Here is a 61,061-nt window from a genome sequence, read left to right as displayed (position 1 = left end):
ATATGCATATATTGAATGTGTCCCATATTACTACATTGGACACCCCTCACTCACCCATTACCTGGAGCACACATAAGATGGACACACACACACACACACTCACACATGTATCCATCTATAGCCAATTTGCTGGACCTCCGTTTCTTACTCTTATCAGTCTGAACCTGTTATTCTCCTCAGTTTGCTTTTGTCCCCTTTGTGTTTAGACCTGTATAATTTCATGAGTCCTTTATTTGTTCATGTACTTGTCTGCACTTGTTTTGTACTTGTTTTACTCGACAATTCAAGAAAAAAAAAGTGCTATGGGCTATTCTTATTCCTCCTATTATTCCATGTTTTCATTTAATTTCCTCTTTCCCTCCTTGGCTCTCTCAACTGCGCCAACTGTTCTTTTTCTGTGTGAGCTGACGTCGTGTCTTGCAGTACGCAGCAGCGGCGTGGAGACCCAGCCAAAGCGCATTACAAGCTATTTTACGTCGGAGTGAGGTGGATCCTGACAACGAGCAGTGCATAATCGCTGTCCTGCAGCATTCTGACGTAAATACATAACAAATCAAAAAAGAAACATCACAATCTAAACGTTAGATTATTCAATGTAGTATCGTCTCCCGTTTCGGACGCCCATGGTATTAACGACTTCACAATGATGCAGCGAGCAGTGAGTATGCGCTCCTGAAGACCGCCGTGGGTGAAGAGGAGCTGCATCGAACAGTTTCTCAGCCTCTACAGTAGTAGCACACGCCGCGGATTATGTGTTTTTACTCCCTGTCGTCCTCCATCCTCTCTCGGTTAAAGTCGTCGAAATTGACCGAAAGGACCATGAGAGATTAAAAACATTGATTTCATCCTACAGCAGCACAAAGAGCCAGGAGAATCAAGATGAAATTTCCGATTGAGAATCCAAGGAAACCAGGGAACATGAACCCTCCACCAGGTTAGACTATGAATTAATCATTTCTATTGTTTTCGTAAAGACTGCAGTGAGTCTTTTGGTAAAAGATTGCTATCCAATCTGCATTCCCCCAATATATTGTATATTGAATGTGGTGAAAATGAATCTTAAAATCATCTCATTACTGCGTGTTTTGAAATGAAATGCTGCACTCTGAAACTGTCCCTTCATATAGTCTTTATGGTCTTTAGCTTTCTATCAGGCAGCTCCTGCAGGCTTTCAGAGGAATATGGCAAGACAGAGGCTGATGCTGAAAAGCTTACTACAGCTGCGTCTTTACTGGGGCTCTAAACACGAGGGGGACATGTGTTGATACAGGAGCAACGATTCAGTGGGAGGGAAGGAAAAAAGAGAAAATTTAGTTTATTATGCCCACAACGAGGCTTTGCGGGAAAATCCAAACACGCACTGTCAGTCAACAAAAGCTTCAATGTGATGCAGTAGAGAGATGGTTGAAACATTACCTCATCTTCTGCTGGGTAAACACACAGAGATTCTGCATGTGTGTCACGTTCTCCTACAGCTTCATCATCAGCTCATGTTTCCCCGGCAACAGGTGATTTTAGTGTTCAGAACATGACCTTTGAGAGAGATATGACAGCCTTCTTTCATTTAAAGCTTTGCTCCCACACAATTAGATCAGTGTGGGAGCTGCGTTCACATGCAGCTGCAAAGAAAGCAGTTTTCTATACTCATTGGCTGATTGGTTACATTAATGAATCAAAGCAGTTGATTCTATTGGTTTTCATAAGTGTGCTCAGTGTCAGTGACATGTGGCGATTCGATAAGCCACTGTTGCATAACAGTAAACGGATGATGAAATGTCAAAATCCAATTATTTTGTTTTGGTGGTTGTCAGTCACACCCAGAGCTAATCAACACCACTGGAGTCTAAACACAGTCTACAGTTCCAAGAGACATTCAGCATTATGTTGCCTTTTCTATAGTAACACTGAGCACTTTTAACACAAATGGGTTCATTATAGTATTTAATAACATCAAGGTTCACTTTATAACTTTTTACATATTTTTTCAACCACATCTCACAATCCTCTTCAGCTATTTTCATCACTGCTACTGCAATGCCAGAGTTTTTATTAAAAACTTAAATCTTCAATGCATCAGCAAACTCTGCTGGTGAAGATTGTGAGATGTGAGAAAGCTCTGGAAAAAGCTAGTAAATGGTTGTAAGATATTCTGTTTAGATACTATTTTCAAGGTCAAAAATGAATTGTCTTGGGCTGCAACCTATTATTACAGTATTTTCATTACTGTTCAATCCGCCAGATATCCCCACCATCAATGATTATGTGAAATCTATGAAATTTCCGAAAACCTTAAGATATTCAGTATATTATTCCAACTTCTGTGGGTATGAACATTTTATGATGATTCAGTGGTGGGGTTACTAAACTATAGTATGGCATTCCCATAAAGTTTGGGAACTTCCAAGGGACAACTTTCTGAAAGGATTGTCACAATTGATCAATATCAATATCCTGACTGACGAGTGCAACACAAATCGGCTGCATCGCAGTGCGGATCCTCCTTTGACGCACGTCAATTGATACCTGTAGCATACAATATCCGCCTCATGCAAACAGAATAGTACTCCGGTTGCAGTAGAATAAATATTGTTTCTAGATCATCAAGAAGCGGGCCGTGCATTTTCTACCTGGGCCTTCTGTGCCGTCTTACTACAGTTGAACCACCACAGCTACTGGTTATTGTTTGTTTCATGTAAACACCTCATATTCACATAACACTGCAACATGCAGAGTGCTGATACATGAATACGCGCATGACGGGATGCTTCGTCATTAACGTACAATGCATATAGTCAAAATCAATGTAATTAACACAATGACAAGAACAAACTCACAAGAACCAGTCACATATATTTATATGACAACAAAGCATGACAAATCAATCCAGCAACACTGCGGCGCTAAAACACTTATTCCACCGCACACTGAAGAGCACGAGCCATTCAAATATTATTCACATCAGAGGGAACAATATTAACCATATCATAAAAACAACACCATAGACAAATGAACACAGTAGTAACGCTACTGCAGATGTAAAAACACAAAAGCACTTCACTTACCAAAAGCTTCTCACTATTTACAGACAAAGTCCATCCTCCTGTCTTTGTTTACGAACAGTTCAATGACGCGGTTGTACAGAACATCAGTGCGTTTCAGTTCCAGGAAGAAGTCCTTCTCGATTGCCATGGATGCCAGTGATGACAGCCGAGCCCCCCCAGTTGCGTTTCTGGAATAGGTTTTGATCCGTTTTAGGGCTGAAAATGTCCGCTCGACAGAGGCAGTCGATATCGGGATCGTCACCGCTAAACATGCCAGTGCGTAAAGTTGATGCATGCTCATCACCAGATCTTTCTGCTGAAGGAAAGCCAGTAGATCAGCAGGGCTTTTTCCTTCAAAGCCAGCCATGGCATACATTACAGTCAGTTCTGTTTTAAGCCGTGCCAGATCATCAAACAGAGATCCGTAACTCTGCGTTAGGTTGGAGAAGGCCGAATCTAGGAATTTCTTCCGATATGCCTGAAACTGCTGGGGGTCGAGAAACATTCATTTCTCGTGGTTTTTGGACCAATTTCGTACCTGGGCAAGAATGTTGTCCAAGATATCCATGTGGAGTTTCTGGTACCGTGCACGAATGTTTCCCTCCGCTTGGCCTCTCCGTGCGCTTGGGGCACCTGTTTCACGCACAGTGGACTTAAAAATGTCAGCAAACCGTCCCTTTTCTCTTTCTATAGTGTCACAAAACTCATCCACTCTTTTCAGACAGAACTGTACGTCCAGTTTTCTGTTCTGTAGTACTCCAAACAGCACATCCGAATACTCAAAAATCCCATGGAAAGTAGACAGCAAAAAACAAAACTCAAAGTTCTCCAGATGGACTTTGTAGCAGTCAGCACAGCGCACAGATTCCTCGTCGTACTCGTCATGGTGCTCCAAAATGTGCTCAAAAAGCTCCTGCAGGGCAGCTCTCATTTCAAACACCGTGTTGACCAGTCTGGAGTTATATTGCCACCGTGTTGGTGCCACACGAGGAAGACACCGCTGGCAGATGTCGTTGAACAGCTGGGGACCTGGATAATACGCAGTGAGGCCGTTGAGATGTGGAAAAAGATTTTACATTCTCTCAGCTTTGAGACCCCTTGAGTCAGCACTAAATTCAGCCGATGGGCATAGCATTCTATAAATAAAGCCAGAGGAGCCTTCTTTTTAACTTTAGCCTGCACTCCATTAAGTCCAGATGCCATGACCGCTGCGCCATCAAAACACTGAGCCACGACTTTGTCCAGACAATCGTGGTCCTCCAGAAATCGGATGAGAAGAGCAGCAACGTCATCGGCTCTCTTGTTGCCGGAAACGTTGTCAAATCTGACAAACCTTTCCTTGACTGTCTTCTGACCTCCTGTCCTCTGACCTCCAGGACCCTGTTTCAGAAAGCAGGTTTACTCTGAGACTAACCCTGAACTCTGTGTTGACTAACCCTGAGATTAGTTAGGCTTGTGCATGATGAATGAAAAAATCAATGGAGCGCCGATTCCACGATTCACCACGGCAACAGGTATTCACCAGTGGACATAGAGATATTAATGCATGTAAACCATGTATGGACTGTGCACATTTATCAGAGCAAGGAGCAGTGTCAGTAAGTTACAACAATTATGATTCATTAAGTATTGTCCATTAATTCATTATTTACCAGACTATGATAAAGTGGTGGAATCTGACTGTGCATAGCCTTAATTTTTAATAGATTTTTCTGATGGGTAAAAAGCACATGGGCCAAAAGTGAAAAATATAGTTGAAGATTTAAAAATATAGATATCAATAGACATAAGCTCACAATCGGATTCAGCAATAATGTGTTTGGTGATCTAAACGTTAAAATACGGTGGATTTTACATGTTAGACAATTGGAACATTCAGTTTATTTCAGCTACCTCAACAAATGTAGTAAAGTTCAACCCAGTCTGAAATGCTGTTAAACACGTTCACGTCATGCTTTCAAAGTACATTCTACAGCTGCACCACAATCCTCCTCACTCAGAAATATTAACATATAATCTCAAATATTATTGAATTGTTCTCCATCAGTGACAGGTGACATCAGCCGTGTGCAGAGTCACAGCGTTATATTTTCATATAAAAATTTCCACTCGCAAAAAGAAGGACACGCAGAGGTTTTATTCTGAGCTACAAGCCTGACTTGACTGTGTAATATTTGAACATGAGGGCAAAAAAAAAAACGCTGTTCAAAGAAATGACTGTCATGACATAAAATAAGTAACTCTAGATTTCCCTGAGGAACAAACTCATATCCTACCAGTATTTATATTCTAACAGATGGTCAACCTCCGCTACTGTAGCGCTGCTATAGGCATTTTGATACAAACAGAATGAATGAGGAAATGAAACCGCGTGTCTGCTCTGAAAGAGACAGAGATCATCTCAAGGTTCAGTAAAACACTGAACCTGCTTTCTGAAACAGGACCCTGGCTGCTTTGTCTCAGCCAGCAGAGACGTTTACAAGAACAGACTAAGATAAACAGCTTTTGTTTAAGCTTGTTTGTAAAAAACAAAACACTTTTGACCGACCTTTTGTGTTGTGCTTGAACATAGTTGCAGTGGATGAGAGACTGTGGACAGAGCAGACTGAATTAGGTTTCACTTTCGTTTACATGTCCATGCTTGTTGAAAAGATTAATTGATCATCAAGTATTGGCTTTTTACTCGCAAACAGTAAGGAGCGCAGTATCCATCAACTTCAGTAATCTTCACTCCACCTGGTTCACTTCAGTGTGTGTGCTTGGGTCTATGTGCGTGTGGAGTTGGAGGAGCTCATCCCGACAGAGAGAGGAGATGTTTGCTGCTGCGTGATAATAAATGACACAGACACATTATATGGTACTAACGAAAAACACCAGTAACTTCGTTACTTCTGATCTTTAATAATTATCCATTGGGGCCCGTTTAATACTGCGTTTCAGTAGCCATCCCTACCTTCAGATAACGTAAAAACATAGAGCCAGCGTTCAGTTTGTCTGTTCTTGGCTGCTGTAGAATTATGGTGGTGCAGGATGGCGGACTCCGTGGAAGAGGACCTGCTCCCTATGTAGATATAAATGGCTTTTTCTAAGCTAACAAAAATACAACAATTCTTAGTTTCAGGTGATTGTACACTGATTAAAACATGGTAAAACCAGAGCTTTAACACTACATGTCATTCACACATTCACACACTGATGACAGGAGCTAACATGCAAGGTGCCACTATCCATCAGGACTAACTAAGCATTCACAACAATTTGAGGTTAAGTGTCTTGCCCAAGGACACATCGAAATGGACTAGCGGTGCTGGGGATTAAACCGCTGATCTTCTGATTGAAGAACAACCCACTCTACTGAGCCACAGTCGATATAATATTCAACACATAGATATGAATATTATATTCCATTTCTGCCAATTAATCGGCCACTTTTCATTAATAAACTTCTTGTTCTGAGAATGGTTGGCATTCTTTGGGTGTTTCAGCGCAGGGATTTTGACACAGACAGAGCATTCCCTGGTGGGGGTAGGCTTAATCAGCATTGTGGGAACTTATAATGTAACGTAATAGTTCATTAATATGTAAAAGTCCCATACTCTGGCTTTTAAAAGGCCGGCCATATTATCTGCCTCAGGAATTTACCAATGTTTTTGTTGCTTCTCTTCACATTCCTCCTGATACAAATTCATAAAATGCACTACAGGAATTGTGTAGCATAAAGGGCCTGCAACCCTGTGTTGTACAATGACAATAAATGAACCTTGAGATGCTGCAGCACTCATCACACAATTCATTTGTCCTTTGTTTCAGTGAAAGTCCAGACAAACCGGGTCCCCCCTAAGAAGGTGCAGCCAGGCATGCTTCAGTCCAGCCTGGTGCACGCCAGCGTGGCGACCATGCAGAACCCAATGGGCTGCTCTCTGCCGCGGCTCTCTGTCTCCTCCCGCCCCCCCAGCATGGTGGTCAGCATGGAGGCGCTGGCTGACGGCACAGCTCCCTTCACCATGATGAAGCTGAAGACGGTGCTAGCAGTGTTTGTGGTGGTGGTAGCCTACCTGGTGGCAGGGGGCTTGGTGTTCCAGGCGCTGGAGCAGCCCTTTGAAAACAACCAGAAGATCACCATCACAGCAGAGAAGGCTGCCTTCCTGCAGAGACACCCATGTGTGTCCCCAGATGAGCTGGAGGCTCTCATCAAGGTAAGAACAGCCATTGGTCGATACTGCAGCGTTCCTCAGCCCTGGATATGGTCCCCAGTGGAGACTCGGGTCTAATGAAACCTGAGCTTCATATCGATCTGACTCCATTCAAGCTCCACACATACTCCACACTCCAGACACACTGGAATTGGATACAAACCACACTGAGCTGTACATACTATGCTCCCTTACATCCCTGAAACTCCTTGAAGTTTTGTGAATCTAAAAATAATATTCCCCCGAGATGTTTTTGGATGATTAGTCCACTAATCTTGACCTTTTTTCGACCGGCGCCCCATAGCCATCATCCGGGTCCCTTACCGCCTGTCTTCCCTGAACATTAATACCAACTACAATATTCCTAAAGAAATTTTGACAGTGTGGCTTCTACTGCCCGAAGAAATCGCAATATATACACACGCCAATGTTACCGGTAGTGTCATTCAGGTTCAATTGAGATAGCGCTACTCTCTTTTCTGCATTTTAGATTCATACTCTTGGATTTCAACTTGTATTTGTGGGGCTTTTATTTTGAAAGGGTGGGACTGGGTGGGTGAGAGAGGGGGAGAGGAGACAGAATCATAATGTTTGACACTAAAATGAGAGGCTTCATCACAAGCATTCCAGTTAGAATTCATTCTGTGGGGCTTTTAATTTGAAATGGGGGGAGGGGGTGAGAGGGGAAAAGTCCTCTAAAAATATCTAAGACCTGAATGACTGTATGATAGAGAGAGACACAGAGAGGGAGAGAGAGAGACAGACGGAAAGATAGACAGAGAGGAGAGAGAGACAGAGTGAGTGAGTGAGACAGGCAGACAGACAGTTAGATGGACTGAGTGAGTGAGTGAGACAGGCAGACAGGAGGTCTAACAATGCCTTTGACTGAATATCTCCATGTCATATGTGTGAGAGAGAGAGAGAGAGAGAGAGAGAGAGAGAGAGAGAGAGAGAGACCAAAGCTGATTATTCAGTGTGGCTTTGTGGCACAAGGCAGTAAAACTGCCTGTGCCAAAGCACACTGTATATTATCCATCGGGCTTAATCATACTACTACGAATAATAATAATAATCAGGTTTATCCAAAGGTTTGGCGCGCTTCTCCTCACACAGCGTTGCCAACAGCGGCGTAAAAAATACATCAAAACGTGCGGCCTGATCGGGAATAGTGTGCTATCTATTTTCTGGAGAGATTCGCCTAGCGGTTTTACCGAAAATTCCCGAAAATCCCCAAAAGCTGAGCAAAATTTCTCCATTCACTTGAATGGGGTTCCGGCGTGAAGAGAGCTAAAAAAACACTTAACTTTGGGCCCATATTGACTAGCCGTACATTAACGTAGAAACATGATTCAAAGTTTAAAACGTAGACAAAACGCTGCACTTTATTGAGCCAAATGGACATTTTGATAGCTAGCACAGTTTTCATGAAGTCACAGATTAAGTTTCAGGAAAATTTTGGGTCTGTTTCAGATTTTATAATGGGTGTGTATTGCACGGCTCGTTAAGAGCTAGAGTGAAAGCATAACCGTCAGAGTGGAGCGGAGCAGGAAAATATTCTGTGATTTTTCCAAACAAATTGCTCTAGCTCCCACAATGTTTACTCTTTATACACCATTTTTGGCCAAAAAGCTTGGAAATGTTGTGCTGTCGCACACAGATGTCTGTGGAATCCAACGGACTTACACATTTGGCTCAAAGAGCCACAGAGCGACATGAACTCCAACCAACTGCTCCATTAGACTCCATGTTAAATCTGACCACTCATTTCTCAAAGAAAGTAGACGGTACCAGTTTTGCATATTGCGCTTGAGCTCACATTTTTAAGACCACAAACATAAAAAACACATCTCCGCGTTTGCCAGAGTCTTATCTCTCTGACGGTATCCATGTTTTATTGATTAGTCTCATGGTTTTGGTATAGAGGGCATATGTTTGACAGGTAGTTTTGTTGGAAATCACTGGTTACTCTCTCTCTTAATTAGCCTCTGACACACAGGTGCTCCAATCACCAACATGCACCCAAGCACACAGGTGTTTATATGAGCTCATTAGTGATGTTGATAAACACACAGAGGCACTGAGACACACACGCACATACACTCCTCTCCCTCTATCTGTGTCTCTCTCTCTCTCTGTGTGTGTGTGTGTGTGTCCCTCATACAGTCATTCAGGTCTTGGAGACTTTTAGAGGACTCCCCTCCCCCCCATTTTAAAATAAAAGCCACACACACATGATTTAGAGATATACGTGATGCAGCTCAGCCAATCAAGTATGGGTATTCTGATAAGTTTCCTGATTCGCCGCACCGCGACACAAGAGGGAGAGACGAGGAAAGACATGGCAGAGCAGGACAATAGTTATGTAAGCTGTAAAAGATAAAACATAGGACAATCTCCAAATGAGAAAGATTGCCAGAGAGATCAGTCTCTCTCTCCCTCTTTGTGTGTCTCTCTCTATCATACAGTCATTCAGGTCTTAGATATTTTTAGAGGACTTTTCCCCTCCCCCCCATTTCAAATTAAAAGCCCCACAGAATGAATTCTAACTGGAATGCTTGTGATGACGCCTCTCATTTTAGTGTCAAACATTATGATTCTGTCTCCTCTCCCCCTCTCTCACCCACCCTTTCAAAATAAAAGCCCCACAAATACAAGATTCAATCCAAGAGTATGAATCTAAAATGCAGAAAAGAGTAGCGCTATCTCAATTGAACCTGAATGACACTACCGGTAACATTGGCGTGTGTATATATTGCGATTTCTTTGGGCAGTAGAAGCCACACTGTCAAAATTTCTTTAGGAATTTTCTAGTTATTATTATTATGAAGCCCGATGGATAATATACAGTGTGCTTTGGCACAGGCAGTTTTACTGCCTTGTGCCACAAAGCCACACTGAATTATTGTTCAACATGTAACTAAATGCCAAATTCAGATTTGATTAAACAGTTGGAATATATTCATCATTAGTTTCCCAGGCAGCAAAATAGCCATGTGAATATAAATGTCTGTTAAACAAATGCAACGGTTAGAAATTTGACAATAAAACTTTAGTTCAGTGTGGCTTTGTGGCACAAGGCAGTAAAACTGCCTGTGCCAAAGCACACTGTATATTATCCATTGGGCTTACTACTACTACTACTACTACTACTACTACTACTACTAATCAGGTTTATTCAAAAGTTTGGCGCGCTTCTCCTCACACAGCGTTGCCAACAGCGGCGTGAAAAATATATCAAAACGTGCGGCCTGATCAGGAATCGTGTGCAATCAATTTTTCGGAGAGATTCGCCAAGCGGTTTTCCCGAAAATCCCGGAAAACCCCGAAAAATGGAGCAAAATTAAGTTTGGTGCGCTTCTCCTCACACAGCGTTGCCAAAAACTGAGCAAAATGTCCCCATTCACTTGAATGGGGTTCCGGCGTGAAGAGAGCAAAAAAAAAACACTTAACTTTGGGCCCATATTGACTAGCCATACTTTAACATAGAAACATGATTCAAAGTTTAAAACGTAGACAAAACGCTGCACTTTATTGAGCCAAAGGGACATTTTGATAGCTAGCACAGTTTTCATGAAGTCACAGATTAAGTTTCAGGAAAATATTGGGTCAGTTTCAGATTTTATAATGGGTATGTATTGCGCAGCTCGTTAAGAGCTAGAGTGAGAGCATAACTGTCAGAGTGGAGCAGAGCAGGGAAATCTTCTGTGATTTTTCCAAACAAATTGCTCCAGCTCCCACAATTTTTACTCTTTATACACCATTTTGGCCAAAAAGCTTGGAAATGTTGTGCTGGTCGCAGTAAAGTATCTATGGAAGCCAACACACTTACACATTTGGCTCAAAGAGCCGCAGAGCGACATGAACTCCAACCAACTGCTCCATTAGACTCCATGTTAAATCTCACCACTAATTTCTCAAAGAAAGTAGACGGTACCAGTTTTGTCTATTGCTCTGGAGCTCACATTTTCAACACCACAAACATAAAACATTACCGCGTTTGGCAGTCTTATCTTTCTCACGGTATCCATATTTTGGCAGTCAGACTCCTGCTAATTTGTTAAAAAGAGGCAGGGGTTTTGTTCAAAATCACTGATTACTGCAACGTTTCTTAATCAGTCTGCCTCTAACAACAGGTGCGTGGCTCACCATGGCAACCAGTTACACACGCAGGCTCTCGCGCTATATATAGATATCTATCTATCTAGAGATAGAGATAGAGATAGATAGAGTCACGACCCGGCTCAAAAGGCCGCAACATGAGGGAGACAAGACGAGTTAAAAGTAATAAATAGACATTTATATAAGGAACCAACTAACAGACCTAAACTAAACAAACAGGTCCTCCAAACAAGAGGCAGAGAGGATATGCGCCGTGAGGGACTGCGCAGAGAGGCCCAGCCACAGAAGAGGGGCAGCCTTTATAGCTGGGACCAACCCAACTCAGGTGTCGCCCATCAGTGGCCAATTAACATCCTGGAAGACAACCTGAGAGGAAACAGACAGACCCCTGGTGGAAGGGAGCGGTCATCACACCCCCCTCCATAAAAACAGTGTTCCCACCAGGAACACCAACAAACTGCATACACATTTCAAATTCCACATTCCAGATAAAGAGTGCATCCCCCCCAGCCAATCTCCACTCTTTAACCCAGCAACTCCAACATGTGGAGAAGCATCTAAGAGTGAGAGTGGATAAGGAAGGAAGGCCAGAGAGATTACACAGTGATATGGTGAAGCACATGATGGGAAGCAGGGTTTGCTGCGAGGGCCAGTTCATGCAATGAGCTGCATGAACGAGTGGTGAACAACCAGAACTGGAATTATCATAATTGCCAGCTAACAGAAAGCACCAAACTGAACTATCATAAGCGCTAAGCTGTAGGAGCCTAAAGGTTCCTCTGACAGACGCGCAAAGAGGCAACCCAACTACAACTCAGCTCACCCAATCAAGGCATGAGCTGTAGCGCTTATGCTCCTGAAGGCAACAGGCCAAGTTACCAACTTGCCTGTCACCGCACAAACACAAAAACCTGTTCACCACATCCCTCCTATTACCCAATTGCTTACCCTATGAACCATGAATACCTACTGCACACTGTGCAGCAGCAGTCTTCAGGCTCCACCTGGAAGGCAACTGGGTCCAATACCCAGACACCCAACAGGCTGTGCAATGCTCTTGTTACAGAGTCCAGAACATGACCATGATCACCAGAATACAAAACCAGAATAAAAAAAACCAGAATACAAAACATGCAGTTAGCAGGAAACACCAGAAACTAGTTTCCCTCAATAAAACCAGGAACAGAATTTAACACCACAGCAAGAACAGCCCATACACAGCTAACATCACTGCCACCCTGTCCCTCTGACTATCCAGAGACTAAGTAAGCTCCCCCCTAGTCTTCAGGTGCTACTTGTGGTGGGTACTTATGCACTTAAACCCGCAGGCTCGGTAAAGCAACCAGGAACTGGCCACCCACCTGCAGCCTCGGACGTGCCCCCTGCTCTAACCACTTTCACACCACACTATAGAAACCCCCCCCAACGACCTCCAAAGTGAGTCCGCTCTTCAGCCTAACAAGGACAGAACAGCAGCAACTTACTCACCGTGTATACAGGACCACCTAAACTCTGTTCCACAACAACCACCAGCATATCACATGCTCAGTGACACAAACACTCCTCAGGAAACACTGTTCACTACAGCTGCTACAATAACCAAATACAGGAAAACAGCCTACTCACTAAACTCGTCCATGTCTCCCAAACAACCAGATTGCACATCTCACTCACTTAAACGAGGTGCACCTGCCTACCAGGTTACAGCTGCTACTGATTTGAAGTGAATGCAGACACCGGGTCAACCAGAAATGGACGAGCCCCCATATGTCACGACCCGGCTCAAAAGGCCGCAACATGAGGGAGACAAGACGAGTTAAAAGTAATAAATAGACATTTATTTAAGGAACCAACAAACAAACAAACAAACAAACAAACAAACAAACAAACAAACAAACAAACAAACAAACAAACAGCCAGGTCCTCCAAACAAGAGGCAGAGAGGATATGCGCCGTGAGGGACTGCGCAGAGAGGCCCAGCCACAGAAGAGGGGCAGCCTTTATAGCTGGGACCAACCCAACTCAGGTGTCGCCCATCAGTGGCCGATTAACATCCTGGAAGACAACCTGAGAGGAAACAGACAGACCCCTGGTGGAAGGGAGGGGTCGTCACTATATATATATATATATATATATATATATATATATATATATATATAATTTGGGTCGTGGGTCGCGGCTTGTCATTAAGGGATGATGGTGGGTCCCGCAGCCAGACCAGTTGAGAACCACTGGTTTAGAGTAGCCTCTCAGAACACGCGCACCGTATGTTTTGGTTCCGGGGTGGGCGTGTCAGACAGCATGTTGCCAGTTTGAGCAAAGTCCACCTAAAACATTATATATCTCACAATTTAAGCTTCTACATTTTCCAAATGCACTAGTATTATCCAAACGTATTGTTCGGTTCGTAAGCCTCGTACCGAACGGTTTAATACGAATACGTGAATTGTTACACCCCTAGAAACAAATAACCGTAGCTGTGGTGTCATAATGAGGTTATTAGGAGATGGTTCAACTGTAGAAGGACAGCACAGAAGGCCCAGGTATAAAATGCACGGCCCGCCACTGTGACAATCATAATTGTCACTACCATACCAACAGTAATAAAAGGCCATATAGATGATCAAAATAGCGATGTGCGAAAGAATAAGATGGAATGGCTGGAACAAAATTATACTGTTTATATATACACTGCCATTCAAAAGTTTGGGGTCACTTAGAAATTCCCGTGTTTTTGAAAGAAAAGGAACATGTTTTGTCCATTAAAATAACATCAAATTGATCAGAAATATTGTGTAGACATTGTTAATGTTGTAAATGACTACTGTAGCTGTAAACAGCTGATTTTTAATGACATATTTACATAGGCGTACAGAGGCCCATTCTCAGGAACCATTAGCCCTGTCTTCCAATGGCAAGTTGTGTTTGCTAATGCATTTTGATCATTTCAACAGGCTAACCGATCATCAGAAAACTGCTGAAAACTGTTATGCAGATTAAGTATTAGCAGGAGGCTCACCAGACTCTCAAAAAGGAGATCAGAGAGCATCCTGGCTGCTCTCAGACAAACGTGGCAGGATGTCAACATTATCCTGATTTTAGGAAAATATTCAAAACTAAATGTACCTAACCTACGTATGTCAAGCAACAACATGTTGCAATTTCCCTTAAATCCTGGCACAGCCTTCCTCATCAGAGATGTAACACAATAGTATTGAATACTCTCAGATAAACAGAGAGCAAGACACTATGTAATGTATTATCTGAGATTCTCTTATGTCCCGCTGTCTCTACTTCTCTTTACAGCACTCTGTGGAGGCTGCGAATGCTGGAGTGAATCCCATCGGTGACACGTCCTATAATTCCAGCCACTGGGATCTGGGCAGTGCCTTCTTCTTTGCTGGGACTGTTATCACAACAATAGGTACTGTGATTATGGCATGACTCAATGGTTCACACTTAACAGGTCAATGGAGTTCAATATAGGGTATTTGCTGGCTCTATCCTCAGCTGTTGATCTCAAGAATTATTTTTTTTCAAAACAATTGCATTTGTCAGTTGAATGGATTGTAAGCATCCGCAATCTCCAAAATTTAACCAAACAAAGCAGCCCATTTCTATTGTCAAAGTGAAGTAAAGCCCACATTTTCATTGTCATTACATTAGTTGGAAAAAAGTGATAATTCAGCTCCTCACGCTCCTGTCATTAAGCTGTTTATTACATGTTAATGGTAAATGGACTGTACTTATACAGCACTTTTCTAGTTTTCTGACCACTCAAAGTGCTTTCACACTACATGTCGTCATTTACCCATTCACACCCATTCATACACTGATGATAGGGACTACCATGCAAGGTTCCACCTGCCCATCAGGACTAACTAACATTCACACACCGTAGACACAGTTACGGGAGCAATTTGGGGTTAAGTGTCTTGACCAAGGACACATCGACATGGACTAGCGGAGCCGGGGTACATGTACATAATATATTTTAAATATCTCCAATGCCTCACAATGGAGTGACTAGTAATAAGTGCATCAGTAGGATTAGCTTCAAGTACTTCATCAGTGGAAGCAGTAGTATATGTAGCTTTTTGTGTACAGTTTGATGAATGGCACATGTATTAAAATATTCATTCATCATTGACGATAGCATTGATGATCATTGATGATACTCTTTAACCTTGTTATCTGCTTTTATTTATAGTGCTCACCTGGACTTAAAAATCAGAGCCCATGGTAACATCTCAAGAACACTCAAAGCAAGGCAGCTGATGAGATCTGATTGGACAATAGACATTTTATTCATTGTCATTGTTAGCATTAATGAACTAAAAACAATGTCTGAAATGTCTGTTCCATTAGAATGTATAAATCAGCCCATTGCTTTTGTTTGCTTAACGTAGTCCTATAGAACACTTTCGTGTCTTCGTTTTCTTCTCCAGGATATGGTAACATTGCCCCGAGCACCGAGGGAGGGAAAATATTCTGCATTCTTTATGCAATATTTGGAATCCCACTGTTTGGATTCCTCCTGGCAGGGGTTGGAGACCAGCTTGGTACCATATTTGTCAAAAGTATCGCCAAGGTGGAGAAGATGTTCCGGGTGAGTCAAAACGTAAATCTCCTATAGTCTATGATTCAGCTTTGTGTAAATGATTTGGTTATACAATTTCATTTTTAATGTTGTCTGCTGGTTTTAAATAAGGACAGTAATTGACAAGAGGACCAGACACCCAGTAATAAAGTGAGACACATTAAGCATGATTTGTTCATATGTCCTTGACAGACACTGCCGTACAAAAGTTTAGAATCCCGTTATATTGATGTATTTCGTCTTTCCTTCAATAATGGCGACATTACCTACACTGTACCTGGCTTTGCACAAAGGTGAGGTCCTTTTGGTATGACTTTTGTAATACAATAACTAAGATCACAGGGGTTACCTTTCCATTAGATCCTGAGCTATGTTTACTGGGAAACTTGACAACTCTCAACAGGTCTTTAACGAAGCTCCAAATTAAACTTGCAGAAATTGCTTTATGTGTGGCCAGGAAATGTATCGCAATGACGTGGAAGTCTGATTCCCCCACTCTCATCGCCAAATGGTCTGTGGAAATGAACAGTTGTATTCCTCTTGAAAAGATTACATATAGTCTCAGAAAGAGATATCATTTATTTTATGAAAAGCCTTATTTGGAGTACATGGGTACAACACTAACAGTACCATAGGACTGTAACTATTTAGAGCTCTGATTTACAATATACACTGTGTCATTGCAGTCTCTTTGTGCTGTGTCACTTTATGCACCAACATTTTTTTTTTTAGTTTTTTGTGGGTGGGTGGAATTATTTATTTACTTTATTTATTTACTTAATTTTATTTCATCTATTTGTGTTTTTTTGTTTTTTTTCTTAACTTTTTTTTTTTGTAATGTTTAATGTACTGTGTTCTGTATGCTCTCTTGCATTGTTAAAATACTTGGATAAATAAAATATTCCAAAAAAAATAATGGCGAGCTTAACGTAGATAAACAGTATAATTGTAAAATTTACGTTAGAAAAAGTGTTGGCGCCAAAAGGAGAATAATGACATGATTATCTTGCATTTAGTCAATGTTTTAGTGTTGCATGACATCAAAAAATTATTCCCTCTGCAGTCTAGTCAGTGGATGGATTACAAAGTATATAGTAAATATAGTATGTTCAGTTGATATTCCGTGAACCAATTCCAGTACAAGTTGCAAGGTTTTCATTTGTCATTATGTCGTCACATGAATGACAAGGTTGCAAAATGAAACTTAGATTGTAGTCCCAATTTGTGAAATAAGAAAGAAAAACAAACAACAACAAAAACGATATTATATACTGAAGGTGGAGGATGAATTTAGGAGTCTTAGCCAGAGGAAAGAAGCTGTTTTGAAGTCTGGTGGTTCGGCAGCTCATACTTCTGTAGTGCAATAGTGCTAACCTATTTCTATTTTTACATTTCATAAGAACTTTGATCAAGCAACACGCCCATTAATTCAAGCTTGTTATAAGCTGCATTATTATGCGCTTGACTCTGAAACAATAATAATAATAATAATGCATTTTATTTGCAACGCACTTTTCATTCGGAAAATCTCAGAGTGCCACAGAGCCAGTACATAGTAAAAACATAGTTAAAACAAACTATAATAAAAATAACTAGTAAACATAAGCATAAAAAAAACAAAACTGACTGAACAGAAACACAAAAGAAATAACTGACAGTGATTTAGCACAAGGTCAGAAACACCTTCCTGAATAAAAAGGTTTTTAGGCCAGTCTTAAAAGAGACCAGTGTCTGTGTTGCCCTTAGGTGGTCAGGGAGACTGTTCCATAGGCGCGGTGCTGCCGAGCCAAAGGCCCGGTCGCCCATGGTGTGGAGCTTGGTGTGGGGGACCCGGAGGAGCAAGCAATATCCGGATCCTATTCAAATTTGCACACATTTTGGTGCTGAGCTTTCAATGTATTTTACCAATGACTGGAGATATCTCATATTTCTATGTAACTGCTGCTCAGAGGGATCTTTGTCCCTTTCAGTTGCTATTCTGGTTGAACCATTGAACAGCATTTTGTTCTCCATCTACAAAAAAATTACTTTTCATGCAAACCCACATATTAAATAACATCTATTTGTAAAGAGGACTTTGTACAACCTAAAAGACTATTCAAAAAATATGAAGCATTCCAACAGCCATCGATTGTAGAGAATTAAGCTTTTGTGGCTGGTGATTTCAAACGTTTGAAATGTAATGCACCGCATGACTACGCAAAACATTGCAGCTCTTTGTATTCAATTATAAGTTTACCTTTTCTAGTTAGGTTGTTTTCATTTTAAGGCAAATGGGAAACCAAGAGAGGATCCTTGCTTCTATGATTACTTCAGACTGTAATATATCAGTACATGTACCCTGGAGCAATTACTGATTTAATTATTAAGAAAGATGTTATATTTTCCTCATTCTAATTTTAAACTTTTAATGTGAATATTCAGGTGTGCTTCCGGTTTCGCCCTGGTATGGAGCAGATGCAGGCTCTGAGAACTCCCTTATCTTTTCACACTTCAACAAACTCATCATTCATCCCTGTACCAAACATTAGCAGTCAGGGTACTGTTGGCTAGCACGTGGTGGTTTGTGCGACCATCCAAGGATATGCCTCCCCAGACCATCACTGACCCACCACCAAACTGGTCATGCTGGATGATGTTGCAGGCAGCACAGCATTCGCCACGGCGTCTCCAGACTCTTTCACGTCTGCCACGTGCTAATTCTGAACCTACTCTCATCTGTGAGGAGAGCGGGGTGCCATTGGTGAACCTACCAAGTCTAATGTTCTCTGGCAAATGCCTGTCAAGCTGCACGGTGCTGGGTTGTCAGCACAGGTCGCACAAGAGGACATCGAGCCCTCATGCCTCATCTGTTTCTCCTTCTTTTGGGCATGTATCTCTACTCCAGCTTTGCAAACTATTGGCTAGTTGGTTTGTCTCACAGAGCTGTACGCACAGAGCTGGTCGTACACAGGAAAAGAGGCCGTGTAAAGTCCCGTAAAAACCCCTATTGGAGATGCATATTCTGAATGTGCTGTATACATGTCCAAAGAATGCTCCTAAAATCTGAATAATATTGGCATATTCCACATGTTTTAATCTGAAAATTCTCCATTCGGAATAAGGCCTAATTCAGAATCACAAAACTAAATATGATGTTTACCGGAGCCATATAACATTCAGAATATTGTCATATTTGGAATGACAGTGGAACATGTACATGTAAACATAGTCATTGAGACGTAGCTCATCATTTAAATCTTTGGGAGACAAGGTCTGTAGAGTGAAGTTCCAAAAAGCTTTACGTTGCCTTACCAGCAAGTCAAGCTCACCACCTCGAGGTGGAAGACTGACTTCATCAATGCCACAAAACTTTACGGTTGTAAATTAAAAATGACATTTTGTTCATCATTAAAATGTACAGCTACAGGATAATCTCGGTCCTTCCTACGTATAGAGCGTTTGTGTTCACTTATACAGCGTATAGAGCTTGAGCTCTCTGGTAGTTTTACCTACATACAAAAATCCACATGGATAACGTAGCATGTACACAACATGTACACAACATGTTTGAAGTGATTTTCCACTCTTTATGGAAACTACTTTGTTGGTGTGAGGATGATCACTCTCCATGGATACAGTCTCTCTAGTTTAACTTTCAGGTCTTCAGTACAAATACTGAAGCTGAGGAAATACAAATGTGATATTTAAGATTATCAAAAGAATAAGGTAAAAAACTGGGAAACAAAGGGAAACGCCATCCTCCCGGCCTGCCTGGGCACAATTATGCAATTTAATTTAGACTAAAGTCAAAGTTCAGTTATCTTCTCTTTTTTCTCAGCTACGTACAGCAATCAACCCTCGGGCCTGAGCATAAAGCGCAACGATATCAGCTGAGGGTCATTCAATTCATTGACAAAATCACAACTTGCTTAAACAGATACTTTGTTGCAAAATAACCACCTATTATAGCTTATTAGAGAATAGCGCTCTCGTTTAATGCGATTTCTGTCTCTGAACATCACTGCAGATCTTCTCCATCAGGGCTGTCAGCTGTAACTATGATCTTCACACAGGACTGCAGGCATTCGTCTGTGAGGCGAGAGCAATATTTGGATTTCATGTAGTTCATGCTTGAGAAAAACCTGCTCGCACAATTAAGTTGATCCAAAGAAGGGACAGGAGTCCAAATGCATACTTCTTCATGTTCATATTATTGTTGGGAATAGCTTTCCATGTTTCAAATGCCAGTGTGTTGGGTTCTGAGACTTTTATTCAGCCTGTTTAGCCAACTTGTCATGTCCACCATGAAGTGCAAATTTTTAAGTCAGAATCAGCTTTACTGGCCATATACATACAAGGAATTTGACTCCGGTTTTTCGTTGCTCTCTATGTACATACACAAAATTTACAATAAACAGGAAAGATGTAAGCATAAACAATTTAATGACTAGGTACAATATAAATATAAATATATATTCAAAAAGTGTATATATATACTGTATATATGAACATAACCCTATACAACAACGGTGTCAATGTTGTTGTGGGCGACTGCGGCTAAGTGGATAGCAGGGCCGTCCTTCAATCAGAGGATCCTGAGCTGGCGCAGGAAGTACAACCTCTGCTGGGCCTTTTTCCTGATGGTGTCAATGTTGGAGGCCCACTTCAGGTCCTGGGAGATTGTGGATCCCAGAAACCTGAAGGTCTCCACAGCAGACACCGTGCTGTTGAGTATGGTGAGGGGGGCTCCTCCTGAAGTCCACTGTCATCTCCACATTATGCTTGTGAACCATAATGTGTGTTATATGTACATACTATTCACTTATTGTCACGGGGTGTGGTGGAGGACTCAAATGCAGACATAACCAGATGCAGTGTGAAACAGGTTTTAATGAGTCAAGAACACGACAGGAATCTTACAGGAACACAGCAGGGAATCCAAGGAGGCGAGAGACGAGGGGGGGGATCCGGCAGGACGAGGCAGGGCAGGCAGACTGGAAAACCGTAAGCAGGATCACAACAGGAATCTTACAGGGAGTGAACAGGTGAGGGGAGTTGTGCTGGTGAGGAGGGAGTGCTTGATTAGTGATCAGAGGCAGATGAAGGGAGTTAGGCTCATGATGAGGGGGGCTAACAGGTGCACTGAATGAGCTGATTAGGTGAGTGAGAGATAGAGTGACAGGAGAGAAGGGGCAGAGCTGTGACACTTATCAATCATATTGCCTTTAACTGTTATGGTTGTCATTATTAGGGGCCGAGCACCGACGTAGTCGGAGCGGAGGACCTATTGTTATTCTAATGTTTATTAGGGCCCGAGCACCGACATTTATTACTTTGTTAGTTTCATCGCAAAAAGGAGGTGCTTGGGATACTGTGAATTTTTGGAAATTTGGCACGCAAGCCAGTTTTTGTGAAAATTGCAGTCTGATTGGGGTGTCCAGTATGAAATATTGGCTCGATAGCAACAACATTGAAGTTTATTGACATGATGTTTGAGGCCTTGCAGAGCTTAAATACTTCAAAGTGGACTAAAGACAGAAGAGGAAGTCCACAGTGTGTGAGACCTTCTGTAGTGAATGAGACACTTCAGCAGGAACATCAGGAGGATCATCAGGATATCATTGAGTAGCCCCAACATTGGGTTTCACCTAGCTGTATGAAATTTGGTATGTATGTGTATTGAGATGGGACCTACAAAAACTCCTCTTGGAGTTTTTCATTAAACAAAATAGGAAATCGGCCATTTCGAATTTTATGACATTTGTGGACCATTTCAAGGCGTCATACTTTAACAAACTCCTAGAGAATAAACCCAATTGCATTCAGATTTGGTCAGTATGCTCTGAGACCTTGGCAGTGAAAAGTTACTCAAAGATCAAAAAGTTATTGAAGTTTGTATTCGTGGCGTGGCGGCAAACAAACCCCATTCGCCATGAAACAGTAAGTTGTTGTAACTCAGCCGTACATTGTCTAATCTGCGCCAAATTTCTCATATGTCATAACATCCTGACCCTGAAGACATCTATATGTTAATTTAGAATCATGGTAACAGCGCCACCTAGTGGCAACAGGAAGTTATAGGTTGTGTACTTTGACATCCTGCTCCTCAAAAATTGTTCAGATCCCTCTCAAATTTTGTCAGAAAAGCCTTAAGACCTGCACATGTGTGTCTGGTTCCAGCCTGTCCGGGATTACTTTCTCCCAAAAAGCCATGGCATTTTCACCATAACAGCCTTTGGGAAGACCCTGAATTGGTTGTTTCCTCTTCCTTTGGCCTCCAAGTCCTCGAGAAAGAAGAGGTGGCTTTCTGCATTGTGTAAGTGAGCTGAAATACCAGGACGTTTCTCTTCAATAGCTGAAGATAACTATTTGATTGACTATCAATTAAAGCAGTTTTCTGATCAGCCTCCATCTACTTCAGCAGCTGGTAAAGACTTACCACTTCCGCGGCCACAACCATCAGCACCATTGATACTTTTGCCGGCATGTTCCAGTGTTTATTAAATATTCCAGTTAACTGCATGTGAATTTCCTAAAAAATCACTTTATTTCGTTTTATTCGTTATATTTTATTGATTCATATTAAAGCATATTTTTTGTACCAGACAGATGTGAGACAAATCAACTGAAAAAATGTGGCTTAAAAGGCATTACAAAACAAAATGATTTAATGAATTACATGTGATTGCATGTGTCTTAGGTTTAAAAACCTTGGTTCCCTGATAATTGGATGGCACAAATGTTAAGAAACCAAAAATAGTCAACTTCCACCAAGGTACAAATGAAAGGAAACAAACTGCAGGGGTGACTGCCTCTTGTTGAACAAATGAAATTCCAGGTCAACTTCATCTTCCATAATCTTCTCATTGTTGGTATCTGGCAGGAGCGGGTTTGGTTATTAGCAAGTATAGAAAAATAATTATTGATATTAATTAATACAATCATTAATATCAATAGGAACGGGGCACCACCCTGGGATCAGGGACCAATAACCGAATTGTGGAGTAAGTCTCAAATTTAGTGTTGATAGTTACTAGTCCACATTCAGAGTTAACAGTGAAGGTTTGAATCACAGCACTAAGTATAACCAGCTATTACCACAACACATATGCACAAAATAATCACAGAAACTGCTCTTTAAAACAGACTTTATTCGCCTTAACAATACTGATCAAAAATCAATAATATTATAAATAAACAAACATCTATTATACAACTACTACTAAACATCGAACCGCCGATCCTCTGATTGAAGGATGACCCTGCTCTAGCACTGAGCCGCAGTTGCTCTAAACCAGGGGTCACCAACCTTTTTTAAACTGAGAGCTACTTCAAGGGTACCGAGTAGTACGAAGGGCTACTTATTTGATACAAACTTCCTGAATAACAAAGTTGCACAGATCACCTTAATAATAATAATATATGTGAAGAGACTGTTTGATCACATGTCAGTTAATTATTCCTCACAATAATTATTAATAATGATTTCCACAATGATGGTATAGCTACACATACATATTTAAACATGCAACTTTTATTTCTGTTAATCTGTTTCAACATTTGAAAGTCAGAGGTATCACATCGCTGATATTTTTGTATCGTCACACGATTAAAGCCGGTTACTTTTGCACATAGCGCCTGCTGGTGAATGATCCAGTGGTAATGTAGACATTTTGCAAAGTCTGGGTCACCTTTGCATTGCGCAATGAAGCCTGCATGCCGGCCCGTCATCGCGGGAGCCCCGTCTGTTGTCACCGACACCAGCTTTTCCAATGGTACCTTTTTCTCCACGAAGAAACTAGTAAAAAGTCTCGTCTATAGCCGAGCGGGGGATCCAAACCTCCGAGACGCGCGAGCGTCTTTGGGCGCCTGCGTTCAAACCTCTAGTCTGGGCCTTTTCGGTCGGATTGCGTTGCCTCGCCTCTACCCTCGTTGTTGCCCCGCGGCCTGTTCCGAGGATTTACGGACCTGACGACGGGGTGCGCTCGCGGCGCGCGTCTGGCGCCAACGGGAAGCGCCTGCCATTCGGAACCTGAAAACCTAGTGCGGTGCGGCGGCCTCGACCTGGTTGTCCACCGTGCGCCTCCGGGTACCCAACTCTCTTATGACAAGAAATATTGTCATTTTAAAATCTACACTAATGCAAGCGTTTTTGATTAAAAAAGAACAGCAACTACAATTTTAGACGGAGCTCCATGGTGACTCGTGCTATTTTTAGAACATGCCTTGCTGGCGACTCACATGGTCCCTGCAGACGACAGGGTGCCCACCGGCACCATGTTGGCTACCTCTGCTCTAAACACAACAAAGCCCAGCAGTGTGGGGCAACACTATTATATACTGCACCAACAATTATGTTCATAGCACTGAACAGGACTTGGAGGTCCGTAAGACACACAATACACAGTAACAGTAAAGTTAAACTGAAAACAAACAAACAAGGATACAATAACACACTATGACCTATCTCTGCCCAGACAATAGCCTTGAGATCGCTTCACGTAGCGATCGGCGTGTGTTCATCTGTCTGTTGATTGGCGGAGTTTATCCGGCGGCCATATAACGTGCTGGCGGGTTACGCGGCCAGCTGGTCCACGTGTGGCAGCCAATGTTGACTTGAAGAATCCGGGAATTCCATCCGCAGGTGGAGTTAAGAGAGCTTGGGACACAGAGGTTATCCGTCTCTCTTTCAGGATCCAAGTGTCTGAACACATTATATTACATTACAGTCATTTAGCAGACGCTTTTATCCAAAGCGACTTACAATTCAGATTCTATCACATTTCTACACCGTAGGCACAGCTACGGGAGCAAAAACAGTCTGTAGGTTGGGACTGTCACCTAGGTTGTTTCGGGTACCAAAATTGTTACCTCCTGCAACAATGTGAATTGCAATGGAAAGGCACAGTGTGAAGGTTTGGGCCAATGTTTATAGCCTTGATGATGTCATGACAGTGTCAGAGGGACTCCTCCTTGGTTTAAACCAAATCTCACACTAAGGTGAGATTTTTAACGCCTGATGGGGGGGTAGGTGTGGTTTCACAATCTAGGCTTTTCTTTTTACATGTCATGCTGATGAGATAATACACTGTGCCTGATAAATCAAAATCGTTTCTCAGACTCAGGACTCAGGAGTCCAAACCCCAAATCAGAACTTGCTGAAAACGAGATAGGTATTATGGTTTACACTTTTCTTATACTTTGTGTGTGTGTGTGTGTGTGTAACTTTCTCTCACAGAATAAACACAACCAGATCAGTCAGACTAAAATCCGTGTGGCCTCCACCCTTCTCTTCATCCTGGCTGGCTGCATCTTGTTCGTCACCATCCCAGCTGTGATCTTCCAACACATTGAGGGCTGGACGGCTCTGGAGTCAACATATTTTGTTGTCATCACACTGACAACAGTTGGAATAGGTGACTATGTCGCAGGTGAGAGCTTGTCATTCAGTTAAAATATTCATGAATGGAAATGTCCGAATAACCTAATTAGTTTCTTACATATTAGTAATCAAAAGTAAATCAGAACACGTCAAAAGTTGTATGTGTGTGTCTGTATATATATATATATATATATATATATATTAGTGCTGCGCAACGATTACAATTTTGAATCGCGATTAATCACATGATTGTTTTGCGATTAATCGCATTGTTATGCGCAAAATTCAATAATTAATTCAAAAGTAGGGTATTGCGCACTTTTATTTTAAAAGTACTGCTATATGAACAAAAGTGCAATAATATTTGGTTCTTTTTAACAGCAGTTATTCCCTTTACACAGTAGCAGTTAAAATACAGTTATAATGATTCTGATAATAGATATTCAGCCAGTGTTCACAACTTTATCTTCATGTGTGTAAGAGATGCAATTTGAAATATACACCTTGAAAACTGCAAACCTATCTACGTCATGTTTTTTTCTTTTTTTTATGTTTGTTAAATTCTCAGTAGCAATAACTAAATGATATGCTTATTATACATATCCCAAACAAAAACACTTAAAAACTCTAAAAAAAGAATTTAACTGAATCATTTATTTTTAGCTTTTTTGGTATTTTGGTCAGACACATTCCCATAATATGTGTGGTATTTGTTATAAATGTACATTGGTACATAGAGGGTGATAAGAAGCTGTACATGGAGGGACTTAGGACCCAGGGGAATGTAGGTGAAGGAAACAGGAAGAGAAGGAAGTGATGCCACACAAACAGCTGTTCACCGCTTGCTGTCGGCAGGCTGGTTCTTGTGTTAAAAATGTCCGCTTAATAATACATTTTAAAAACTGCGCGATAAAATAATTGTCGGCATTAATTAATGAATGCGTTAACGTGATAATAACGCGTTAACTTGGGCCACTTCAATGTCTATCTCGACAGTAGGAAAACTGACACTGACATCCAACGTGATACATCACATCATCATATTACATTACATTACGTTACAGTCATTTAGCACAGTGGTCCCCAACCACCGGGCCGCGGACTGGTACCGGGCCGTGGATCATTTGGTACCGGGCCGCACAGAAAGAATAAATATTATAATATTTCCGTTTTATTGATTATCAGAGTCTGAAAGAAGTTTTATTTTGAAAAATGACCGGATTCTCTCGCAATTTCATCCGCCTGTTCCTCTTGACACATGTCAAGACGCTTGTCTCGGTCACGTTATACGTTACCTCAAAAATGAAACCCGCAAACTAGCGAAAATGAGTAAATAACATTTGGAGAGCGTCTTTGCAAAGGGAGAAAGGCCACTAAAGAGACAGGAGAAGAGCCTACAACTTCCAAGAAAAAGAAAGCTTCATTTAACAGACAATATCAGGAGTCTAATTAAATATCAGGAGTAATTCTGACGCGCCAAGCCCACTCTGCATAATATGTGGCGACAGAGGATCAGCTGCTGGAGGTTGTAAATGACGGTGGCCTTAAAAGTATGTTTGAGACAACAACTCTGCTGGTGTTTAGGTTGTGTTTAGGATTAAAATCAAGGCTGAATATCCTGAGATCGCCACTAAAGCACTGAAAGCCCTGCTTCCATTTCACACATCCTCTTTGTGAAGCGGGATGTTCTGCAGTGACAGCAGTCAAAACAAAATTTCGAAGTAGACTGGACATCAGGAACAGACTTCGGGTGTCATTGTCTCCCATTACCCCCAGATGGGACGTCGTTGCAGAGAAACAAGCTGAGGGCTCCCACTGATTCAGCGTTATTGTGAGTTGTATTTATTTATGGATTTTATATTTGTTTTCATGCCGATCGTATCATTTTATTTCATCGTGTTTTTCCGCCACACCTTGAAGGCCGGTCCGTGAAAATATTGTCTTACATGAAACCGGTCCGTGATGTAAAAAAGGTTGGGGACCTCTGATTTAGCAGACGCTTTTATCCAAAGCGACTTACAATTCAGATTCTATCACATTTCTACACCGTATGCACAGGGAGCAATTTTGGGGTTAAGTGTTGCTCAAGGACACATCGACATGTGACTAGCAGAGCCGGAGATCGAACCGCCAATCCTCTGATTGAAGGATGGCCCTGCTCTCCACTTTGCCACAGTTGCCCCGTACAGTTGCCCTCATATCACACCAACAATTGTAATCATTATTAAAATTACAAGCAAGGTGCACCATGTTATGTCGTTCCCTATTCCAAGGACAAAATATATCTTCCCAAAAAGAGATTTCATTTTACATTTTTAGATGGTTATAAATAAATAATAAACCTCATCTCAAAATGTTTTCTAAGAAAAGGAATATGAAAAATATTAAGTGCTAAAACTTAATAATGAGCAAATAAATGGTCAGTGCCCAAATATATGTCCATAATCAATCTGTATCTGTCAATTGAGTGGGACAAGAGCGGAAGAGATCCCATACCGTCCCGATCCAATCCAATCCAAGGCTCCGTATATGTGCCCCCTGTTATCTGATGAGACAACTTTGTAAAGATTGTGTCAAGCTGTTTCACCAGTTCTGTACCATACTTTTTGTGCAGTTTGTGTTTACACTGGTGTACAGTGATTCACACTAGCCAGAACACAAGGCTCTCTACCCAAGCAAGAAAATGTAGTTAAAAGAGACTACCCCTGCTGGCAAATAGTGAAAATAATATTTATGTAGCACCCCAACACTCTATAGAGAGTAGACCTACACTGGAATGATGGGGCGTTTGGGTTCTGAACTCCTAAGGTAGTTACCACGAAGGTTTACCTGATTATTGTGAATGTATATTACCCTCCGAATAACAAAGAAACTGTCAAACTTAATAACAAACTTAGCAGTAATTAAATAACTGACCACAGACAACTGATTGGGATGAAAAAATAAATACAAGTTTACTGACAGCTTTTGAAAATGTTCAAATAATAATTACCCTTTCGGGGGACAAGAAAACAAAACAACAATAACACCTTACAGTATGACAGAATACTCAAATTGACTTTAAAACACTCATGGGCCCACACACATTCACTCATATTACAATAAGAACACGTTGCAGGCCTGTGTAGCTCGGGTGCGGTGCTGCCTCCCGAATCCTCGTCCTCAGCAGAGACAGTTACACAGCAAATCCAAAATCACAATTCAATGTCAGTCCTTGAGAAAAAACAGTATGTCGTCCAAAAGACCACACCGACAGCGGAGGTGACGGCCATGGCGGTGAAATCCTCACCAGGAACACACCAACAGTCTGTCTTGGTCCGCAATCGGGTCCTCCGGTCCAGTGACTCAGCAACTTGTACTTTACACAGAAAAACTTTTACAAACTCTTCGGGTCGGCGTAAAGGACAAAGGAATCTGTAAAGACAATATATATGCAAAATAGTTAAAAATGTATGACCAAAATTGCAGATGTGCACTTAATTTGTTTAATGAAGTTTTAAATCATATGAGAAAGTCCTGCGATCATTCTTGTAGCCTGCCTGCTGAGTTCATTGACTAGACACTTTTACACATTTAACTATACATGTACAGCTTTCAATAAAATATTCTGACTATCTGGAAAATTATCATATAACATTAATAGTTAAACTACCTGCATTTTATTTTCTGTAACTGATCGGTGTTAAAAATATCCCTAATCCTATTCCTAACCATAACAAACAATCACTGGAAGAACGTCTTTCCCTCTCACGCCAACTTTCTACAACAGGCCCACATTGTGTTACTTACTACTGGGCCGTTGTCGGTACATCGTATGTGGCCCGCACCCTTACGGCAGGATGATATTTGATTTAAGTACATTTGCCGCCAAATTTGTCAACGTCCTCAACCAAGAAAATAAAGTAATTATCATGTAAAAGTTAGCGTTTTATAATATGTCATGCTAAATTCAACTAGCCCTCTGCTTACTTAATGCCTTAACCTTCATTTCTGATTCACAAGTATTGAATTTTAACGATGGCAAACTAAATAAACGTGAGCTAAACGGTGTCTCAAACGACAGACTCTCACATTTTGGCAGGACACCGGCAGGTTTAATGAGGTAGTGTACGTAGCTAAGTACTGAGCTAGCAAGAGTAGCTGCCGCTATTTCAGCTAGCTAGCTAGCAATTTCACAATTTCAGCTGAGAAAGAATAGGGATCGAAACTGCAGTTTAGACACACATACTACTAACAGACAACCTTTGATTGTGGGAAATAAAATATATATTTTTAACAAATGTGTTTGTACTCACCGATAGTGGACTGACAACTGATGAAATCCGCTGTGCACTGAAGGCAAACTCTCGTTTCCCAATCACGGCGATGTTTTGAGGAGCGCTTGGTATAATCACAAGGGTCTCCCGCACGGGCGGTGGCGTTTGCTGGTGTCCTCCGAAGGATTTCACACGATAATCTTTACTTTCTTTTACGACTGTGATTGACTAAATACAAACTAATGGAATAAAACCTAGGTAGATGTGCTATTTTATGATGTGTATTTAACTGGCAGTTGGTTGGACAAGACAATTGCATTTTGTGAAATGTAGACATGAGTGCGTCAATTCGGGACAGGCTGTAGTTAAAAACAATGTCATCTTCCCTGTTGCACCTTGCATAAAAAAATGCCGGGTGATGTTGATGTAATCGGTTCTGGCCCAGCAACGACATGTATACTTCACAGCAAGTTGCATTCAGTCAGTGTTGTGGGCCAAAAACTAACAACATAGTATTGGGCCATGACCTATGTAACAACCTTTGGCCCAGTAATAGCTTTACTACCAAAATATTGTAATGCTACGTCCACCTCTGGGCCAATTCTGGCATATACACAGATAATCTGTCCGTCAGTCAGCCGACACTGGCGGAGGACAGCCAGAGTCAGCCCAGAACTGAATGCTATCTGGGAACTTATCATCATAATTCTCCGAAAAGCAATATGACACTATGAAGGAGTTATAGGCTAACAGTGCGTTTATAAGTATGCTCATTCCGACTAGAGGATGTAGAGGGCAAATGCATAATATTGTGTTCAGCAAAAAATATCCACTTGATGCATCAGGTCAGTGTTTTGAGAAAGGACACCTGCCTTGTAAACTCCTATGTCAACTGTCAACACTTCCTCAGCTCACTAACTCGCTAGCGATCCACGGGTGTTGGTCTTCGTCACCACCGTCGTTTGTTTCGGGAGTAGCAGGTGCTTCCATTTCTGCTTCCGTCATGAAATCAGTCATCGTAGAGTGGAATTCTACTCATGTAGGATCGCTAGCTAGCATCCTGGGCATCACTGGGAATCAAAACACCGCGGCTTTGAGAGCACTTGTTTGCAATTGCGCATTAACGTGATTAACCAATGATTTAACTTGCAAGCTAGGACCACTGATTCGCCAAACCTGCTTGCTTGCAGTCTCTGTTCCACCACAGTCCCCGACGTTGGTCTCATGATTCATTTTTTTTCTAAAGATATATTTGATTTTGTAGCAAGTAACGAAGGTTTCAGGGGAAATGTATCGGAGTAAAAGTATCAGTTTCCTTTGCAAAATGTAGTGAAGTAAAAGTAAAAGTCAACAGAAATATAAATAGTAAAGTACAGATATCAAAAAAAACGACTTAAGTACAGTAACGAAGTATTTCTACTTCGTTACTATACACCACTGTATATCAGCAAATGTGTTGATGATGTGGTGATGACTAACACAACAAAATCATTCCCCAACCAGAAATTCTGGATGAATGGAGAGGTGATGGCACTATCCAAAGCTAAAAAAGCTGGTATCAAGGAGGCAAAGGGGAGGCGTCAAGAGAAACTAATGAGAGACCTCAACACCAACAACACTAAAGATATGTGGCAGGAGATCCAAAATGTCGAAGGCTAAAAAAGCAGGAGCGCAACCATCATGTGTGAGGCCACGTTGCCAGATGAGCTGAACACCTTTTATGCTCACTTTCATCTCCTCAACAAATAGTCAGCTGTCAAGTATGCCACTGCCACTGGCGGAGAGTGATGCCAAGCTCTTTCTAAAGGTGCTGGGCTAGTTGAGCGCCAGCTGAAGCACCACACAGCTGCAAACATGGCCTCTTAGGGGCCACTCTCGATCTGGCCATAACAAAGTTAGTATGGCATTCTTCATTGTACTCAATGTGCAGATCAGCTCCATGAACTCGCTCAAAAGTATTGCAGAAGACATGCAGATCTAGAGGGATGACCTTGGGTTGAAGTATAACATCAGGGGATAAAAATGGACTGAAGACTGGGTAATTCCTTTTCTTCCTATCTTTAGGGTAAGTCTGGGTATCCCAATCTCCTTTTTTTAGGTTGTTAGACAAAGATTTTGGTTAGGGTAATATAGGGTATAAGGAACACAAGGGGTTCATACTGTTGCACAAGCACTTGATAGATCCTTCCCAAGGGATCTTCCCATGGTCACTTGTGAAGGATGGGCTTATACTGAGACTCAAGGCATCAGGGGAGCAGTTCAACTTTAGCTAGAATTAGGCAGATTCTACCGGTTCCACAACATTCAGTGAGAGCCATAGTTCCAGGTTCTGTGACAGCACATTTGAGGGTAAGTGAGCTATCACGGACTGATGTTTACTAGCCCACTGACTCACTTCTTCTCCACATCCTTGAGGAGCCTGAGTTCCGTACTCCTTAGGTTGGGCATGGTAGCATTCATTGCAGACGTCAGTTTAGGAGCATCATGAATGTGTAGAACGGGAGTAACATAGCTCTCAATTCCATCAATATTTCCGTTAACATATTAATTGACTGCTTGTCTTGTTGGGACCAAGTGTCTTGTTTCTCACTGCTGACGGGTAGTCTCCAGAGTAGTTTCCATTGCTTTTTAACATGACTAAAGGACTAAAGGAGTGAATACACGAATGAGGCGATTTTCGCGTATTCACCTCATTTGTCACGCATGTCTATTTGCTTCTAGCATTGACATGTAATCGTGTCGCGTGAAAAATTTGCTTTGCGTTTGCGAACACAGCATTGGACCTTTTGAATGCGGTAACAGAAGGATTTGTTCTCTGAGGGGACTGGTGGAACTGGATAAGGGGAACATCTGGATAAGAGCCATGATAAACAACTGCCTGACTCTTATTCTTGGTGGTTTTGTGTGAGCTGTTGCTGGGCTGCTCCTGCTGATGTCATTAAACAAGTCAGTTTGAAAAGCTTCCCATCCAGCCAACTCCCTTATATTGTTTGGGTTCAATGTAGCTACAGTGAGTTTGCTTTGTAGGTGTAAGAACTCAATGAAACTCAATGAAACAAGTATTGAGGCAGCTTGCTCAGTAAGCCGTTAACATGAGAACAGTTCAGCTCATAACCAGTTTGTATACCAACAATACCAGCATATTCAGCAGGGGGTGAATCTGCAGGGAAAAGCTCTGAAACCCTTGCGAATCCCCAATTTTGATGTCAGGTGCTGCAAGTATTGCCGCTATCTCAATCTGAGCCAACTGGTCAGGCTGATGGTACTGCTATTGGAGGACCTGCACTGCTGCAGTATGAGGCTCAGGTTAATGACGGCAAAACTAAGCGATCATCTGAGCTTTAGGCAATTTGTGATGCCATCCATCCATCCATCCATTTTCCACCGCTTATCCGGGGTCGGGTCGCGGTGGCAGCAGGTCAAGCAGGCCGACCCAGACCTCCCTCTCACCGGCAACATGTTCCAGCTCATTCTGGGGGATCCCGAGGCGTTCCCAGGCCAGCTGGGAGATGTAATCTCTCCAGCGTGTTCTGGGTCTTCCCCGGGGTCTCTTCCAGGAGGCATCCTAATTAGATGCCCGAACCACCTCAGCTGACTCCTTTCGACGCGAAGGAGTATCGGCTCTACTCCAAGCTCCCTCCTGATGACCGAGCTCCTTACCCTATCTCTAAGGCTGAGCCCGGCCACCCTATGGAGGAAACTCATTTCGGCCGCTTGTAGCCGCGACCTTGTCCTTTCGGTCACGACCCAGAGTTCGTGACCATAGGTGAGGGTAGGAATGTAGACCGAGTGGTAAATTGAGAGCTTTGCCTTCCGGCTCAGCTCCCTCTTCACCAAGACGGTCCGGTGCAGCGCCTGCTTTACTGCTGCAGCTGCACCAGCCGTCTGTCGATCTCCCGCTCCATCTTACCCTCACTCGTGAACAAGACCCCGAGATACTTGAACTCCTTCGCTTGAGGTAGGCACTCTGTCCCCACCTGGAGGGAGCAATCCACCGGTTTCCGGCAGAGAACCATGGCCTCAGATTTGGAGGTGCTAACTCTCATCCCCGCCGCTTCACACTCGGCTGCAAACCGCCCCAGTGAATGCTGGAGGTCACGATCCGAGGAGGCTAACAGGACCACATCATCTGCAAATAGCAGGGAGGCGATCCCGAGACCCCCGAAACTGACGTTCTCCGCCCCCAGGCTGCGCCTAGATATCCTGTCCGTGAAAATCACGAACAGGACCGGTGACAAAGGGCAGCCCTGGCGGAGGCCAACACCCACCGGGAACGTCTCTGACTTATTGCCGAGAATGTGGACACAGCTCCTACTGCAGTCGTACAGAGACCGGATCGCCCGTTGTAACGGGTCCGGCACCCCGTACTCCCGCAGCACCCCCACAATACCCCCCGAGGGACCCGGTCGAAAGCCTTCTCCAAGTCCACAAAGCACATGTAGACTGGTTGGGCAAACTCCCAGAACCCCTCCAGTAGTCTTGCGAGGGTAAAGAGCTGGTCCACTGTTCCACGGCCAGGACGGAATCCGCACTGCTCCTCTTGAATCTGAGGTTCGACAAGCGGTCGGAGCCTCCTTTCCAGCACCCTGGCATAAGCCTTCCCCGGGAGGCTGAGTAGTGTGATACCCCGGTAATTCGAGCACACTCTCCGGTCCCCCTTTTTGAAGATGGGAACCACCACCCCGGTCTGCCATTCCATGGGCACTGATACCGACCCCCATGCGACATTGAAGAGGCGTGTCAGCCAGGACAGCCCAACTATGTCCAGCGCTTTCAGCATCTCAGGGCGGATCTCATCCACCCCCGGCGCCTTGCCACCAAGGAGCTTTTTAACTACCTCAGCGACATCTGCCAGGGATATGGGTGAGCCTCCCCCTAGGTCCTCAGGCGCTGCCTCCTCTGCGGAGGACATGTTGGTCGGGTTTAGGAGTTCCTCAAAGTGCTCTTTCCACCGCCCGACGATGTCCTCCGTCCTGGTTAGCAGTTCCCCCCCCTGCTGAGAACAGCCTTGCTTTCCCTTCCTGAGCTGTCGGATGGTTTGCCAGAACCTCCTTGAGGCCAACCGAAAGTCCTTCTCCATGGCCTCCCCAAACTCCTCCCATGCCCGAGTTTTAGCATTCGCGACCACCGCAGCTGCAGCCCTTCTGGCCTGCCGGTACCTGTCAGCTGCTTCAGGAGACCCCTGGGCCATCCAGGCCTTGAAGGTCTCCTTATTCAGCTTGACGGCTTCCCTCACCTCTGGTGTCCACCACCGGGTTCTCGGGTTGCCGCCACGACAGGCACCGATGACCTTCCGGCCACAGCTCCTAGCGGCCGCGTCCACAATAGAGGCTTTGAACATGGTCCACTCGGATTCCGTGTCCCCAACCTCCCTCGGGATGTGTGAGAAGTTCTTCCAGAGGTGGGAGTTAAAGACCTCCCGGACAGGGTCCTCCGCCAGACGTTCCCAGTTCACCCTCACTACACGTTTGGGTTTGCCGGGTCTTTCCAACCGGTTCCCCTGCCATCTGATCCAACTCACCACCAGGTGATGATCAGTTGACAGCTCTGCTCCTCTCTTCACCCGAGTGTCCAAGACATACGGCCGCAGATCAAATGATACGATTACAAAGTCGATCATTGATCTCCGGCCTAAGGTGTTCTGGTACCAGGTACACTTATGAGCCACCTTATGTTCGAACATAGTGTTCGTTATGGCCAAACCGTGGCAAGCACAGAAGTCCAATAACGAAACACCATTCGGGTTCAGATCGGGCAAGCCGTTCCTCCCAATCACCCCCCGCCAGGTTTCTCCATCATCGCCCACGTGAGCGTTGAAGTCCCCCAGGAGAACTATGGAGTCGGTAGGCGGCGCCCTTTCCAGGACCCCTCCCACCAACTCCAAGAAGGCCGGATACTCCGAACTGCTGTTTGGTGCATAAGCACAAACCACAGTCAGAGCCTTGCTCCCCGCAACCCATAGGTGCATGGAGGCGACCCTCTCGCTCTCCGGGGAGAACTCCAACACAGCGGCGCTCAGCTGGGGGCTCGTGAGTATCCCCACTCCCGCCCGGTGCCTCTCACCCTGGGCAACTCCGGAAAAGGACAAAGTCCAACCCCTCTCCAGGAGCTTGGTTCCAGAGCCAACGCTGTGTGTGGAGGTGAGTCCAACTATTTCTAGCTGGTATCGCTCCACCTCCTGCACCAGCTCCGGCTCTTTCCCCGCTAGCGAGGTAACGTTCCACGTCCCTAGAGCTAGTCTATGCCGCCTGCGATCGGCATGCCCGGGCCTCCCGCCCGACCCACCGCCCGGTCTGCATAGCACCCGACCCCGATGCTTGTCCCTGCGGGTGGTGGGTCCACAGGGTGGCTGCTCCATCGTGTTTATTCGGGCTGAGCCCGACCGGGCCCCATGGGCAAAGGCCCGGCCACCAGACGCTCGCCTACGAGCTCCCCTCCTGGGTCTGGCTCCGGGAGGGTTCCCCGGTTTCCCTGGTCCGGGCGAGGTGACTGTAGTCCGTGGACTAACTATCATAGGGGTTGTTTTGAACTGCTCTTAGTCTGGGCTCTCCCCTGAAACCTGTTTGCCTTGGGAGACCCTACCAGGGGCTAATGCCCCGGACAACATAGCTCCCAGGATCACTGAGCCACACAAACTCCTCCACCACGATAAGGTGGCGATTCGCGGAGGAGAATTTGTGATGCTCAAGGAGAAAATTATATTTATATGTCTCGCTCAGCTGAACACAAGGGTTCAAAAGATTGTCCAGTAACAGCTACAGGTTGGCAAAGTCTCTCTCACTATCCTGAGTGAAATCCGGTATGGTAGGCCAAGGAACTCTATACAGTGAAGTAGGGCTGCACAATTAATCGAATTTTAATCGCGATCACGATTTTGGCTGCCACGATTAAATGAGCATGATCGTCAGCGATATTGACGTTTAAAATGCGTGCTCTGCTACATATCAAATCAAGCTCTTCCTCAACTAACAGTCAGCCGACCACCAGGGGGCGAACGAGTTGGGAGGTGTCATGCGTGCACCCTGCAGCGGCAGCCTCAAAGAAAGTTCTGTCTGCAGTCGAGTAGAAGAGTAGAGAGACAGACAACAGAGCAGACAGTCACGGGTGTCGTGTGAAAGCTAAATCAAATGTCAGGAGCAGAAGGCGAGGAGCTAGCCCCCTCGAAAAGGATCATCATCCGTTGTCTGGAAGTTTTTTGGATTTAGGCCAAGTGATGTTAACCAAGAACAAATCATATAACAGAGTGCGTTAGAGTTGTGTCTGCGCCACATAGCAATACAACTAACTTGTTCAACCACCTGAAAAATCACCACAAACCACAGTACGACGAATGCATTAAGGCCAAAACTAACGTTACCTCACTGAATCTCCGTCCATGTCCAACGTCAACCCAGAAAACCATAACAGCGACCCTGCATAGTGCGACAGTGTATCCATCCATCTCCCAAAGACACGCTGAAATAACAGATGCAATCGCATTTCATTTGGCCAAAGACATGTGTCCAATAAATACTGTGAGCAACACGCATATTTATTGTTAGTTATTTTGGGTAAACATTTTATTTATATTTTGCTTCAGGTGATCAGTACCATATACATTTTATTTTGATGCAGAGGCGTGTACATTAGCTGGAATGTAGCACAACAATGGAAGTGGAAGCAGTGTTCTTGTTCATTTAAACGTGAAAGTGCAATAAAAAGATGTTGTCCCTAAAATGAATGAATAATCGTGATAAATAATCGTGATCTCAATATTGATCAAAATAATCGCGATTATGATTTTGGCCATAATCGTGCAGCCCTACAGTGAAGGCTCATGTGGAAGCGGGCTAGATGAAGCGGTGGCAGTACAATAAACCATTTTGAAGGTTGGGGTATTGGTATCTGAGCTACCTGTTGTGAAAGTGGCTGTGGTTGAGCACAAGCACCTTTACGGTACTAAGAAGGTTATAGAGCCTGTAAGTAGTGAAGTTCTCCTTTGCTGAAGTGATATGCTCATTCAGTGTTGCTGAATATCTCTCCGTCTGATTTTAGGCCTGACCACAGGCCCTGATGTGTAATCAGGTTTCAGGTGAGGTGTGGATGTGTGGAGGTTGATTCATGCCTTCCTCAAATTAGTCCAATGGAGCATCCCCTGGTGGTTGTGTTATGGCCATAACTTCTGGACACAGGGAAAAATCGCCCCCCCCCTTGCAGCCATGCTGTCTCAATCGCCTCCAAAACACAACAGCAGGTTAAAGTAAAAATCAAATGGATTTATTATCCAAGAAGCATAAAAACAGATACAGACAGTTACAAACCGAATCACACAATTATTAACAAAACAAACCTATATATAAAATCAAATGTGAGATCCAATCCGAGCCACCCAGAAGGCTGGTCTGCCTCCTCGATGGCCAGCAGAAGATCTAAAAACCCCCAGATTTTCAAACCCTTTGTCCCCTCAAAGTTGCATTCCTCAGCTCATCGATCAGCTCATTGATTGGCTGAAGTCCAACAAGCCCCACCTGGGCCTATGCCCCATTGTCCTAAACTTCACACCTCTCCCGGCCACTTTCACACAACCTCCTCTCCAGCACATTCCTCAAACCCCCTCTCACAGACACTTAATGCATGAAATGACCAGACTCCTACAAGTAAATATACTGTATCACATTATATCCATAATTAGGAGTGCTTTAAAACTTAAATTCCTCACAGTTGCAAACCACCCTCAGCCCCTTTCAGTTTATTATTCAGCTTTAATGGTTCATGGCCCAGTGTTCTTTGAATTAAGGCAGAAGACTGAATAACAGAAAAAGCTTTGTGTGCATCTATTGGAGGATGACGTTTAGGCACTGCAGGATAATTGGCAGTGGTGAGCCGTCAGGGCCAGCTAAGCCTTTTCTGCTGGCCTAAACAGAATCACAAAGTTTTCCCATTAGCTTATTTTCTCATTGCACAGCTGTCTGGCTGACAGCGTCACATATTTTATGGGTGGGAATGTGTTTCATTTTACTTGAGCATCTTGGTGTTTGGAGCTATGCTACGCTAACCCGAGGACGCCATAGCACGGCACTACGGTGCTTTTGAAAACTGTTGGAGAAACCCGAGTGGATCTACAGATCAACGAACATGTTCGCAGGGAAACGGAGCTCCACAACCGCAGACCGGCCACACGGTCGGGGCCGGCGGAGGTGGATTCCCGGCCGGCGGTCGGGGCCGGTGCGACCGAACGCGGGCCGGTGCGACTGAATCAACTGGATGCAGCTTACCGGTGCGACTGAACGCCGGCGGAGGTGGGCTCCCGGCCGGCGGAGGTGGGCTCCCGGCGCCACTGCGAACCGGCTGCCGCAGACCGGCGAAATACGACTGGGGAGGCTCGACTGTCACTGGCATCCATGAATCGAGAAGGACTTCTTACTGGAACTGAAACGATGTACTGGGATTACACTCTTTGTCGACAAGGAATTCAGTAAGTGACGAACTGCGTTTGTTTCTTTACATCTGCAGTAACGTTTTAATGAATAATATTTCAATGGCTCGTGCTCTTGTGTGGTGGAATGCGTGGATCCGCTGCAGGTCTGTTGGATTGATGTGTCATGCTTTGTTGTCATATGAATATATGTGACTGGTTCTTATGACTTGTGTGGTTGTCATTGTGTTAATTACGTTGATTTGACAGACTATGCATTGTCCGTTAATGACGCAGCGTCCCATCATGCACGGAAGTATCTGCACCACAGCACAGAAGGCCCAGGCATAAAATGCACAGCCCGCCACTGACTGTTCATCTTGACTTTGGGGTTGATCTGTACTCTAGCAATGGTCTATTATGTTCCAACAGTTCTTGCCTCGTCTTTCCATGCTACTTTTCTCAAACTCCTCCATTCTGCTTGCATTTCAGTTTCAGTGATTCAAAAAAACTTTTATCCATGTGAAGTCTAGAGATCTAGAGATGAAGTCTAGAGATTTTTCCTGACTCATTATCATTCCCATATGCCTTTCTCTCCTAAAATAGGTTTTGTAATGTGTAGATTAAATTGCATTGTTCTCATATGTTAATTTTGATTATTTTCATTTGGCGAGTCAGTGCTCTGGCTCGAAGGACTGTATTAAAGCTGTTCTTTGGTTCTGGAAACTTAGCTGACTGCCTGAGGTTCTCAAATTAAATTGACATTGACAATGATTGCAGTTTGGTTGTTTTATTATCCATCCAAACCATGGTTTCTGCAGCGTAAACAATGCCCAATCCCAAATTGAGCAACAGCAGTGTATTTTTCTGAATAGTAAACGTGAGCTGTTGTGCTGGTGATAGTAGAAGGCTGCAGTGGCAGATTGTGCTATATATATATATATATATATATATATATATATATATATTAGTGCTGGGCAACGTTTAAAATATTTTATCGCGATTAATCGCATGGACTTTTTGCGATTAATCGCATTGTTGTGGCAAAGTTCAATAATGAATTCAAAAGTAGTGTATTGCGCACTTTTATTTTAAAAGTACTGCTATATGAACAAAAGTGCAATAACATTTGGTTCACAAGATGCAGGTAGCATGTTTTCTACTTAATGTGATTATAATTCATACTTTGTTGGCATCTTATTCTGAAAACCGGATGTTCGTCTGAAGAAACCGGATGTTGTCTCACGTTAATCTTTCCGCTAACTTTCAAAGTCCTTCGCTCACTCCTGATCTGTGCCGTTTAAATGCGTTTACCGTGAATTTCAGCATATAGGTGCACTAAAATGTAAGTAACAACTGACTATAGGATGTTTGCTGGTTTTTATCCCACTGTTCTTGTCATCCCCTTGTTGTTATGTCTATGTATTGTCTCTTGTCATAAAAAAAAATGCGTTAACGCGTGATAAAATAATTGTCGGCGATAATTAATTAATGCGTTAACGCGATAATAACGCGTTAACTTGCCCAGCACTAATATATATATAAGATTTGACAGGAGGGGTTTTCCTGGCAGGGAGGCACTGTTTCCTCCGGGAAACAGTTGGTCCCGTTGTGAGAGAGGATTCCATGACTTAGCATCATTGTGTTTCTTTTCATCCTACTGTCTATTGATACAAATCCAAAGCCCAACAACCTTGTTGCCCTGTGGGGTCATGTGTGACATCTAATTTCTGTAGACTGAGGAGTGGACGGTGATCACTGATGGTTGCAAACAATTACAGCTGAATAGTGTCTGAAGTGTCTTAAAGACCAGACAAAGGCCAAGAGCTAGTAGTTAGATACATCTATACTGAAAATGATTGGCTGATGAAAGTTGGGAAATACCATTATTCTAGGGGAGGTGGGTGCATCTGTTAATGTCTGAAATGCAGTTGAACAATTTTCAGTTCATTGAAATGGGACATTTTTTGTGTTTAATATCTGTAATAAGAGCACCATCGCCGTACCTCAGTGGGTAATCTTGGGACAGGCAACTCACCTACTGTATATTGCTGGTCCATCACGTAAAACAATGTGCCCCATTAAACTGCAGATTAACAAAACAAATATCAGGTTTTGAATACACATTCTGTCCCATACAAATTATGTCAACGAGAAGGAAAAAAAGATGCATGTTTATCAGTGGAGTCCTCTCAAAACAAGCACCATTGCTTTCGGAAAAGTTGGTTGTGAGTTTTGGCCCATTTAAATATATACACCACTTGAGTTGATATGGAATTATAATGGTTGTTATTGAATTTTTTGCCCAATGTTGCCAAAAGTATATTGCCTGACCTAGCTTAAATCACATTACAGACAATGTGAACAATGGAAAAATGTATTTACCCGTTGTTGAGTCTTTTTAAGCTGAAATCAAGAATATTGTCAAACAGAACTTTTCTTTTAAAAGTATTTATTCTCTGGCCAGAGAAGATGCACAGTTACACAGAATCACTCAGAGTCTGCAGAAGTGTGCACTACAGATCAAAATTCACACAGAGTTATAAAGGGAGATATCAAGGGTGGGGCCTGCGTACTGGACATCCTGTTTCAGGTCGTGCAGTTAAGGAAGTATAAGAAGTGCTTTATCTGTGTAACAACAGACACACAGATGCATACATTTTATCCTTAAGGCACAGAACAATAGGTACTTGTTATCCAACACACAGAAGAAGAGGATATGTGTGCAGGCAGTCAGCTGCATGGATCACAAGTTACATGATGCAAGCTTATGATAGTCTGTTACACAAGTTATAAAACAGTTGTATTTTATAAGAATATAAAATACACATAAGAATATCAAGTTTCTATGACACAAACAGTAAGATACATTTGAGCATGTATGTTAACACAAAGGATGAAGATCTACTGAGTTCAGAGCAAAAGTACAAGTGCTTAGGCCTTTACACAATATACTAAGAAATGTTCCATTACAATCTAGATTAAAGAACAGAATACAATATTCATATAATGTAACAGTTTAATACATGATCAATTCTCTCAATGAAGAGAGGGGGTATGAGTATTGCTTTATTAAAGCAGAATGAATGAATGGATTAATAGCTAGTTGGTTGACTGTGTATTCCCCTTTAAAGATGATCGCTGACTGTGACTACAGAAGTCAGCTTCATTCATTGTTCAGGAGGGTATGCATGCTGGCAGCAAAAAAGTCATGTACATTACTTCAGTCATTCATGTGTTGTTTTCTATTTAGGGGGAGACAGAAGGATCCAGTACCGGAAGTGGTACAGACCACTGGTGTGGTTCTGGATCCTGGGTGGTCTGGCCTACTTTGCTGCAGTACTGAACATGATTGGTGACTGGCTGAGGGTGCTGTCCAAAAAGACAAAAGAAGAGGTATGCTCTCATTAGGAATGGTCAAAGCTCATATGATGTAGGTCATACTCGTGTTGAATTGTTGACCAAGGTTAAAAGAGCTTTGTAATTTTTTGATTTATCCCTTTCTTAATACGGTTACAAACAATAATCATCTTTACTATACATAATGTTTTCATCTTTTTGTTTATAAATTGATTGAACTTTTAGCCTTATGTCAGACTGTGACATTCTATCCTGTCCTAATCCTATCACAGTTCTGATCAAATGTTGGTTGATGGAATATTCTGGGAATACTTTTTGAGATTAAAGGAATACTTCACCCACAAATTTGAATATCAATTACCTACCAGTGTTACCTTGAATTTGTGCAGATCATGCATACCTCCACGGTGAGCAAAGAATAAAAAAACAGGGACAATTATTAATGAATTGATTAAATGGGGGCTGTGTTTAACACCAGCAAAACGATATAGAAACATCTGTTTAGAAATGCCAACACAACTCGTGCAGTACAATACAAATCTCATCAATGCTCAGTACTTCCCAAACACATGCCCGGACTTGCACAGATGAGTAGCACTCCTGCTCAAATTTATGGAAGTCTTTTAAATAGCAAGGGTTTCCTCCATTTATTTGTTTTGCTTAGTTTATTGATAAATAGGTAGTTGGCCATGCAACAGGTCAAACTGAATGTGCATTTTAAGAATGTCCTTTACTGGACTACAAAGCAAACTTATTCTAACGCTCTGTTGCGCTTACAGACTGTACATTTGAATTCTAACACATCATTACCGTTTCAATATTGCATTTTTATTTACATTACCTTGTTTGATCTAAAGCTTGAATTTAAAATAAAAAGCGACAGCCTAAATGACTGTATATGCTAATGTTTGATGTGCTGCACTTTACCATTCAGGCAGCCACCACAACGTATTAGTTGTGTAATATAGTTGTATTAGTTTATGCTTTTAAAGGGGAGTTAATTAGCTTTGCATTGTTGTATAATGCAGTGGATCACAACTTTTTCATCTTTTGACCACTTAAAACAAAGCGATGTGTATACTGCCCCGTGTTGCATACAGTAGGAGCTATAAACAGTCTCAGATTGATTCATTAGAATTATTTATAGAGGCCTGAGAAGGTCAAATTATTAACTAATCAGCAAGATAAAAAAAAGACAAGATGCACCTTAAAACATATATAATCGTGTTGCAGAAATATGGTTGTCACTATTGATCAAATTTAAATGTGTTTTTGACTTGTTTCGAAAGTCATGGATTCTAATGTCTATTTATCTTGAAAAGGACAATTTCACTATGCTTTTCAACAAAGTCTAAATACACAGATAAGTGATGTATTGGTTTGTACTGTCTGACTTTGGTCAAGGTTGGTGAGATCAAGGCTCATGCAGCAGAATGGAAAGCAAACGTGCGAGCAGAGTTCCGGGAGACGCGTCGACGTATGAGTGTCGAGGTCCACGACAAACTGCAGCGAGCCGCCACCATCCGGAGCATGGAAAGACGGCAGCTGGGCTTGGACCAGCGTGCTGTGTCCCTGGATATGCTTTCACCAGAGCGCCGCGCCATCTTCAACAGCCTGGACACCAACAGCTACAAGACTTCGTCCCAGGAGAGCATCGACTCCAAGCTGAACAACCTTCGGTTGCGAGGGGCTGAGCAGGGCGACCAGAGCTCAAACCACCAGACCACGTCTGAGGACAACATTTTCAACCGCCTGGGCTCCGTCACCAAGCTGGCCAAGCGCAACCGGAATCGGGACCTGAAGAAGAACATCCCAGATGAGGCTCGCCGGCCTCACAGCGAGGCCTACGGCTGCAGTATGCCTACCTTTGACTGCAGCACACCAACTACAGATGAAGGGAAAAGGAAGGATGAAGTAGAGGATGAAAATGAAGACAAGGAGTGCAACACTAGCTTGTCTTATTTTCCACTGTTTGTTGATGCTTGTAAGCCACATAATGGTTTTATTCTGGAGCAGACCAAGGAGAATGAGAGTGAGAAAACACTTGAAACAGAGCTGCATATTCAAAAGGACCCATAGACAGTGTGTACTCCTACAAAAGTTTGTTTTAAATACCACAATTAGTGCCTTAGGTCTCTCTTATTCCTGTTTGTGCTCAAGCAGGAACAACATGTGTCCCTTCGTGCTTTATACTGTAATGTCTACATATTAACAGTGCCCTGTGGATGTGATGGACACACTTTGTGTTGTATGAATGCAAGACCTAGTAGAGTTTCGATTGAGCTATGCTGTAATGATGGTCACATTTTAAAAATAGTTGTCAGCTAATAGGTGTTTAAAGCATAACCACATGTGTCTTAGTATCGCAAATGTGGCCATTATTTCTCTCAGTTATGATAACATTGTACTCAACTAACGTACTTGTTGAGAGCCGGAGGCCTAATCTCCATGAGTGACGGGGAACGCAATTTATTTTCCTCACTATTTATTTGCTCAATATACAATGTTCCCGACTCTAAAACTTATTGGAGGAGTTGCGCTCACTGAATTCCTTCTCCCTCATGTTTGAGTGTACATGTAAACCAGCAACAATTAATACAACTACACGTTGCTCACAAGCGCTGGTCAAAGTGTTGGGTCCCTTCTGCATCATGTGCACATTGCATGCAGATAACACACAAGGAAGACACCGTCTGTGTTAAAGTACAAAATGTACTTTTTGTACTCGCATAGCCATAAAGGGTCACGTGTGACTGTACATGCTGTCTGAACACATCCATCTATGCAGACAAACAATGTGGTATCAAAAGAACTGCATGCTTGTCCATTGTCTGTGTTCACATCCAATTTGCAGTATATCCCATAACGCACATAATAATGTATTAGGCTGGTGGATGATCTGGTTTTCTCACACTCAGTTACTAAGATTTCCAAACAGATTGCTGATTTGTCACGAGACCCTGTCAGTGTTAACCAACTAGGTAATCAAAGTGTTGGTAGAAACGCAGACCTACTGGTGGATAGCACTTTTGAAAACTTGTGTGTGCACTGTCCTTGTCCTTGTGTGTGCACTGTCCTTGTCCTTGTGTGTGCACTGTCCTACTCACTGTTTTTGGTGCTCATACCTTATTGCTTTGCGTCCGGAGTGTATTTTGTGTTTTACTGCACATCCAACATGGAGCCACTGGTTATCCTCTCTGTACAAGCAGACCACTTGTTAATGAGGTAGTACTGACAATACAGAGAGAGAAATACTGTTGAATAGCTTTTTGGAAATTTCAGCTAGTAAGGACATTGGAAGCAAATAAGAGCCTAAGTTAATGCAGAGGTTGTCCCTTCCAAATGGTGACAGGCTATTTATATAAGTAACAAAGCTCACCTGCTGAAGACTTCGCCCTTGTTGTGATCTAGGATAAGTTTTGTGTCTTACTTAGTTGTAGGGATGTTGTCGTTGTTTCAGCAATTAAGTGAGTGAGTGAATTATCATCACTGATAAAAATGATGGCCAAAACTGTTAGCTGTGGCTGTTAGTCACATCCAAGATGTGTTCACCGTACAAGCTGTCAGCCAGGAAAGATTCTCACTGGTGTGAGATTTGGGCCTAGATAGAAGCAGACAATGCAAAATTCTGAAATTAGAAATGCACACCATTCTCAAAATGTAATCTTCATGTTTAAGCATAAAGACGTGGAATGCAATGTAGAAATAACAAAGTTGGATGTGACAAAAATTCATGATTGGAAGTATTTTAACCACAGAAATAAAATAGGAGTAGAATGGACATTCCCATTCAAATCAACGTAGCAGGATGGCCAGAGTGGTCGCCATGTGTACCGTTGCAAGTCACAGACTCGCTGACGTGAGGTTTTGCCGAAACGACTAAAATGAGCAGTGCAGTAGTAATATTACTTGAAGCACAGAGAACCAGAGGATATCATTCAAATTCAACAACTTAATACTTCATCCACAAACTCTTGTCAAAGCTAGGAAAGCACATTGCTGTCGCCAGATGAGATGACAACTTTGTTCGGCTTAATTTCTGTAACCGGTGTAGCATTTTAGTATGTAATGAGATAGTTGGTTAACTAGCGGACAGCTTAGTTAGTTAACTTGCTAATTCTGCTATGTTACTGGTTACAGAAAATAAGGACAGGACAAGCTACCTAGCTGACTAGCCAGCCATCTGTCTCCCCAGGGCTGCGTACGCTCTCTTTCAGGTGAGCTGCGACAACATTACAGCCCAACTCATACAGTATGTTGTCACCATACCAACTAACAACAATTAACATTGACATTGACAGTGTCTTGCTCGAGAATCAAACTGCCGATTTTCTGATTGAAGGACGACCCTGCTCTCCACTTAGCCACAGTCGCCCCCCTAGTCAAATGACCACGGAAAACTGATCAATATCCATTCTACTTCAATTCTATTTCTATCATTTAAACTGATGTCTGACCTCCAAGTCGGTGCTATGACTCCATATATAGCTGAAATCAGAACATAAGTAAGACACAAAAATAAATCACCCTACAGTCAAAGAGTAGAACAGGAACAACAAAAGCTTGACTTAAATGTAACATCCACTGTGCGTTTGTTGTCATGCTATTTTTCATGTTTCCTATTTAAATGTGAATGAAAACTATTCAAAACATGACAGATGTTGTGCATGGTCCATAAACTAAGTTGTTGTCTTAGTACAATGTCCATGAATGCTACCTATATCATGACCTCTTTGAACACTATCTCAGGGCTTGTCCTAATATTTGTTGTTGATATCGTCTAACAAGTGCTGCATTCACACTTTGAGAGGGACAATTACTGCACCTGCTGGAAGACAAGCCATAGCACTGTCCATACTGTACATGGAACACCAATGAAGTGATGAAATGAGTTAAGATTATAGACTGCACTGTTGTTACTGAGAGAGAGGATTGTGTACTTTAGGGCGTACATGACGCATTTGTATCCACAGACTGTAATAAAACAAGTATGGATCACCGGTAAATTCCTGAAGGGATATTTTGAAGCTCAAATTTGGATTAACCACTCATCTTCAACCTGCATAATACAAATTTGAATCAAACAAAACTCCAGTAGCCTGGATGGAGCTGAGTTAGGGCAAGCAAGCGACAACCACCACAGATGATGTGCTTGATAAGCTGAGAGACATCCAAATGCTGAAAAACATACTTCTCTAGCTCTAACACCTCTTTGAGGCAAAGACAACCTGTTCTCACTCTCAACTCAAAAATACAGATGCTTGGTGAGTGGCCCTCAAAGTCTGTTACCAATGCAACACCAGGCATTCAACTAACTTCAATGTAAGCCCATAATTAGACACTCAAGAGCAACTGTATTATACAGAGCAACAAAGTCTGTGTAGGGAGGAGGCTGACTTTCACCCAGCTGAGCTGCTGCTCATGTCCTGTGTGAAATTTTAGAGTCAATGTTGACTGATGGAGTACTTAAATTACATAGCAACAAGCATGACTACGCTACGCTATCAGTCATGTAGTGTGAAAACGACAAAGCGTTCAAGATTACAAGACAGCAAATTGTGTAGTAGAACCGCACAGCGATCTGACTAATTTAAAGTCGTGACGTGTGAACTTGGCTTAACAAGAAGAAAATGTATGTTTCCTCTGAACACGAGTTTATTTTGAAAACACACTATGCATTTAACGACAAGCAACTTACACACCCTCCATGACACGTCCGACACTAATGCTAGAGGGATACCTAGTGTCATAGTTTGAAGCGTCTGTATTGACAAGTTGGAAAAGAGAATGTGTTCGTAAAAAATAAGAAAAATGTTTATGTGAATGTCAGAAAAATTCACTCGCGACTGGTGTAAAAATCATTAATCATTGGACATTTATTCTTTGCAAAGAAGGAGACAGGGTTGATTCACATACAGAATGTACATCAAGACCACTCGAAGATCTGTCTCCGAGTCTCTGGTATTTATACTAAGTAAACAACATGCAGTGGGCTGGCACAGGGTAACACACACACATTTTGCGATTCACACAGGCGTCTACGTATCTCGACACTTTAACAATTCGTTCTAGTACAAAGGTCACTTTCTTGTAAATCATGGTCGCAAATCAGCCCTGCGTAAGTATTGACGCTTTCTACAAGTTTATTATTATTCTTATTCAGGACAAACAGCTGAAGTGTTCTTTCTGCAATCAACTGCTTCCTAATAGACTAAACATCTGCTGAAGATGCCTGGTGTCCCAGATAGTTCACACAAGGACACAGGCCTTAAACACTACAGAGGACATGAGCCTCTGTTAAATGTATAACATTCACTAATTATTAAACGCATACTAATTAGTAATTTAGATTTTTCCCAACATTCCCACCTGTTTATACTATCAGTATAAATTCTAATAAAAGTCAATGAATAAATCAATAAGTCAATAAATGAAGAAATTAATAAATGTCCAATCAAACTACTTAATAAGCGAAAGCATAAAAACAAAAAGAAACATCAAAATCAATAAGAATTGAATATAATCAAGAACACACGTATTTTAATGTTATATGGATTATACTTAAGAGTAACATATTGAATAAAAGAATGTTTTAACAAACATTCTGTGTACTGTCTTTATTAGCTACAGGTAATACTGCAATCATCATTTCTCAATTTTCTACATACGAATCATTATTACTTTACAGTTCAGTGTAATTGTCACTCCCCAGCTCCTCACCATCCTGCTGGGAAATCTGTCAGTACACTGGAGTCTGTTGAGTCATGTCAACATCAATTCATAACTGCAGTAATCTCCTCAAACATGGTATGAAAGTACAATCAAGATGAACCAAACATCCTGTAGACCCCTCCTCTCTCCGCCAGCAGCATGTCTTGACCCCTCTACCATATTGTTGCCCACCAAAATAGTACTGTTTCAAACCCCGCAGCAATTTGATTTCCCCTCGGGACCCCAATGTCATCTATGTACACAGACTGACTGAAACTGCCAGATGGGCTGACCTTTATGGTCGTGGTCTGTCTCTAGGAGGTTACGCAGGGAGGCGCCATTCATAGTCAATGCATAGAATGACTTCACCAACTGTGTCAAGGCACGAGTTCCGCTCCACTGCTTAGCTTACCTCCACAGAACCACCAGGTGCCAGCCCTGGGCATCGTTCATATCCATCAGCTGTCTGTGTGATGTTCTACATAGTTTGCTGCATCGGGTGAGAAACAGGGTGGTATTTTGTTAACAGGTGGCAACAGATAGTGTAGAGTGATACATCTGCCGCTACTAGACAGTTTGAGGAGGAGAAAACAATTTGTAAGGCACATTTGAAACCTGTTTGGTCATTTTCTGGTGTCATGCGGAACAGAATTGTTCCTAGCGTGTAATGTTCGTGTGGTTGTATTTTGTATTTATTAATTGTCAATTTTATCTTCCTAACTTCCCACCATAATATTGGACTACCGGTAATTATTATTAAAGCCGCTAAAGCAAAGCAAAACATAGTTCCCCTTATCCCACATAGCCCTGGCTGTCTAAATTTATCAATTTCCGCGATGTTAGTTCTACCACTGAGCCCTTTTTTTTCTTACAGACACCACTAACCCCTCTGAGTGTGTTAGTATCTTCACTGGTCAGACAAATGGCCCCAGAGGCTTTCAAATCCCTGTCCTTCCAGACTCACCCAGAGGAAACAGGTGCCCTAAGATTAAGAGTTATCAATGCCACTATTTTGTTGTGGACAATTGGTTCACCTTTTAACAATGATCTAGGATGCTCTCTCTGCTATGCGGACAATTGTTGGTGTGCTTAGCGGTCCCTCCCACCTCAGTGCATTCCAAGTTTTCATAACCTTGTGCGTGGACTATTATGATCCTCCCGAGTGGGAGAGACAACAATTTCTTTTCTTTTTAACATTTTTCTGTATTTTCTCCCATATGTTCATCTTGTCTAACAAATGGTTTAGGCTCGGCAAGATCTGTTCTTAATTTTAATTTAATTGTACCATTTGTTCTTTCAATCAACCCTGCTGACTGTGGGTGATAAGAGCAATGATATTTCATGTTTATTCCAAATACCTCAGCCAAATGTTTTATCACCTTGTTTACAAAATGTGTACCGTTATCACAATAAATTCTTTCGTAACATATCCCAAAACGTTAAACACACGTATTATGTCTTTAGTCAAAGCTTTTGCTTCCGTAATAGCATCTGGTGTTTTGGTTGGGAATACCTCTATACCTCGATCCATTTAGAGTTCTGTCAATTATTGTCAAACAATATTTCTTCCCTTCATATTAGTTTAGTTCAATGTAATCCATGCAAATATGTTGAAATTGATTATATTTCGCACATACAGTGCATGTTAGACCCAAAAAAATAGTTTTTAGTAGTTTTTGAAACCATATGTGTCAGGATCCCTGTCAGACCAGACACCTCCCATGGCCACACAGCTGCAGCCACTCCAGCCGATTACCTCCTGCAGGCTGACACACCAGACTCAGGTCCCACTAACGCTTCCCCTGGCACTATATAAACTCTGGTCCTGCAGTCTGGGGTTGTCAGGTCGTACCGTCTTTCACCCGCTTCAACCCCGTTGCATCTTCGGCCTCGAGCGCCTGCCTCCGGTGTCCGTCGGTCCGGGAATCCCCCGTGCCCTCCTTTGTGTTTACGGACAACTCACTGACGCTCTGCCCTCCGTTGTGTTAATGGACTACACACCGCCGCTCTGCCCTCTGTTGTGTTAACGGACTACTCACGCCGTCAAGCTGCCAGCTCTCCGGTGTCGAGCCACGGGACTCACACCGTCGATCTGCCTACTCTCTGGTGTTGGACCACGGGCTCCACACCTTCCTGTCATCTGTACTCTGGCTAAATAAAGTCTGTTTCACCGTACTCTGTCTCCTGTGGTCTTGCGTTTTGGGTCCTACCCGTGAGCTCCTGTGACAGAACGACCTCACCATAATGGACCCAGCAACCACAGGAGCAGCTACGCCATACAGGCCTAACAGTCTGCTGGAGGAGATGAGAAGTTTCGCTGCTTAAGTTTCTCGGATTAGCTGTTTTGTGCAGGAACTAGCCCGGACAGTCAAGTCTCCACCAGTTCCAGCACCCGCACTATTCCCTCCTGTCCTCGCTCCGCCGGTCTGGGAATCCCCCGTGCCGGCTCCGGATCCCTATGACGGAACACTGGGGAAGTGCCAGGGCTTCCTGTTGCGACGCCAACAGGTATTTGACCGTCAGCCTCAGACTTTTGACTCTGACGGGTCCAAGGTCTCCTACGTGGTTGGATTACTGCGGGGAAGGGCTTTGGACTGGGCCGCGAGAACATTAAGTTTTGATCGGCCAAATGCTGTGCTTTTGTGGACTTTGTGGAGGATCTGAGGAGGGTTTTTGACCCTCCGGTAGACTCAGATTATATGGCTAAGCACCTTCTCAGCCGGAGACGGGGCCAAGCAAGTGTAGGGGAACACTCGGTGGTCTGGCCAACTCCGGCTCCCCGTATTCGGACGGCATTGCGGCCGACACCGTATCTAGCTGCTGCCTCGGAGCCGCAGCGAACTCTAGTTCCTGTTCCTGCCGCAACCAGCTCCTGCCGCCTCTGCGCCGCAGCGACCTCCAGTCCCGGCCGCCTTGGAGCCGCAGCGACCTCCAGTGCCTGCCGCCGCTGGACCAGCATCCTATTCCCGGGAGCCCCGACTCAGAGAGTCTGAGTCCAGCCCGCCGGAGCACCCGTGTCCGGAGCTCTTCTGCCCGCTCCGGCCGTCCGCCGGAGCACCCGTGTCCGAAGCAAGTCCGGCCGTCCGCCGGAGCACCCGTGTCCGAAGCAAGTCCGGCCGTCCGCCAGAGCACCTGTGGCCGAAGCTCTTCTGCGGCCCCGTGGCTGGTCAGATCCAGTCACCCATCCTCCGGACCCCCTCCGTCCCCCCTGGTTGGCTTTGTATCTGCTGGGACGTCCCTCCTCCGGACCCCCTCCGCCCACCCTTGTTTGTTGTTCTGGACGGTGTAGCTACGTCTGGAATCTGTTCCTTGAGGGGGGGGTACTGTCAGGATCCCTGTCAGACCAGACACCTCCCATGGCCACACAGCTGCAGCCACTCCAGCTGATTACCTCCTGCAGGCTGACACACCAGACTCAGGTCCCACTAACGCTTCCCCTGGCACTATATAAACTCTGGTCCTGCAGTCTGGGGTTGTCAGGTCGTACCGTCTTTCACCCGCTTCAACCCCTTCAACCCCGTTGCATCTTCGGCCTCGAGCGCCTGCCTCCGGTGCCCGTCGGCCTGGGAATCCCCCGTGCCCTCCGTTGTGTTAACGGACTACACACCGCCGCTCTGCCCTCCGTTGTGTTAACGGACTACTCACGCCGTCAAGCTGCCAGCTCTCCGGTGTTGAGCCACGGGACTCACACCGTTGATCTGCCTACTCTCTGGTGTCGAGCCACGGGACATCACGCCGTCAAGCTGCCAGCCCTCCGGTGTCGAGCCACGGGACTCACAACCAAAACAATTACCCTGTTCCTTGATAAAGTTTATTTTATCACGATGTCCTTTCACTTTAAACTGTGAGCATTTATCCAATGAGTGACAACTTTGTGTACAAAACAGACAGTTGTTAATAGAGGAAGACTTGGTTTTGTTTCCTGTGTACTGAGTGATGACTCCTTTTACTGCAGTAACGTTGGTGGCAAAGCTGCTTCCTTTTTTCCTTTGCTTCAAGTGACTAACGTTGGGGACCTTCAAGTTGGTAGGTTGTGAGTCCTGAATGTTGCCAAAAAGTGGATCTGAGGCAATTCTGACTTGTTTTTCAGTGAAAGCAACAAGATCCTTAAACAGTGCTCTCCGGCCACTTCGCTCTTGCAGATCACAAGCAACATTTCTCCACCGTTCCCTTAATTTATAAGGAAGTTTCAAGATGATGCTCCTCATATTAGATGGTAGGTCCAGTTCCTTCATATGCATCATTTGCTCTGTTAGATTTGAGCATCCTCGAAGAAACAGGGAAAATGATTGCAATGCTTTAATATCTTCAGTTTTAACAGGCGTCCAGCTGAGAATCTTTTCCATATACGCAGATGCAATTTTGTATTCGTTTCCAAAGTGCTCTGCCAGAAGACTTTTGGCTCAGCGGTATCCCTGATCTGAAGGTAGATGTTGACAACTGCACACCAAGTCTCTTGGCTGCCCCCTGGTGTATTGTTTGAGAAAGTGTAAACAGTCACTCCAATTAGTTGTCTTCTCCTCCACTCCATTTTCAAAAGCTCTGATGAAAGACCTGTACTGAAGAGGGTCTCCATCAAACACAGGAATATATATATGAGAGGATGTATGGTGGAAATACATTAGTTATTTTAGCAGATGCTTTTTTATATCTTTAAATAGTTCCCTTTTGCCCAAAAATGGCTCTCTCTGGCTCTGCACAAGGTTTTCAATTAGTATTAAAAGAAGATGTACACTTGAAAGCAAAGTGGGCCTCCTAAAATGACAACATCGAAAATGTTTTTGATGAGATGGGAAGTGGTCGGCTGTGGCTTAAGAGATAGAGTGGGTCATCCTGGGTTGGCAGTTCAATCCCCAGCTCCTCCTGGATCCACATGTGTCCTTGTGCAAGACACTGAACCCCAAATGTTACCACCTGCCCCTTCCATCACTGTGTGTGTGTGAATGTCTTAACAGGATGCAAATTGTAAAGAGCTATAGAAATGCAGCAATTTAAAGTTATATATCAAGATTTTACTTATAGGTGTATCGTCAGCAAACATAATATTGTTGCTATAAATATCTTTATAGATTTTTGTTCATCTTTAACAGTCAAAGTAGGAGGAAATGTATTGCAAGTATGATGTGGGTTTCTCAGTATCTGTGTTTGGTCAGTAGATGGCACCAAAGTGTAAAATATGTGACAGCACATCTGAAGCACAGTACAGACCTTTACATGCACGTTACACAATCTAAAAGTGAAGATCCTTTTCAACTTACTTGTTTTATAACTTACAGTTTAGGGTTTCTACCATTTTTGAGAATGATTCAAACTAACACATATTTATGGTCTTCTGGTAGTTGGAAGAGGAGACTCAAATATGTTTTGTATTTGTCTTACTGTGCATCATAGTGATAATCAGTTACTTACAAATACATAAACGGGTAAATGTATTTTTTATTAATAAAATATTGTCAGTTACTTTAAATGTGTTGAATCAGTCTTTAATGATTAGGCCTAAGCAATGAGATAATAGTGATACCAGTAGAATATAGTCAAGGAAATAGCAATAATCATAATACAAAAGGAAATTATTGTGTCAGAATAAGCTACATTTAGACTTAACTTCCAGTATGTCTTAATTTAGTGAAGGAAATATTACGTTGCATAAAGTTAAACAATTGTGCAAAATGGTATTAATCAGCCATGTAAACTGCAGTCTCTCCGTGTACTGTAAACCTATTATTTACCTTTTTATTTTTATTTTCAAGGACATTTGGGAACAGAAGAGATTTGATCCAATTCTGGAAGCTGGTTTCTTTAAACAACAACGTTTGTTTGGTTTCCCTGGAGTAATAAATTGTGAAATAGGCTTTACAATCCCAACCTAAAAATACAAGGCCATATTTGTTGTTATTGTGTCCGGTTCCCCCGGCATGCTCTGTGAAACTCTTTCTCCCGCTCCTCTGACTCCAGAGATGTTGCCCCCAGTTATTGTAAATGCTTAGAGCACAATAGTTGGGCACTGTGATGTTGTGGTAAATGAAAATGGCTGTAAATTATTTGTTCAGTTGCAAAGTTACCAACCACTTCCATAAACAAGGATTTTATTTTTCTCCTCCAATGTTTATATAACTACCACCCATTTAATCGCACTTTACTGTCCTTGTCATGTAAATGATGTTGTAAAGATTTATGTAAACCAAAGAAAAGGTTGGTTGTGTAAATAACAACTGGGTAAACTGAATTGAAGAGGTTTTTTCCTCTACTGTGTCCCTGGTTGTTGGGGGTCTTTAGATGGAGACTGTGGCCACTTAGGGAAACCATTTTGATGGTAATAGTCTCTGAATTTCTCTCGCTCTCTCAGATAAAGTAATGAAACTAGCTGTGTTGGAGGCCCTCCATGTTCTCTCTATAGACCACAATCAAGGTCCGTGCAGTTTTATTGCAGTTTTATTTTCATATTGTCCAAGAAATCTCAAGACTCCCTCCTGTGCCCATTGCCATAAATCACATATTTTGACTGTATTTCTTCCACTCTGCGTTTTTCATTTATGGGTGAAGGCGATAAAACATGCAGCGTGCACTCTGTGTGTCCACAGCTGTCATCTGTCTGGGACTTTATTGTGAAAGGAAAAGAATGTAAAGTTTCATTTTTTTTCATTTCCCTGCACAAAGCTCATTCCCTGTGAAAAACAGATGCTGATGGAATGAGAAAACACAATACCTGGAGGTATTCATTGTTTACATCTCTTTATTGGTTATAAAAGCAAACAGTGTCCAGCACTGTTCAACAATAGGTTCAGGTGGGGATCATTGATTCATCAGCAGGAGGTCCTGTGAGCTAATAGTCAACTTTAGCTGCACATTCTTTGTCATTATTTAGATGTATATGATGAACACATTCTTATTATCTTCTGTTGATGTATTAGGCATTTCGCAGTTTGTCTAAAAAGTTTTAAGATGCGCGTTGTGGAGCTGGGCGAAAATGGGCGTTGTGGCGCCTGAGCAGTTTTTTGTTTTACCCTCAGACGTGCAGGAGGGGATTATGAATGGGATGACAAGGTGCTGTGGAGCATGGCTCTTAACAGCTGTAGTCCCTATGTGCCAAATGTTCTCAAAAGCACCCTCTCAACACGCAGACAGATAGTATGGCATGTCTGGCATAACTGAAATAAAAGATTCGATATTTTGGATAGATTTCGGTGAAATAGTTTGAAGTTAGTGGAATATTTCACTTGCTATGGAGTGATGCCCATAGGTCCTTAGAGACAAAGAAGGAGGTGCATTCACTGCTGAGTTCTCTGCATGTCAGAATATTATCGGAGGTATTTTCTCTTGCTGTCGCTCGGCTCTACAACATCCATCGCTGTAAACAGTTTGTAGTCAAATAATCAGTCCTGTCCACGGCCCTTCTCCACTCCCAGAACCGAGTAGACCTTTTTATCAGCAGATATTTTGACTGGGGAACGCAAAGATGTAAGTAATTACATTAATAAAGATAATGCATCATGTTTATGCTAGTTCCGTGGTTAGGGTATTGAGCATGCCGGCTCACTGGCACATAATAATTGGACAGTTAAATGAAACCGAGCCATTGATGTAGTTCCTGTGATTGTGAAGGTTGTTCCTGCGTATGCAGATTAGAAAAGCTTGTTCATAACTTTGGGAACTCACAACATTATGACAGCATTATTGAAATAATAACAATTCTATCACATAGGAAGAATGCAGCACCTTTCCTCTTCATTTCAATTGGTGGTCTCTTTTATGGTTCACTGATTAGAGGTTTCCATATCAGGCCTATGTATGCTTAGCCACACACACACAGACACACAAACACTTGGGCACCGCTAAACCTGTTGTAAAGACCTCATAAAGACTCAACATCTGTTTATTGCAATGCATGCCAAAATATTCTGCAACCACAGACACCCACCCAGATGAATACCCACAACGCACACAGACAGTAAGGCCTGTGTGCTTTCATCACTGTGACCAGGCACTCACACAGGTGCCTGGACTAGACAGTGTTCCTAATGATGGTAATGATTAATTACTTGTACACTAGTGCGAGAGAGAGAGAGAGCGAGAGAGAGCGAGAGACAGAGAGCATTTGGAGAAACTTGATATGGCAATAATGTCATGTCTCACTTCAGAGAGCTAGAAAATGTGTCTGTTAGCCAGGTTGACGGGTGTGTGCGCATATATGTTGTCCTTCATTAGTGTTAATGGCCAATCCATACATTTTGTCACTGCAGAGTATTACAGTAGCAGTGTTATGGCTCACGATTAAATGACCTCACCTTTTCAGTTCATACATTCTGTGTGGTTTATTCTTGACCATTTAATATCTTCTTTTTTCTTTTCCTGCAGATCTGTGTTTTTTAAGGCCTGGTTGGGTTTCAGGGCTCTATTAAAAGTTCAAAGGCAGCGTTTACTACTGTAACTGGAGCTAGTCTGCACTGAGGCTTTTCACTAATGAGTGCACAGCATACACACACACATACACACACACACACACACATACTAACAGAAAAGCACTAGGTCACACAAATGCACACACAGCAACACATGTTTCCCTCATGGAGGCTGCAGCAATATTGGCCACAAAGTTCGTCGTTACTACAGGAATGGTGTCTTTCTGAGAGCCAGATATCTATTATAGACTTAACAACTTTCAGCACCCTGTCCCTGTTTGTTCGCTTTTTTCTCCTTTCCCACTCTTCTCCTCCAAACAAGAGATCAGACCTTTTTTCTGACTGGTGAACTGGAAAGTGCATATTATAAGATCTCTGCATTTCTTCATCAACTCTCTCAATCAAATAGCCAGAGCTCTATTTTCTGGGAGAGAGATTGCATCATCTCTTCCTATTTAAAGATTAGTGAGCAAGTCATGAACACATTAAGTTTTCTTCTCTTCATTAAATACATTCTAACAAATGTTGTTTTTCTTTCATAGAATCCTGTCACACTCATCTCATCCTATACCTTTCAGCCCTCACTTCCTCAGTTAGCCTACTTCTTAGTTTCATGTTCAGCTTTGTATTGCACTGTATCACTTCCTGTAATCAAATGACTTTGCAAGATATACGCTGTGCTTGAAATCCAACATGATTTTGTGCATCTCATAGTTGTCAAGCGTTTGTGTGCTTTACATGTTGAGTGAACATGCTCCTACAGTGCATAAGGAACTCTAAGGGCATGTAACTAGAGAAACCGGTAACTATTTTCCACAAACCTGTTATGAAAATTTGAATTTAATAATGTTTGTTGAGTCTTTGTAGAGAGCTCTGCCATCTTTACCTTCCTCTGTGCTGTGTCCTCGAATGTCTAATATTTCAGAGTAAACACAAAAACAACAGACAGCCTGGGATTAGATGGGTGGTATAGACATACTTTCTCTATGCCAAATGTTTATGCGTGCAGGGACATATCTATGTGTGTGTTTCAGGGTTATTCCATTTTTTCTTCCTTTTAAATTATTATTAAATTAGGCTTTTGATGTGATAGTTTTCAGAAAAGTTGTCATGTTTTTGAAATTGTTATTTTATACTTGACTTTTGATTGAATTTAATTTCTACTTGTTTGAGACATTTTCTTTGAATTGAGCTCTGGCAATTACAAGGCTTAGTCTTGATTTAAGATAGTTTTAGTTCTGACATTCTTTAAGTATGAATTGACAGTTTTTCATACTGTTTTTTATGACCAAAGTGTGTGTTTGATTGTGTTCGATATAGGGACTGTAGAGGGTGGACTAAGGAAAGAGGGGCGGGGTGGTAGAGTCCAGAAATTCAAAATGCCAAATATTTATTAATACCCGGTTTGCGGCGGACTTCGGGGGAATCTCCAGCAGTGACCCTTGGCCCCACCACTCAGTTCCCTTCACGGCGAACCCCCTCTTTCCTGCTCCCGCTTCACAAAGCTGAAAGGAGAATAAAAGAATACAACGGAACAATATCTGAGGTCATCAGTTGTGAGGCTGCCGTTACAGGAACAGGGGAGGTTTCTGAGGTTTCTATTCTTTTATTCTACTATCATGGCAGAGAATGAGAGTTGAGTGAAAAACCTACTTCACATCTCTTTTCATCCAAGAACAGATCCAGGGGGATAAAAGTGGACCCTCCTACCAAAGTTTTACAGCTTGCCACTCTCTCTCTCTCCCTTTCTCCATTCATCCTACCTTCCCTTAATCTCCCCCTCTTTTCCTACTCCATCATTCCTCTTACCTCTTGGGAGCAGCGGTACTCTGCTGCCCGCTGGCACTGTAGATAATAAACACCACCCAACCCTTGTGCACCTTAGGGCAGGAAACCCAACACATACGCACCTGCAATGGCTGCCATTACAACAAGGACCATCTGTCCATCAAACCAGTGTCTGAAGGAACCTGTTCTAAGGCATTTGTAAGAGGATAAACACATATAGCCATTCACAGATGCATAGTGGACCTGGGTCAAGGGTTAAAGAACCCCATTTCCTGTCCAGACAGACGAAGGAAAACACTCCTCCTCTACTTCCACTCAATTTCTCTCTGTCATGTTTTCCCTTTCTCTCCTCGTTTTTCTCTCTACTTGAGCTTGATATTCATAGGACTGCACAAAAATATAAAAGAATGTTTTTGTGTGTTTTGAGTGTGATTGATGCTGTGTTTGTGAAGGCAGCCATAGCCTTAGCTCATCCTAGAGATTATTAACCAAAGCAGCCTTTTTCTCACAGGAGCTCTCAGCTGCTGACCAAAGGATGATGTCATAATAAGTGATTGCGTAAGCACATTTCTGAAAGTTTTGATGTTTTATTTTTTCTTCAGACTACTCTCAAGGGCTTCATTAAAAGGGAATGATCGTATGTTACAGAGATTTAAAGAAACTTTGGCAAAAGATTCTTGTTAGTCGCTATTGAAACCAGCTCCTCAAAAATAATTTTGGGCTCTGTATTAAATCAGCAGTCTACATAGAAGATAAACCTCTTAAAGAAAGTCCTTTTTTAGTGAAACTCAGAGCGCACGTGGTCAAATATATCTAGATATGGTTTCATGCATTTGAACTATTTGAAGTATATGTAATTTATCCTCTGCTGTTTAACCAGCCTCAGAACTGGACACATCCTTCGCAAAACGAGACAAACTGAGCATGCCTCATGCGGTTATCAAGTATCTAGAATACTATTTTGCCCATGTCTGCTTCGGAGCGAGCCTCTGTGGTGCAGGGCATGGTCTGGTAATAGCCCGTGTGCTCTGCTGGGCTGAGATTAATGTGAAGACTTATTGATGTAATGATGGGGCCATGAAAGAGCACTCTGGGCCGTGGTTTGGGTCCAACACATGAGCCTAATGGACTCTGTTTGTATGTTTGTGTGCATGTGTTGTGTCTGCATGTGTTACATCTATCTGTGTGTGTGTGTTTATGTATGTATTTGAGAGAGAGAGAGAGAGAGAGAGAGAGAGAGAGAGAGAGAGAGAGAGAATGTGGTTTTGGACAGAAACAGATGAAATGAACTGAGAGGTTTTGCGTTCATACCTCGAGGTTTGATTCTTTGTTTTTCTGTAAGATTCCATTGCTTATAGAAAGTTTGTGACTTTAGGTGTGTGTTCATATGTTAGTGTGCCTGTGTGTGGGACAAACTGTATGACCTCAGACTTTCCTTGACACGTTGTACATGCATGCTTGTGTGTGTCTCTTTGTCATTTCTGTACGTGTGTTTTGAATCGTGGTTGTTAGCTGCCCATGGCTTTCTTCGGTTAAAGGGCAGTGCGGCTCATACTGACACTGTGAGACAGCATGGTTGGAGGCAACTTGGGGGGAGGCTGAGTAAATACGACCAAAATTAAAGTGGTACCTTTACAACTAGCGCCCTGCGGTGTGTATTTGTGTCTGGGTATATCTGTATCTCCCCAGATTTCCCAGTGAGGCCCAGCAGGTGCTCACAGGAACCCCTTCATCTCCCAATTTCAAACTCTGTTTTTTGTGTTTATGTGTGTGTGTGCGAGCAGGCTTGATCTGCTCAGTGTGGGTCTGATGTTAAAGTGATTGACAGCAAGAAGT

At 42.8% G+C, this 61,061-nt stretch overlaps 1 protein-coding gene across 2 annotated transcripts; it reads left to right on the top strand.

Annotated features, from left to right (window-relative positions):
• Nucleotides 1–408: 408 nt before the first annotated feature.
• On the top strand, nucleotides 409–47,068 carry kcnk10a (potassium channel, subfamily K, member 10a). 2 transcript variants are annotated; one of them, XM_031872773.1, is made up of 7 exons: nucleotides 409–934; nucleotides 6,852–7,237; nucleotides 14,660–14,777; nucleotides 15,802–15,974; nucleotides 25,174–25,366; nucleotides 42,221–42,363; nucleotides 43,732–47,068. In XM_031872773.1, exons 1-7 carry the CDS (start codon nucleotides 880–882, stop codon nucleotides 44,404–44,406), a joined length of 1,743 nt encoding a protein of 580 aa, XP_031728633.1. In that variant the 5' UTR covers nucleotides 409–879; the 3' UTR covers nucleotides 44,407–47,068. The 2 variants fall into 2 exon arrangements, with proteins under 2 accessions (XP_031728633.1, XP_031728634.1); XM_031872774.1 differs by having other exon boundaries at nucleotides 410–934; nucleotides 15,802–15,962.
• The last annotated feature ends 13,993 nt before the right edge of the window (nucleotides 47,069–61,061 follow it).

Source organism: Anarrhichthys ocellatus, unplaced genomic scaffold, assembly GCF_004355925.1.
Source record: "Anarrhichthys ocellatus isolate YVR2014 unplaced genomic scaffold, GSC_Weel_1.0 scaffold66, whole genome shotgun sequence".
Taxonomy (NCBI): domain Eukaryota; kingdom Metazoa; phylum Chordata; class Actinopteri; order Perciformes; family Anarhichadidae; genus Anarrhichthys; species Anarrhichthys ocellatus.
Note: the sequence above shows the minus strand (reverse complement) of the source record. Positions and strands in the feature narration are given on the sequence as shown.

Bases quoted from the DNA above. Each gene is read 5' to 3' on its own strand.
- kcnk10a (XM_031872773.1), top strand. From the start codon at position 880: ATGAAATTTCCGATTGAGAATCCAAGGAAACCAGGGAACATGAACCCT. The intron at 935-6,851 runs GTTAGACTATGA...CCTTTGTTTCAG, and splicing joins GAACATGAACCCTCCACCAG to TGAAAGTCCAGACAAACCGG. The intron at 42,364-43,731 runs GTATGCTCTCAT...ACTTTGGTCAAG, and splicing joins CCAAAAAGACAAAAGAAGAG to GTTGGTGAGATCAAGGCTCA.